Raw genomic sequence first — 72,089 nt, forward strand, 5'->3', positions numbered from 1 at the left:
ATTAGGGTCTCCAAGTCCATCTCACTAATTGCTAATTGGTCAGTTCATCGGAAGTTATGACTCTAACCTATAGTTTTTGTTTACCAAATCTTTGATTTTGCATATGTCTTATGTCCCATAAAACTGAATGTTTCTTCTTGCGATGAGAACATCATCCGGCTCTTCAGGTAACGAAATTGTTGCATACAAGTCTTTAGTCAGTGCCTCTATTGTTCAAGTCCTGGGAAAGTACATTTAACCTACAATACACATAATTGTATCAAATTGTCTTCATCATCTCCTGTCCGTTGGTACAATTGCAGAATGTTCTAGCTGAGCGGCTTGAACTCTGAGCGGTTCAAGGTTGCCAATCCCCGGTTACCAGTCCTGTACAAGACACTCAAATTGTTCATGTTCAGAGCAAGCAAGTCCCAGTGAAACCAGGCCTTTAGTCCAGCTAAATTAAGAATTCCGATTAATATAAAACATAGGTTATACATTTCATTATGACATACTAGTACATTTTTTCTCTTACATATTTTTCATTATTTCACATATTTTAATCATTTTAGTACATGTAGTGACCACTCCCCGAGGGCACATTTTCGAGCGCACACATTATTTTTTTAGAATTAATTTCTCTCTATGCGTTTTTCTCATTAATAAACATACATTAATCATTAGTAATTTCTTTAATTAGCATTTCTGCTCCATCCCGACTATTGGCAGAATTTGGCTGGAACTCAAAGTTAAAAGAGTAACATGGTCACGAAAATTCCACCAGTTCCATGGGTGGAAGAGAATATTACACCTACCACCTACTAAATTTTCTCCACTCAAATACTGAAGGTTATATCTAAACAACCTATGGTCTGACCTAACTCCTTCCTAAATCAAAGTCTCCCTTTCAAACTCCCCATTAACCTTCATTACGTGAAGGCTGGCCAGTTTCTTTCCTGTAGGAAAATTAATGGGTACTTATTAAGCAGGCAGTTGTTTAAATACTCATCAGCTTCTGCCTCATCTGACTGTATTACACAGGCACAGGGATCCAATCACTGTCTTTCTTCTGCTCCTAAAGCCAGATGATGTCCATATTGCAACTCCTGGTTGTGAAATTATTGGTTCACTCCTGTATTCTTTTCAGGGAGGAAAATTCTGTAGCAGTAGAAAGAAAATTATGTCTTGACAATTGTGATGACGTTCATCTCATGTACAGGACACAACTAAAGAAACACAAGGCAAGACTGTGTCAGGTGAAATCAGCCTTCTTTGGAGTGGAATTTCCCATGCTCTTTACTCTCTAAGCATTTTGTGTGGAAAGATTATGGCTTGAATGTGGTCCTTATCCAGAGTTCAAGTATCTCCATGATTCTGTGACTGCTTTCTTCTAGGGAAAAATCCTAAAATTTAATGATAGCATCAACCTGATGCAAACAGTTGCCCAAGGGGTCAATTCAGAACACTTGAATTTTGGTGTGGGTATTTTGCCTGAGTTTATCCCACCCACTGATGAAATTCAGGTTGAAGTACTGCTGACCTCAATTATATTAGTGTTGTATCACGATCCCCGCCCAGTGCTGTACTGTCATTTTTATCTAACTCTATATGCCCAGTCATGATATCTATGCTAAATGCCTCATATACTGCAGGCACAGTGGCAGAATATTGGAAACAGACACAACAAGCCAATAATGAATAAAGAAGTCTGAATCACAGTTCCCCAGGCCATGGTTCTGCTATTTCTTAAATTAGCAGGAGGCAATCACTGACTCTATTTTACTTCGAGTCTCCACCAGCACCAGTCAACTCTGAAACCCCTCAAGGCTCATCCTTTTCACCCATCTTCTTCAATGTTTACATGGAAGTTGATCTCATGTATGGGTGATTCCCAGATAATCCTCAGCTTTGACAGACCACCATAAGAATTAAGCATTTGCTTTAGTCTCATTTCATGACTGTTCAGGACTTGATGACCAAAAACAGGCTGAAGATCAATGTAAGTAAAAAGGAGGTATTGATCATAGGCCAATATAATCTGTAGACGCCTGGTATTAAGAAGCTGCTACAATTCAGAAATGCCTTTAAGACTTGGCTCTTCCCAAAGTAACCTTGGCCACAGCTGTAAACGGTACATGTGCTTTTTTCTCTCAACAAGTCAGTCTTTCATGTCCGCTAGTGCCAGTTTACCAGTTTTGGTGGCAGTCAAGCTTTACAAATGTTATAAATAAATAAATAATTTGGAACCACACATGAGATCACTACTGTTTCCAGTCTCCCTACCAGAAAGTGTCACTTTATCCTTCCTTGTTCTCTTCCTTTTAGGAACTTGTTTCACTTTGCTGTTCAACATTTTGGGTGAGTTTGGAGGACTGAGAGACTCCTCAGTCCGGACACCTCAGTTAAGGAATCAGCTACCTCTGACTTGATTATGAATACAGCTCTTTCCTGCGAGGCTTTCAGGATCGTTATAAAATTAGCCTTTAATCTTATTAAAACCATAAATGTTTCATTGTAGCTCGTGGAGTACTCAACATGCCTTTTTGTTTCTGAAGTGCTGTGTTTTTATCAGATTCGTTTTTAAGGGGTTTGGTTTCTCTGGAAAGGAGACATGATTTGACACCACAGAGCCACTGCGAAGCCTTGCGTTGTGTGCCCTAGTTGCCATGAGCAACGCAATGGCATCGAGAACTCGCGAGTCTTCGTTTTGAAAGGAATACATGGGCCTCAGCGCCGACCTATGCTGTTCTTGTCCTCAGTGAGGCCGAAGTGTGGGTTCAAGCGCTATGAAAAACAAGTTGCACTCTTACATTGACACGAATGACCTGTTTCAGACTGTTAAAACCTAGTGCAAGGGGCATTTGCACTTGATTTTAATTTATTGGTTCCGTCCAACTTGGTCCACGTACTTGGTCCTGGATCTGTTGCGTGCACAATTTGCTCTCCGTAATACATGGAGGAAATTACTGGCAAAGCCAGTGTGTAAAATCGACAACTCAGAACCATGTGTAAAAAACATGAATAATTCGAAACCTTGTGGTAACAGAATGTTCCGAAATTATTTTTGCGCGTGAATATTTCCCGTGCTTTGGAAATGGATTGTAATTGTAGAAGTGTAAATGGAGCACGAGAATTCATAGGGAAGCTTTGTTAACACCCACACAATTAAAGCTTGTCACTTTCTCAATGTCCATTCATGTACCCCTCAACTTGGAACATCCATCTTCCTAACTATGTAATTTTATCCGTATAGGATCCGTCGTCACTAAATTAAAATCCGTCATAAAGAATCTACTCATAAAATACATTTGCTCATTTTTTTTCATAATAATTTTTTTTTTCAAAATGTAAACTATTTCAGTGTATGAGCTCTAGTGTACATAGATGTCACTTTATTACTTCGCTTACCCAATAAATTATAAATATGCTTAAAAGGGCTTATAAGTAAAATATCTTTTACATGAAATTCACGGTAGTCCAAAATTAAGGTAAAACGTATTTTGAACAATTTTATAATCTTAAGTGACTTGAAATGGAGAAAATATTTTGGTGATAGGCCACATAACATGTACACTGCGCAGAAGGAAATGGGATAGAATCTGTTCTCTTTGCAGATTAAGTTACAAGGAATAAGAATAAAAAAACTGATGCTGCAACAAATGTAACACATTTTTCACAATTACCTTTGAACCAGGGTCGTACTGGGACACCAACATAAAAGTGGGGCTCCCATTAGGGGCTGCTTTGAACCTGCAAAGTAATGCTGTATGTCCGTATTGCAAGGGATGGGAGACTGCCTTCATTTGTGCTTGTTGCTGAAAACAATGTCAGGCAAATCAACAGGAAAAACGAACCAATAAGACTATAGGACAAGGCGCAAAAAGACACATTTTGCTTTGTAAAAACAGCCCTCTTTGCACTGCCAGATTGCCCTATAGGCCAGGCCGAATCTGTAATGCATAATCAGTTTGATAAAATCACTAAAGAAACGTTTAGTGCCGCATTGCTTTCACTAAGAGGGAAAGTACCGGTGCACTTTTGCACAATTTCACGATGGAGAGTGCATTGAAGGTACAGTGGAGAAGTGTGGCGAGAGAAATCTGCACTTGAAAAACAGTACTCCCCACAATCTCACAGGTTAGAAGATGGGCAGATAAAGTTCTCTCTCGAGCTCTGTCCTGTTGCGGCAGCCTGTGAGGAGGGACGTGGGCTCCGTGATCAGTAGAGACCTGAATAGGCAACGCCCACAATTGCAAAAGCATCCCGTGCTAAAAGGGGTGGAGAAGAAAAGCAAGCCTTGTTTTGGCACCAGACAAGATGTGACCAGTTTACAATGTTTCTACCTTTTACACTTTTCTCTTTGTGTTGATTCCTGCAGTCTAGAGGTTGTGATACAAACAGGAGCTGCCAAGGAAAGTCTAAAGGCGCAAAGGAGAACTTTGGACAGAGGGGTCAACAGTATTTATCTGAAAGGATTTTATGCACGGCTGTCATTTTAATAGTAAGAGGGGATTTTAAGAAAGTTCCCTTTCAAGGACCTCATACGGGCATCAGAGCCAGGAAGAAGCACTTGAAACAAAATAGTTCTTTACTGGTCATTACTGACTTCATTGCATCCACAGCTTCAACACAGATGGCGTTCTGTTAATATCTCTGGATATCATTTAGGTTGCTTTACAGTGGGTGACGTGCTAGCATGCTAAGGGGGTACGTGAAAATAAGAAAGTGAAGTGTATAGCTGCACCATGGTGGGGAGATGATGAAGGGCTAGTGAAGGCTGGTCAAGATGAGTGAAGAGCACTGGGTGGGATATCCTACATCTGGGTGCCATCTTTCCTCCCCCAGATGCCAGCAGGCCACCATTCCCTTGTCCCTTCAAAGAACCTTTAAAGATCAGCTCACCATTGTTTACCTCAGTTCTCAATACATTACTTCCTCGTCTCCTGTGTGTGGTCACTGGCTGCATAGGTTCTCAGGCAGGAATGCATGAGGTTGGAGAGGAAGAAAGGTGCTGACTAATTGCTGCTGCAGAACATCCAATGTTTCTCACAGCCTTCACATGTATTGTATAGAATTGTAGAGTGATCGCACAGGAACCACAGAAGCACTATGCAGCCGGATTCTTGCCTAAACGTGCCTTGAGGTCAATTTTGAAGGTTAGGAGGAGGATAGGAGGCGTCACACCGATTACCCTATTTCTACGACATTGCCCTCTCCACTTCCCCTTTTTCACTGCCTTTATAGCTCTGTGCAGACCTTAATTGACATTGGCATGGAGAAATACTTTCTTTTAATAAATCAAGCCAGTTCCATGCTCGCTCGATTTTCAGCATAACATCCTAATTGAGATGTGTATCCCCAGACCTGAGTTCTATCTTATCCGTGCCACAGGACTGAAGCTACTGAAGTAGATTTTCTACTCTAATGGCAGCCTTCTGACGTTGAACAGTCGTGACCAGAAAAATCTGGCCGGGTGTCCTCTGAGTGACCAGAAATCACGCTAAAGGGCACCAAATCTCGCATGCCAACTTACAGTCTTGCAGCTTCGCTCAAGAAAATGCTCCACCATGTTTCTGCTATCGCGCCCGGTCCTTAGTAAGTAAACTTACAAGGGGACACATATAGGTCGATTAACATTTTGAATCGCAACGAGTATCCTAGTTATGCAGTGATTACTGAACCAAAAATCAACATCAACAGATCAAATTAAAACTCTTTAGAACCCATAAAGAAAATCATACTAGTCAGAAATAACCATCACTCATGGAAAAGGTTAACAACTTTTATTCCCTATTGATTACAATTCGAATCAATTGTTAATTATATCTTTAATAATCAAACTTTATTAGTTCATCAATGAAAACCACTTTTTCTAAATCAATCATGAGCAACAATGCACATCATAAGTCCACGAATATCAGCATTAATGATGCAATTCAGCAAATTAATTTGTCAGTCATTTGTCACTGTCAACGTCACCCCTGTCAGCCCAGCTAACCAAGATTAGCATTAGCATGTGGGTCTTCATGCGAAAACAATTTAGTGAAAACATTAATTTGGAAAAATCTACCTAAAAGAGAGAAAATCTACAAGACAGCGCAGTTGGTACCTAGAAGAAAAGGCACAAATGTGTCAGTCACATTTTCATAGCTACCTATCCAGGATGGATCAACAACAAGTCAGTCTTTGTCTCCAGGTCATCAATGGTCAGCTACGGATCAGGTTCACAGAGTATAAGCCCAAATTGTCAGCACCTCGGACAGCGTCTCCTGAGGTCATCAACTTTCTCCTCGCAGTTCTGAATCCTTGCCCCTTGACATGAGTTTTTATTAGGGTCTCCAAGTCCATCTCACTAATTGCTAATTGGTCAGTTCATCGGAAGTTATGACTCTAACCTATAGTTTTTGTTTACCAAATCTTTGATTTTGCATATGTCTTATGTCCCATAAAACTGAATGTTTCTTCTTGCGATGAGAACATCATCCGGCTCTTCAGGTAACGAAATTGTTGCATACAAGTCTTTAGTCAGTGCCTCTATTGTTCAAGTCCTGGGAAAGTACATTTAACCTACAATACACATAATTGTATCAAATTGTCTTCATCATCTCCTGTCCGTTGGTACAATTGCAGAATGTTCTAGCTGAGCGGCTTGAACTCTGAGCGGTTCAAGGTTGCCAATCCCCGGTTACCAGTCCTGTACAAGACACTCAAATTGTTCATGTTCAGAGCAAGCAAGTCCCAGTGAAACCAGGCCTTTAGTCCAGCTAAATTAAGAATTCCGATTAATATAAAACATAGGTTATACATTTCATTATGACATACTAGTACATTTTTTCTCTTACATATTTTTCATTATTTCACATATTTTAATCATTTTAGTACATGTAGTGACCACTCCCCGAGGGCACATTTTCGAGCGCACACATTATTTTTTTAGAATTAATTTCTCTCTATGCGTTTTTCTCATTAATAAACATACATTAATCATTAGTAATTTCTTTAATTAGCATTTCTGCTCCATCCCGACTATTGGCAGAATTTGGCTGGAACTCAAAGTTAAAAGAGTAACATGGTCACGAAAATTCCACCAGTTCCATGGGTGGAAGAGAATATTACACCTACCACCTACTAAATTTTCTCCACTCAAATACTGAAGGTTATATCTAAACAACCTATGGTCTGACCTAACTCCTTCCTAAATCAAAGTCTCCCTTTCAAACTCCCCATTAACCTTCATTACGTGAAGGCTGGCCAGTTTCTTTCCTGTAGGAAAATTAATGGGTACTTATTAAGCAGGCAGTTGTTTAAATACTCATCAGCTTCTGCCTCATCTGACTGTATTACACAGGCACAGGGATCCAATCACTGTCTTTCTTCTGCTCCTAAAGCCAGATGATGTCCATATTGCAACTCCTGGTTGTGAAATTATTGGTTCACTCCTGTATTCTTTTCAGGGAGGAAAATTCTGTAGCAGTAGAAAGAAAATTATGTCTTGACAATTGTGATGACGTTCATCTCATGTACAGGACACAACTAAAGAAACACAAGGCAAGACTGTGTCAGGTGAAATCAGCCTTCTTTGGAGTGGAATTTCCCATGCTCTTTACTCTCTAAGCATTTTGTGTGGAAAGATTATGGCTTGAATGTGGTCCTTATCCAGAGTTCAAGTATCTCCATGATTCTGTGACTGCTTTCTTCTAGGGAAAAATCCTAAAATTTAATGATAGCATCAACCTGATGCAAACAGTTGCCCAAGGGGTCAATTCAGAACACTTGAATTTTGGTGTGGGTATTTTGCCTGAGTTTATCCCACCCACTGATGAAATTCAGGTTGAAGTACTGCTGACCTCAATTATATTAGTGTTGTATCACGATCCCCGCCCAGTGCTGTACTGTCATTTTTATCTAACTCTATATGCCCAGTCATGATATCTATGCTAAATGCCTCATATACTGCAGGCACAGTGGCAGAATATTGGAAACAGACACAACAAGCCAATAATGAATAAAGAAGTCTGAATCACAGTTCCCCAGGCCATGGTTCTGCTATTTCTTAAATTAGCAGGAGGCAATCACTGACTCTATTTTACTTCGAGTCTCCACCAGCACCAGTCAACTCTGAAACCCCTCAAGGCTCATCCTTTTCACCCATCTTCTTCAATGTTTACATGGAAGTTGATCTCATGTATGGGTGATTCCCAGATAATCCTCAGCTTTGACAGACCACCATAAGAATTAAGCATTTGCTTTAGTCTCATTTCATGACTGTTCAGGACTTGATGACCAAAAACAGGCTGAAGATCAATGTAAGTAAAAAGGAGGTATTGATCATAGGCCAATATAATCTGTAGACGCCTGGTATTAAGAAGCTGCTACAATTCAGAAATGCCTTTAAGACTTGGCTCTTCCCAAAGTAACCTTGGCCACAGCTGTAAACGGTACATGTGCTTTTTTCTCTCAACAAGTCAGTCTTTCATGTCCGCTAGTGCCAGTTTACCAGTTTTGGTGGCAGTCAAGCTTTACAAATGTTATAAATAAATAAATAATTTGGAACCACACATGAGATCACTACTGTTTCCAGTCTCCCTACCAGAATGTATCACTTTATCCTTCCTTGTTCTCTTCCTTTTAGGAACTTGTTTCACTTTGCTGTTCAACATTTTGGGTGAGTTTGGAGGACTGAGAGACTCCTCAGTCCGGACACCTCAGTTAAGGAATCAGCTACCTCTGACTTGATTATGAATACAGCTCTTTCCTGCGAGGTTTTCAGGATCCACCCTTTCTGTTAATCCTTTTCAATATGAATTGCAATACTACAGTCTTAAGGCCAGAGACCTTCAGGTAATGTATGCTCAAGAGCATCACATTATAGCCCTATAGCCTGCTCCAGCAGTAAAGGCCCGAGCCAAAGGCAACAGCCTTCAATAAGGGAGCAGGAATCTAATGCCGCTATAGCCCAGCTATGGAGGGCTATTAGGCTATTAGAACATTCTGCCACTAGAGGGCTCCGTGAGGCCTTTGTTCACAGCAACAGATGTGAATGACAACATTGGAATGTTGGAGCACAGAGCTTCTACCGGGTATTAGAAGCTCAAAGCACTCCATTGTTTTCAATGGAGCTCCCAACATTCGAGTGTTCTAAATTTAATTACATTCAACTTATGTGGTTGGCTAAAGCTAGTAATAGAGGCAATCCTAAGTAGTAACGTGGACAGGTTGTGATGGCCATGCACCTGGACTAATCAGACTATCGCTTTGAACAGGGAGACAAACCTAGGTCTAGATCAAATTTTCTAGTCTGTCGTTCAGCTCGGAAGGACATGTTTAAATTTAATATTTGCTTTTTGTTAAATCCTAATATTAATATCTTTCTAAATCATTTTTATTTTATGTGTACATATGAGGATCGGCAGGATGGGTGAGCAGGGGAATTGATAGAGGGTGAAAACGATTGAAATGTGCTGCCTCAATTCTCACATTCAGCTATTCACCAACACATGCAAGTGAGGAGGGCATCCTTGAAGTGCCCATCGATTCACCAATAGAAGTGCAGGACTAGTGCAGATGCGTTGAAAAGTGGTTGCAAAAGTTATTAAGCAAAAGGAACTTCATTAAAAGTATTTACTGTCCAAACAGGACTAGGGACACAAAGATGATTATTCAAATAAAGTATGCTTGGAAGTTGGAAAAAGACAAGGCAGCAAGTCCTTGAAAACAGTACTAAACCATTTTCAAGTCACGGAGATCCTACATTAAAGTGGAAGTCTGTTATGGTAGGGGTGTAGCTATCATTAGTGCAGTAGATGCAGTAACAATAGGGGCCAAGGCTGTGTGGACTCACTGCACCCCCAGTTTTTCTTCCTTAGACTATCCCTAGGGGCTTAGGGGCCTATTGTTACTGTTTGCAATGGGACTCATGACACCCTTGCTACTATAGTGTTTTGTGGGCAGGGACGGTCCATGGCTGAATTAAGCACTGGAGAAAAATGTTACATTTGAACGTTGGACTTCCGTAGGTCCCTGGCTCCCAGTTAGACCAATAGTTAATGTCAGTGAACGGTCTAAAGTGCAATATTTGACTCATCACAGTTACATTTTTTTTCTTTTTGCATGGAGTATAACATGATGGCTTACCTTCCAGTAGGTTATTTTTCTAATTTCCGTACGATCTTCATTTTTACTTTACCTGATTTGCTGTTCTTGTTTAAGTTATTTGAACCCAAGCTTTATTCATTGTTCCTTAGATCACCTAGTACTCTATGTGCAGCTCCCATTACTAAGCTATTACTTCCTTTACTGTACCCTGGATTACAAATTATTGCCCAAGGACTTTATTACGAGGTAAGCAAATAAACTGCCTATCAGAACCTTTTGGCTTCTGTGAAATACAATGCTCAGATCTCACTTTCTTTTAGCTTTACCCTCTCATGGTAATGAAGGCACTTTTAATCTGAGAATCGTGAGCACATACTATGCGAGCTGCTCTCTACCAGTAGATAGTAAATAAAGCTGACCTAATTTTCAAGTTAATATGTAGAAAATGAGAGGCATGGACAATCAGAAACATGTTCCAGAAAAAAAGAGACAGTGTTAAACAAGATTCCACCAAAAACATTGGATTGCCCACCTGCACCTCAGGTGATCTAACCACTCAACTTACTGTATCTCAGGTGTTGTGGATCCTTCCTGGGCAGTCTCATTTGCAAAGGATATGGGTTATCTGCACCAGACATGGTGGAGTATCATTCTCCCAATCTAGGGTGACTGGTTCACCCCCATGCCTCGCAGAGATAAGTCCATAAAAGAATTCTCTTGCAAATAGTGACCGATTTTTGATAAACAGCTCAAAACGATGTGCTGCTCTGAAAGCTAGAATAAAGGTAAATGCTGGAAGAGCCAAAAGAAAATGCAAGAACAAGTTTTCACTAGGTAATCGTCATTTGCAGGATCATTCTGAGTACCCTTACAAATATGAAATTGGGCGCTAATTGTGTTTGGACCCAATCGAGGAGTCAAATTGATCTCAAATGTGCAAATTTCTTTCTCTATTATTAGAGGGCAAGAAGATGATAAGCGTGAAAGTGTGTGTATTTACCAGTTTGTAAAACCAAAATCATATATTATCCCCTTATCTTTCCTTGTAGACTTAGGATCAGGTACAAAAACTATGGCCCATATTTCTACTTTTTTTGCGCCGCATTTGTGTAATTTTTTGACAAAAAAGCGGCACAAATTTACAAAATACAATGGTATTTTCTGAGTTTGCTCCACTTTTGCATCAAAAAGCGGCGCAAATGCGGCACTAAAACAGTATAGATATGGACCTATGGGCAGTAGAACCGCAAACATGCAGTAGAACCTAAGGTACTCACAGAAATGTGATTGGAGTTCGAATGGCCCTAGAGCTTTGCCCAGTACAATGCTCCCTACACTGCTTTAGCTTGCTAAACATGCAATGTTACAGTAACTGCACACCCAACAATTTATTTTATCAAATCAAGAACTTACCCTATCAGAATCTGGTGGAACTTTTGAACATATGGTGACCAACAATTCAGTTAGAAAATCTAAATTGCAAATACTGAAATGCTGTTGTTTTGTCCAAACCTATTGAAAATGGAGTTGAGGCAAACTTACTGAAGTTACGTTTTGATGCATTAATATTCCCTTCTTTTGCCAAATGCAGCTAGTAATTGGTTTAAATAGTTATCTGACCAGGGCAAAATAAATTATTTATCTGCGTACATTAGAAGTAATACAATAATTAATTTCTGGCACTCTAAGAGAGGATTATTGTACTTCCTAAACAACCATAATTCTGTATGCCAATTGAACTGCAGGGGTGAATATGACTATATTTGAGTTATCATAACACAAACCTGTATGTCTTTATTCCCTGAATGCTTGGTTCCATATTTAATGTAGGCCTGGGTGGAGTTCAGAGAGTCCGACTCCACAGACTTCCGTGGAGTTGAAAAAAAAACTCAATAGAATTCCGTATAGGTGTAGTTCCGTCACCCGCGGAGTCCTGATGCGGCCTATCTCAGAAGCACTAGGCAGGGTCGGGCCGGGTCAGCCAGGCCGGACTGTGCTTATCGCTTCTCAGATCAGGCGCATTCAGGAGACAGCCTTGGCAGTGAAAGCTACTGTTTCAGGCCTCTTGTGCACTGGCCTGCCCCATGTGAAGTGCACACGGGGCAGGCCGGTGCACAAGAGGCCTGAAACTGAAGCTTTCTTTCGCTGCCTACTGCCCTGGCATGAATTCAGGCCACAGCTGTAGGCAGTGAAAGCTGCCAGGTCTCTTGTGCACCAGCATGATCATGTGCACTGCACACGGTGCAGGCCAGTGTACAAAAGGCCTGTAACGGCAGCTTTCACTGCCAAGGCCCTGGCCTGAATTCAGGCATGGGCAGTAAGCAGCAAAAGCTTCAGTTTCAGTCTTTTTTTTGTGCACCACTGTGCACAACCAATGATAATTAGAGCTGAGGACTTACCTGGGTCTTCCCATGGGTCCTCCTCTCCTCGTCGTCCACCAGCGACAAGTCTCCCTGCAGCGGCTGCCTCCCTCTGTGCTCTGGTGCTGGCAGAAGCCCAGTCATGTTCTGCGCTTGCACTGTGAGTGCAGCCCATTCAGGACTGCAGAGCGCACTGGGTGAGTTCTGCTCCACTGGTGGGGCTAGTGGAGTTTTTGGACATACTCTGTGCTCCAAGTGGAGCGCTGAGTTCCAAAAACTCAGTTAGATCCACCAGTGGATCGGAGCTCCCGGCACGGACCTAATTTAATGTTTACAGCATATGACAAAGCATCATCCAATAGTTGCTGAAAAGCAGTTGTTGATGAGGTTTTACTTTTTTATATGGTGCAAGGTATGATACATTTACCAGGCTGTCACCCACATATGAATTTTCTGATAAAATGTCAGTGTTACATCCAATTCTGTGCCAATTCGCTGCCAGCATGAAGTCTGTTTAATTTTACCTCAGCCGCAATCCTCAACTCTCAAGCAATCTCCCAGTAACTATTTTAGGGATACCTTTAGGTGTCACATTTAGTCATACTTTCTATTTGGACACCTAACAGACTCTACAGGAAGTGTCTGGAAAACAGTATGTCTGCCACATCCAACTAGTAAACATAGTTCTTCAAATGTTGATGAGAAAATATATGCATGTATGGTGTGTAGATAGCAGGTGTTTCAAACTGACTAATCAATCAACCTTATATTTCAATCAACCTTATATTTATTTTCCATTAAACATTTTACATGATAAATCAATCCTTTCTGACACCAATGTTTTAACTTAGTTAGTATGATCTTTTGAATGTAGATCAAACAGACGAACTTGTTTAGTAGAATCTGGGGCATTTGATGGATCTTGAAATGAAGCGGTGCCCTAGTAGGGAAATTGTCCATGTTTAGTTCTACCATGCTAGGAAAATATTCTCAACCTCTTGGTAAAGTCACTGTGTCCACCTTGAATATTTAATTTTGAATAGATGCTAGGGCAAAGATATAGGGCCTGATTACAACCTTGTCAGAAGGGATTACTCCATCACAAACGTGACGGATATCCCGCCTGCGGTATTACAAGTTCCATTATATCCTATCTGTGATATCTGTCACATTTGTGATGGAGTAATCAACTCCGCCAAGGTCGTAATCAGGCGCATTTAATGACATGTTGGCTACACCTAACATAGTTGTTGCCCCTGGATGAAATATTATAGGTATTCATGGTACCATGCTGGTAATCGATGCATAATAGTGATAATATGATGTATCAGGCCAGTTCTGATATAAATTTGGTTAACACAGGCATAATTATGGTAACAGTCGTCACCATATGATGGAAATCCGTAGTATCTGCTGATGATAAATTAACGTGGAAGGCAGAATGAATACATATGTGAGTTACAGAAGCATTACAAATGAAAAGCTGATGTTAGAGAACCAAAATGTATTGACTGAAAATTAATGTTTTGCATTTCTGGTTAAAACTCGTGTATTTCCACAGAAATGCTTCAGTTTTATGGAGAGAGATTGGGGAAAATAGCTTATTTGTCCAAAATGCAGATGTGTTTTTTTTTCACGAGAAGTGTCTGCATTTCCTAAAACTAGCAAACTGGTGTTTAGGACAAAATTATGTTTTATCTGTTTTTTAATGCAGCTTTTTATTGAGTTTATACATTGAGATAAGAAGATTGAGGTATGAGCCAACCCACATCATCAAGATCGCATCACAATATTGTCAATAATCAAGGATGAGGAGAAGTATACCATCAGCCGCCATGTATAAAAAAGTGCAGGTGTCATACTGTTACTGCAAGGCAAAATTGTGGCTTTTCTTAAAATGTATTTCAAGTTGAACTTGGTAGCCTTGTGGCTGATGTTGTTCTCTAGGTACCACTGAGTATTTAAAGCAATTGTGACTATTGCCTAGTGTGGGTGAATTTCGTGATCTGTATGGATAAATCTTTTAGATATTATCACTTCTGCTGCTTGTTAAATTTCATGAAAAACCTTTTTTTTTACTTCGCTGTCATAAATTATGCGAAGATTGCAAGTTTTGCCCTAGGATATCACATTTATTTTCCTTATGGTTCAAGAAGGAGCACAAAAATACGGACATCCTAATCAACAAAAACGCTTACTAAATGATTTTGAAATTGAGAATAACTGAACCAGTTTCTAAAGAGAAATCAACCAGATATTACAACATGAAGAATTACAGAGTAACCATATATTCTGTTTGTACGAAATAAATGTGTATTCCCTTTTAATACTCAAGAAGATTTCCAACACCCTGCATGTATGGCAATGCATTTCATTCGATAATTCTATTACACACAAGACCATCATTTAGGGTTGCTTGAGTCCTAAATACTAAATCCTAAATTATTACAGCAGATTTGAGTGTTAGTTTTCGTCAGCTTTCTGCACTTTTTGAATTAAGCTTATTTAGAATGAATCACTTTAATGTCATACTATAGTTGAAGTACAGTTGCAAACAGTGGCAAATAACATATTACAGCATTTTTATTTTTTGCTCATTGCCATTTGGTTAGTAGTGTACTTTTTCACAATTACATAATGTGTTTGTATCACCGCACTTGCGAACAGCACTTAAGTAAGCAAATCCTAACTGGTTACTTGTTTTCTGTTACTACATATTGCTAAAAGAATGTAATTGCCGCCTCAGTACATTTTAATTAAAAAGGGAGTCAAAGGGTATCTATACCCACTGACTCCATTTCTAACTTCTAATTGCTATAAAGGGAATTTCAAATAACATCACTATCTACCATTAACACTAGAATTCTGAAAACATCTTTGTTCACCTGGTAGTAGCCCTTAAAACTGCAATTTCATTAAATGTCGAAGAGTTCGACCAAAAAATCAAAAGTGTCTATATTTCTTGTATTGTGTAATCACAAATATTTTAAAATGTTGAGAAATTACAAAAGCAGGTAGCGTTACACCTCAGTGCAAAAATATTATATAATAGGATTTGAGCAAACCTAACCTGGCACGAAGAGTAGTCAATGGCTCAGGCTTACTGTTGCAAAGGATCACTATGAATTGTGGTTGTTTTTGTTTTCTTGCCATTTTAGCTGCATTGCAAGGCCTAGAAAATGCTGATTCTGGACTATTTATACAGGCAGCACACTCAATGGCATAATGAACAACCCACTATCATGACAGAGAATGGTTCTTCATCCTTACAGATTTAATGAATGGCTGATAATTATCAAGATCATTATTTCTCTGTCAGATCTTATTTTCAATACTGCATGCATCACATTTGAAGAATAAACCTAGTCTCATAATCTCTCAAAAAACATAATTTACTTGTTCAACCTTAGACACAAATGGAGCGTTACACATTAGTAAATATACACATGTAATGTTATACTTCGATTTTCCTGTAACTTTACTACTAAAAGCTATTCACCATTTCTGAGTATAAAGTTACCACAAAGTGTAGACTTACATATCCCAAGACCACAGAAACATATTGTGAACTCAGTAAAAACGTCATATACGACTGTAAAGTTACTCCTTGTAGTGACTTTATGACTGTATTTTATGTTCCGCAAACTTGGCGGTTACATTCGCAATTGGGGACAAGATCTTCCTATGGTTCATATGTCAAAGTATAGGTAAATTGATGAAAGTGTATTGTAGTTTAAAAATATTAATACCATTTTATGTTAAATGTTAATGCAAATTCATTTTATGTATTTTATTTCAATGTAGAACAAATAAAAAAAATACCACATCACTATTAACTTTAATTTGTATTAAATCTTTAACTAAGTACATTAAATTAAATTAAATGTATTTAAAAACAACACCTAAAGTAAAATATTTATATTTAGTTAATATGTATTTAAATGTACTAAAAGGTTATTAAAATATTTCTAAATAATATTTATAACATATTTATTTTTCTTAAAATCATTACACATATATATATTTTTTAAATTTTAAAGAAATTAATTAATTTTAACACTATTATCGATGGGGTTCTAATTTAAGTCCCTACCTCCATTATTTTCTATGGGATGGAACTTCAGTAGTTGCAAGTGGCTATGAGTGATGCTGGACTTGCTTCTGATTTGAGCTTGAGTATTTTTACTACAGTTTTGGGTCTTTTTTGTCTAGAGTAACTAGCAGTGCAGTTTGTGAATAGGAATGGTATTACGCTTTTCAGCGTTGGTGTTTGTCCCTCTCTAAATCCTTCCCTAACCCTCCCTTAATGCATTTTTATGTCTTCTGAAACCCTCCCCATTTATTAAAAAAGATTCCCATTTTCCAGTTATTCTCTCTTCTCTCCCACATTTACCACTAACATTTAGGCATTTGTGTGCTGAGATCTCTGCAGTCAGGGAGGAGACCTCCATGTGGAAAAGAAAGGAGAAGCAGAGGTATAGACCTCGCAATGTAGGTTAGTGAGAAGCATTTCCCTGTATGTAAGTAGTACTTGTGCAGTACAACTAAACATATTACAAAATGCAGCTTGTGAATAAGCCCCTGCTTGTCTTCAATATATAGGATTATTTGGGAATGTATGTCAGAACAACGCATGCTGGAACAACGCATGCCTGAACAACGAGGTCGGAACAACGACCGCGTTGTTACCACTAATGCCTTTACCACGAATGCCTCAACAACGATTTTTCGTTGTAAAGGCATTCCTGGTAAAGGCATTAGTGATCAGCATGCATGGTTCCAGCATGCTTCCCCCCTGGCTCCCCACCCCCACCCCTAAAAATTACTGCGACCCCGCACCCCCACCCCTCCCCTAAAACCACGCCAACCCACCACACTTGCCCCTAAAACTACCTCAACCCCCACCTCGTCCCTAAAATTACCTCAACCCCCACGCTGCCCCTAAAACCTAAAACCACCCCAACCCCCCACCCGCCCCTAAAACAACCCCAACCCCCACCCCATCCCTAAAACCTAAACTACCCCAACCCCCACCCCTAAAACCTAAAACCACCCGCCCCTAAAACTACCCGAGCTCCCATCCCACCCCTAAAACCTAAAACCCCCCCAACCCCCACCTCACCCCTAAAATTACCCGACCCCCCAACCCACCCCTAAAACCTAAAACAACCCCAATCCCCACCCCTAAAACAACCCCAACCCCCGCCCCATCCTTAAAACCTAAACTACCCAAACCCCCACCCCTAAAACCTAAAACAACCCCATCACCCTGCCCCTAAAACTACTCCGAGCCCCCCAGCCGCCCCTAAAACCTAAAACCCCCCCAACTCTGCCCCTAAAATTACCCAACCCCCAAACCCACCCCTAAAACCTAAAACCACCCCAACCCCCTACCCTAAAATTACCGCGACCCCTCACCCCACCCCTAAAACCTAAAACTATCCCAACCCCCACCCCAAAAACCTAAACCACCCAAATCCCCCACCCCACCCCTAAAAACCTAAACCACCCTGACCCCCACCCCAAATGCTAAAAATACCCGACCCCCCACCCCACCCCTAAAACTAAAAATGGCCGACCCCCCTCCCCACCCCTAAACCTAAACCACCCGACCCCCCACCCCTAAAACTAAAAATACCCCGACCCCCCCACCCTCGTCCCTAAAACTAAAAATACCCCTCCCCAAACCTAAACCGCCCGACCCCCCACTCCTAAACCTCGACCCCCCACCCACCCCTAAAACTAAAAATACCCCTCTCCTCCCTTACCACCCGGAAACCTAAACTGCCCCGACGACCCCTCTTCCAAACCTAAACCGCCCGACCCCCACTCCTAAAACTAAAAATACCTCGATCACCCACCCCGCCCCTAAAACTAAAAATACCCCGACCCCCCTTCCCCGCCCCTAAACCTAAACTGCCCCTAAAACAAAAAATAACCCGACCCCCTCCCCTAAACCACCCTGACCTCCCAAAACGAAAAATACCCCAACCCCCCACCCTCACCCCTAAAACAAAAAATACCCCTCCCCCAAACCTAAACCGCCCGACCCCCCACCCCTAAAACTAAAAATACCCCGACCCCCCACCCTCGCCCCTAAAACAAAAGAAAACCCTCCCCCAAACCTAAACTGCCCGACCCCCACCCCTAAAACTAAAAATACCTCGACCCCACCCCACCCCTAAAACAAAAAATACCCCTCCCCTCCCTCCCCGCCCCTAAACCTAAACCGCCCCCTCCCCTAAAACTAAAAATACCTCGACTTGACCCCCCACCCCGCCCCTAAAACTAAAAATACCACGACCCCCCTTCCCCGCCCCTAAACCGCCCCTAAAACAAAAAATAACCCGGCTCCCCTCCCCTAAACCACCCTGACCCCCCAAAACTAAACATACCCCAACCCCCCCACCCCTGCCCCTAAAACTAAAAATACCCCGACCCCCCAGCCCCTAAAACAGCCCCACTTACCTGACTGATTGCATCGTCCTCCTCAGCCGACTCCCTTCTTCTGTGCCTTAACCACGCATGTGCGTGGTTCAGCACATGCGTGGTTAAGGCACGAAACAACAAAGTAATGGTTAACAAAAGCGTTGTTCCGCTTTTGTTGTCCACAACTTCGTTGTTATGGAGTCGTGGTTAAGGCCGTTTCCCATTATTTGGTGCCACATATTGGTACACATTCCAATGAGCTAAGTTTTATTTTCGTTCACAATGGTTTATTTCAAATATCTACTCCTAAAGTGTCATGACATCAGTCTACATTGCCCAAGCATGTCTTTTACTCAAGACAGAGGCTCTGTAATGCATTCTCAAGACCTGCTACTTCATCAACACCAGCCATAGAAACTAGTAAACTGCAACTATCATAATTACTTGGTCCATCCATTCCAGGTACTGACCAATCATAAATCACAGTCCAAAAGAGGGAATAGTAAACTGTCAATGCCCTGTTTCTTTATCCTTGTGCCACAGATAAGTACCTTTATACCTCTTACCTTCAATTCTCTTATTTATCTGTGCATTTCTTTGAATCTCTAGGGTGCCCTATTTATTTATTTCATAGGTTGTGCTCCTTCCTTAAAATTGGCTATCTTTGCTGTTCCAATGCCTTTACCTGACACATGGAGTGATGGACAGGGCTGGAAGGCAGCATTTATTGAAACTTTTCTCCTTATGTTGCACTACTAGATGCAGACTTATATCTGAACAGCTGTACCTCACGCATAGACCTGCTGCCCTAGGGATTACATATATCACTGTTTCTGTGTTAATAAATCTTGCCTGACATCGTGACCAGCAACTATTTCCTACTGGACCCATCTTTGATGAAGTACCATACATAGGACCTGCAGATTCTAGCCTTGAAAATGTCACTTTGTTACAAAACGTGAGTCGCCTGTTGTCCAATTACGAATGAATTGAACTCATCTCTTCTCAATGAACTGTTAAACTGAATCAGCCATACGAATCCTCACTTTATGGACTTTCACATTTGCTTGGACTACCTACTAAGTGTTGTGGTATCTTTTGTTGTTCAGTTGAAATATTGTAATGGTATAAGTCACAGTACTGGCTTAATTTTTCAGAAACTGGATGATAATTTGTACACTGTGAGTCTTTGTGTTGAGCAAGAATCTGAGGAGGATGAATTGGTAAGGAGAATCTTTACTCATTCCTGTATTATTCAATATACCAGTCTATATAGTAGGCATTGTCCTCCACTTTGAAGTCTGTGTCTTCTGATGTAGGACATTTTATTGCAAAGGCGATATACAAAACCATGGCCCCTCCTGCAGGCAATAGTAGTTTATGAGTATCATGTTTTTTCTAAAGTTTCTGTGGAAAAACACACAACTAACAAGAAACCTACTTACGTTGTGAGCAGTGCTAATTACTCCGCTAGATAAAAAAGCAAAAGTGGATTTCTGGTTCATTTGGGTTGGTGATTAGTGGCTTTCAGAAGCCAGAAGAAATTGACTCCCAGTCACAATCCAGACCCTCTAGCCTGGAGAAAAGATGTAGGGCAAAAAATGCCCTAATTTTCTTCTACATGCAGAACAGAAAAATAATGATGACTCTGACAGAGTTGATGATGTTAATAATTTCATTTTTTGTTTAATTTTTATAGCACAAACCTGGCTGAAGGAACTAGAATGATTTATGAGAGAACGAGATGAAACATAGGTTTTTTATTTTTTAGAAGCAGAGAGTTTGTCATATGTCAAGCACTACAAGATGAGAAAGTGAGGCCAGCAATCAAACCAGGTTCCCCAGTTTCAAAGTTGGCAGCACTAGCAGTTAAACCACATCTCCTCAATCCTTTATGGTAATTAACATTTTGGTTTTGTTATTAAGAATTCAGATTCCAGTTGGTGGTCAGATAATCCTAAATGACATAATGACATTGTCTTTGATTCCTATTTGTTAGAAATGGGGTCTTTGGTTGGCAGTCAGGTTACCCCCTGTCCAAGCAAAGACCCTCACTCTAGTCAGGGTATGTCGCACACAATCCAAATTATCCTGTGCCCACCCTCTGGTAGCTTGGAATTGAGCAGCCAGGCTTAACTTTGAAGGCAATGTGTAAAGTGTTTGTGCAATAAATCATGCAATAACACAGTAGAACACCACACAAATACACCACACAGTGTTTAGAAAATTATATAATATTTATCGGGTAAGATGCAGGTCAAAACGATCAAGATTCAATAAGTATATGTTGAAATATCAATGTAAAAATGATATAAAGTGTCTTTAGTCTTTAAAAAGCAACAAGCGTCTCTTGCAAGCACAAAGTACCTGGTTTGCATTCAAATTCTCCGCAAGGGACCGCAGAGGAGGAGATGCGTGGAAAATGGGGAGGTGTGCGTCAATTTTTCCCGCTCACACAGAAGGTACGTGGGTGAGTTTTCACGCAGGGCAGGCTTTGCAGCGATTTCAGGTGCGTAGACTGGGATCCTCTTCAGGTTGCGGGGTTTTCGGATGCCCCGGGGACAATGCGTTGAAATCCTGGGCATTCAGTTTCTACTGCATGGCAGGCGCTGCGTCGATTCCTTTCAGGAAGTTGGGCTGCGTCGTTCCGGCTTGGCTTTGAGTCGATCCAGTGGCCCATGCGTCAAGTGTCCAGTCGCAACGCTGGCGCTGTGTCATTCTCCTCTTCGGGAAATTGGGCTGCGTCGATCTGATTTGGCGTGCAGTGATTTTCTCACCGCGATGCAGGCTCTGTGTCATTTCTTGCAGGCTGTGCATCGATTTTTCCCCACACAAGGAGTTATTTTGCAGGATGAAGTCTTTTTGGTCCTGAGACTTTAAAGAACAGGAGGCAAGCTCTAAACAAGCCCTTGGAGAGCACTTCTCAGCACAGCCAGAGATCAGCAAGGCTGTAGGGCAACAGCAAGGCACCAGTCCTTCTCAGAAAAGCAGTCCAGGTGAGTCCTTTGGGCAGCCAGGCAGTTCTTCTTGACAGGTTGCAAGTTCTGGTTCAGGGATTCTTCACCAGTGGTAACTTGTCCAGAAGTGTCTGAGTTGGTAGGGTCAAAGGCCCTGTTTAAATACCCAACTGTCACTTTGAAGTGGGGGAGACTTCAAAGAGTGGCTTAGAAGTGCACAAGGTCCCCTTTCAGTTCTATCCTGTCTGCCAGGGTCCCAGTAGGGGGTTTGGCAGTCCTTTGTGTGAGGGCAGGCCACTGTCCTTTAATATGTAAGTGTCAGGCCCTCTTCCCTCCCAGCCCAGGAAGACCCATCCAGTATGCAGACATGTGCAGGTGTGACTGAGCATCCTGTGTTTGGGGTTGTCTGAGTGAAATGCACAAGGGAGCTGTCAACTAACTTAGCCAGACGTGGATTGTAAGGCACATAAGGATTTAAGTGTAGAGAAATGCTCACTTTCTAAAAGTAGCATTTCTAGAATAGCAATATTAAATCCAACTTCACCAATAAGCAGGATTTTCTATTACCATTCTGGCCATACTAAGTATGACCTGGTTACACCTTTCAGATCAGAATCTACCACTCAAACAGTATATGAGGGCAGCCCTAATGCTATCCTATGAAAGGAGCAGGCCTCACAGCAGTGTAAAACGAATTCAGGAGTTTTACACTACTAGGACATATAGAACACACATGTTCATGTCCTGCCTTTCACCTACATAGCACCCTGCCCTATGGTCTACCTAGGGCCTACCTTAGGGGTGACTTATATGTAGAAAAATGGGAGTTTAAGGCTGGCAATTACTTTTAAATGGCAAGTCGAAGTGGCAGTGAAACTGCACACACAGGCCCTTCAGTGGCAGGCCTGAGACATGGTTAGGGGGCTGCTTATGTGAGTGGCACAACCAGTGCTGAAGCCTGCTAGTAGCATGTTAATTTACAGGCCCTGGGCACATGCAGTGCACTTTACTAGAGACTTAACAAGTAAATTAAATAAGCCAATTGGGTATGCGCCACTGTCACCATGTTTTAAGGAGAGCACATGCAGTTTAGCACGGATTAGCAGTGGTAAAGTGGTTAGAGTCCTAAAGCCAGCATAAGTGAGGTCAGAAAAAGAGAAGGAGGAAGGAAAAAAGTTTGGGGGTGACCCTGCAGAAAGGCCATTTTCAACACTATTAATAAGAAAATTGTGCAAGAATTACCAGTGGTAATCTTAATGCTGCTGTCAAACCATGGCCCAACACCTGAATTCCTCAAATTGAATCCTATCAAATCACATGGGTAATTATGTAAAAAGTAAATTGTATCAACCTTTGCATTAACCCACTAAATACAAAATGAAGGCTGAATGTCTATGTCCTATTACACCAGATAAAATGACAGATACTACAACCCTCCATCAAAAAATCTCATATAGGTCTAAAAGAGGCTGCAACTGCAGTAATTTATTGATAGGTCATGTGTAATCTGCCAGAATAAATGTATGGATATAATTAGATCACTTACGAAATTATTCAGTATGCAGAATGGACTAAGAAGTCTAATAATTTGGTGACCCAAAAATCTTATCTAACGGTGCTGGTGAATGCCAATTCAGCTATTTGTTCAGAGAGACGTAAGGCATTACTGATCAAGATCAATTTGAAGACTGGGAAAATAGCGGCTTCAGAATCAGGTCCAAAGGCACAAAGTCATCTGTTTGGAGGCCATTTTCTCAAGAAACTGGAAAGTTTGTTCAGGCCTTCTGGTTCTTGGATAAAGTACAAGTTACGGACATTTGGGAGGAGTGTTTTTGCTAGTGTCGGCAGTTTTAGTAGCCAATTTACAGACTGTTATGTCTAGGATAGCAGGTTTTATAGGGCCGCCTAGTTTGCCTGAATTCAGTGTCTATTGTTCTTCCCCAAAGAAGAACAGGAGGTGTTTCCCCCTTAACAGGTGAGAAAGAAATACAAAATCAAAGCAAGGTAAGCATGGCACATTCCTTCCTTTTCAAACTGAGGGCAGTTTATTTTCTTCCCAACTGGCAAAACAAATAACATAATAAATAATAATGTGTCCTCCAAATTGTGGATGATTTTTAGATAGATGTATTTGCTATCCATTTCAGAACTTTCACCAAATCCCATTTTAGGCGTCTGTAGAGCAGAAAAATGTAAGAACACGGGAAGTGACAGATTTGTTACGCGAAGGAGCAGTGTGTTCTCCACTTGCAAACCTTTTATAAGCAATATTTTGCTTGTCAAGAGAATTAACAAGTCAGTAATTAATTTTAATTTTTTCACTCAAATTTGTTTTTATTGATGTTTCAAAATGGAAGCTATGGGCCTGATTTCGAGTTTGGCGGATGCGTTACTCCGTCACAAATGTGACGGATATGCCATAATATCCTATGGAAATCCTAATGTGGTGGACAGGATATCCGGCATGTTTGTGACGGAGTATCCCATCAGTCAAACTCTAAATCAGACCCCTACCTCAGAGACGTTCTTCACCATAGGGCTTGGATGGTGAAGCTAAATCTCATAGATGCTTACCTCTCAATTCCAGTATTTCACGACCACAGGAAATTTCTATGGCTGAGTCTTGCATGCAGGTTTACTTCCTTTCCCTGTTCTCCACTCCTTGGTGCTCTACCAAACTCCTAAAGTACCTGTTAGCAGCTCTCAGAACTCATGGTCTGTGAATGATGGTTTCTCTAGACAATATGATCTTTCTTAGACAAAATGATTTTGTGTTACAATCCCAGCTTCAAAAAGCCAAACTCCTGATTCAGTACTTAGTATGTGGTGAATTGAGAATTATCTGCCCTGATTCAGTGGCAACAGATAGAGTTTCTGAGGTTTCTAATATACTCCAAAAAATAAATCTTCAACTCCTTTTAACTATCTGACCTTAGTCAAGAAGGAACTGAATGAAATTCAGTACCTGTAAACCACATCTCTGGATCAGCTAGCTTGAATGGTAGTCTTGTTAAACTTTTCAATTTAGGCAGTTTTCACGGTCCCCACTACAATGTTATTCTTTTCAACTACTAAATATCAAAGAATGAGAGAAAGCTCCTCCTACAAGGATCAGGTTCCATTAGATGAAAATAAAAGAGAAGAAATTGTATGATGGTTGGATCTCTTAGAAGAGCACTACTTTCACAGCATTTTTATTACATCCTCGGATCTTATATTAGAGACAGATGCAAGCAGTTGAGGGTGGGTGGCTCAGTGTGGCTAATTCTTGATAGGTGGAATATTGTCAAAGAAGAAATCATTAATGCATATAAATTGATTGGAGCTTCTTGCAGCCTCATTTGCAGTCTTCAGCTTCACAAAACATAAAGTATGTTGGGCGTTCTGTTATGAATCAACAACCTCACAGCTGTCAGACATGTATAGCATCTAAGTGTGATGGATCAAAATAATTTATTGAGATGGGTTCTTTTTGGTACTTCTGCCTCAAACACAACATTTCAGTTGGGGTGCAATATTTTACTGGTGTTCACAATTTGGTGCCAGATTAGCATCCCTGTCATCTGAGGGTTTAAAGAGACTGGCACGGACAACTGCTAGCATTCCAGGAACTGAACTGACTTTATGGTCCCTTTTTATTAGATTTCTTTGCTTCTAGACTGAATACACAATCAGCACATTTTCTCAGCTGTGGGCCAATCCTATTGGCACTAACATCAAATGCTTTTCTACAGGACTGGTCAACAGGTCCCCTCTATGCATTGTCACCTTTTGTTATGACATCCAGATGCATAGGACATATATTGACAGACAGCAGCCACATGTAACTTTGATAATCCCTCTCTGGAGAACTTAGCCTTGCTTCTCTTTTTTTGTAGTGGTATCTATACATTCTCACACTCTTCTCCCTCTTGGCTATAAGTTAAAATTGTATTGATAGGGGGTAGGTCACGAGATGGTCCTGATGTGTAAATTGTAACTGATGGCTGTACAGTGTTCCAGGTTAGCTTGGCCCCTGGTATTTTGGAATCAGCTTCTAACCTCATCCCATTGCCCTAGGCTGAAGGCACTTCCAAATCTTAGAAGTCAGCTTATGAGTCATGATCTACTTGGCGCTAGGAAAGGCATTTTGATTTCCTTTCAACATATGTCACATTGTTTCTTAATTTTGTTAGATCTCTGGGTTCTCAAAAGAAGTCATGTTGTAATATTAATGGATACAGATCCACTATTTTTGTGGTCCTTGAACACATTGATAATGAGCTATTTGGGAAATAACTTTTGGTATGTAGACTCATAAAAGGTGTTAGACAGTTGTGAGAAATTGGGTTGTTGGTTGACTGAGGTGTGTGAGCCCTGGTCAACTAAACCTAACAGAAGCCATGCCCTAACATACAAGGTTAACTCTCCAAAAGGACCTGGAAACTTAGTAGTTTCCCATCAAACACCCTCACCCACCAGTGTTACCCCTTGATGGCATGCTTCATCATCGAGTCCATCCTGTTCTGCTGTGGAACGAGGCGTGCTCCGACTGACGGATTACGTGGAAACACTTACTATGTAATCAACTGTGATGATATGTGCATAGGAGTGGGGGTCATGAAAAGCTAAAAATACCTGCCTCCTAGGAAAACTAATGTTTTAATACCTATTCCAGTGGCGGTATGATTAAAAGTGAGGTGAGCGGAAATGGGTGTATGCTATGTGCCTGCCTTTCCAATATGAGGTCTACATGTTTCAAGCCTACCCCTAGGCTTTTAATCAGGATGAGGAGTGACTCCCTGGTGACCCTCCTTACATAAATGAAAGTGCCAATACACACCTAAAGTGTTATTATAAAGATAATACTGCACCTACTTCTAAACTGGTTTATGACTGACCACGATGAGGCACGGGTTGGGGCTCATTCGTATTTACCATAGGACTTAAAAGAATTTTCAAGAAAAAATTTCTTGAGAAGGTAAAGTTCAGTGGGTAAGGCAGAATGAGGTGCCTAGGAAGGAGCGTTGTCATCAGAAAGCTGCTGGACAAAGTTGCGATGAAGATTTCTACATTCGGATTTATTCATGTTTATGGAAGTCGAAAATCTCCAGCAGGATGAGGCAGGAGGTTGCAGCCGATAAGAACCGACGAGAGTTCCAGGAAACTGGATACCCTTTTGGACAAGGACCACTGACCAGGGTTTGCTGCTGCGGAAAAAAATGTAGAAGGAGCTGCCAGATAGTCAGGCTCACCGGGGGTGCATTTTGGGTGAATAGACAAGTAAGTAGGTCCTGGTCTGCTCTCGGTTCTCAGAGCAGTTTTTAACAAAACATGTTTTAAGGCCAAAGTTTTGAGTCTTTGCTTTCTGGGTACCTTTAGCACCACCAAAGAAAGTCCCAGGACTGAAGGGGCATCACTTGGGAGTTTAGGACTCATTCAGGCTAGGTCCAGGTGCAAGTTCAAGATGGTAGGAACAATTTATCTCCCTCTAGCTCTGAACAGGAGGCCAGCAAACTAGCCCTTGGAGGCACTCTGATAGTCCCGGGATCAGATGAAGTAGCAGGGGTCAAGCAGCGGGGCAGCCCTCTGAGTGTCCAAGGCAGGCTATAGGCAGCAAAGCAATCTTTGCAGATGTGGCAAAACAATCTTGTGGAGTACATAGCAGGCAGTCCTCTGAGAGCTCTTCCACAGGTTCTGAAAGTGAACTGAAGTGTGGTTCTGAGGGCCCTATGGTGTACCTGGTGCGTTTTTTGTTTTTGCAGTGGAAGTTTATAGAAAGGATTAGAATTTTCTTACTTCCCGGCAATGGCTCTAAGCTGGCTGCAGAGATAGTTTAGAGGTGACAAGAACTTTGTATGAAGGCAGAGCACAGCCTAATCAGTTACAAGAGGAGGTGTGCCCAGCTCCGTCTTCCCCCTATCCTGCCAGCAGATGATCCATTCAGGCACATCTAACACCTCTATTGTGTGACTGTTCAGGAGGAATTTGCGAAATTGTAATTTAGAATCCTACTTTACCATTAATGATGATTTTTAATTACAGTTTCATAGATGCCAAACATGAAATAATTATCTGTCCCCAATCAAAAGTTAGCACTTATTAAATGTAATAAGGCAACTCAATGTTATCCTATGGGACAGGTCGGCGTCACAGTAATGAAAAATTATGCCCTATGGGCAACCTAGGTGCTAGTTAAGTGGGTTGCACTATATGTACTGAAGGCCCACTGGTAGCATTTAATTTACAGACCCAAAGTATATGGTATTCCTCTCTTCAAGGGACTCATAAGTAAATTAAATATGCCAATAAGGTGTAAACCTATTTTATCATATTTAAGGGAGTAAGCTCAAGCAGTAGTTACCCGTGGTAAATTGCGCAGAGTCCTAAGGCCAACACAAATTATTCTCAGCAAAATAATGAAGGGAAACTGGCGAATGGTTTGGGGAATGACTACCGTTGGACTAACAGGCCTAAAACGTTCCAGTCCTCTTAGATTGTATTATTCATCTATGAAAAAATTTAGATTATTATATGGTTTGTTCTGTGACCTTGCCATGTAATAATGACACAAATCACTATCAGGTCCAACATGTTCATATGTAAAACCTTAGCTCAGTCCTATGTAGTGTGGCTTAGAGCAGTTAGGCTTTGCCAAAAGATCAAGTGCGAAGCATTAAGAAATATCAAAACAGTGAATAAGAAGAAAATGCAACACAGTTAAAATATGAAACAATTTATTTTTATTTTTAAATAGACAACCCAATGACAAAATCCCATCAGAGAGTTCTGGAGATTCGAATTCTCAAAGAAACAATAAATCACTGTTTTTCATTTAATATAATAAATCTTAATGATACACCACAGTCGTCAGGTCCAGAGATACAGTTACTTGTTAGTTTAAGCAGTCTCCAGTCCAGGTCTGAATCCTCTGGGAGAACCACCTTTTATGGCAAATAAGTGGTCCTGATGTAAGGGATGCAGGATGCTGAAGATGTTCAAAGATGCCGAGGATGCCGAGCCAGTGTACTGAGTCTTCCTGTTTCTATCCCTTGGTCATCGAGTTTGGGGGAGGGGGGTTCCTCAGGTGTAGATCTCCCTCAGAATCCAGGTAGAGTCTAGCACAAGACCAGTTGCAGCTGGTCTGCTGGTCTCCAGTTACAGTGAAACCAGTGGTTTCCTTTAGCTGATAATTGTTTCTGTGCTGGGTGACCAAATGGCACTCTGATGGCTCCCAGGGATCAAGCTGACTCAGGTACAGCTTTTGAGAGTTAGGACTTGGTCTTCCAGGCTACACCTCAGTGCCCAACTGTGGTCAGGCTTTTTGGCTCTGGTCTCTCAAACGTGAAAGTTGTTCAGCTTTTATGCACCTCTGGCTATAACAGGGAGTCAACCAAATTAAACACCTTCTCTGTCTGGGGATTGAGAGCAACTTTTCCACAAGTGTGGCAATGCAGGCTCAGTCCATTCATGGCTAGCCCAAAGGTGTAGAAAGTGAAGTCCAGTTTTTGATACAGCCGGTCTTTGCTGTGTCCAAGGAACAGCACATCAGTCCTTCTTTAGCCCTCTCTCCAGTACAGACATGATGTGAAGGCTAGGTATCAAGGGTGTCACTTTTAAGCCCAGTACAAACCTATTGGGATGTGGTGACTAACTAGCCAATGGGGTACTAGATCCCCTCCCACCTAGTTACAACTAACTGAAGTGTGGCATCTAGCTAGCCCAGAATGCACTATTCTGCCACTCCCAACAAAGCATAGCCCTTCTGTCAGTGTGTGTGGAGCTTCCTAGCCCAACCCAGAGGTGGGGCTACCTGAAGGCTATACTTCTCTTGAAAAAACGTTTTTACAATGATTTCTTTCTCCCTGCCACAGATGCCAGCCTGTCTGCTAAAACAGAAGAGCAGCCTCTTCCATGTACAACTACCATTGTCCTTCAAAAGCAGCTTCTCATTTGAAGCTCACCTTTTGGGCTTACAACCACTCTGGCCATCCTGCTATGAAGGTTTCACACCTCTCCCCTCGGCAGATCCTTTGTTCCTCTTCCTGAGAGTTGTACTTCCCAGGAGAGCTGTAGGCTGTCTCGAGGACAGCAGCTGTCTGTAACTGAAAACAGCTACTGGACAACTTGGGCAAAAAAGTGGCAACTTTCTAAAGGTGCCATTTGTAAAATGATTGCATTAAATTCGACTTTAGCAACAAGCTGGGTTTCATGCCACAATCCTTTTGACACCTCGAAGTACCATATTTAGTAGTCCCACTTGGAAGTTAGCACTGCTGAGTTATCAGGATGTAAATCCATACTCACCAATGGGGCTACTGGCCTTTCCACAGTAAAATCAACTGTGTGGGATTTTTACTGTCAGGGCATGTAAAGTTAATTAAACATATATCCTTTTTAATATAATTAACCTTGCCTTTTTGGCTCTATAGGCCTGCCTTAGGGTTGACTTATAATTATTAAAAAGGATGGTCTGACCTTTTCCACTGGTTTAAACGGCAAAGTTGCATTAGCAGTTTGAAAACTGCTTTACCAGTCTGCAGCGGCAGCCTAGGAGTCATCCTTTGCTTTGTCACACTCTTGGTTGCACAATAAGGGCTGCAGTCCATGAGAGACACTTAAGTTACAGGCCCTAGGTACCCCTGACACCATGTATTAGTGACTACTAAGATTAATTATGCCAATTAGACATTTAGGGGCTTATTAATGGGTAATTGGTGTAGCGCAGCGCCGCAAGTCTTCTTGCGGCGTTGCCCTACGCCAATGTGAAAGGGCAGGAATGCACTGTATTTATAAAATATGGTTCCTGTTCTGTTCTTCCCCCCTGCGCTGGCACACAATTGTCTACCTAGCGCCAATGCAGGCACCCTTGCACCATGGTGCAATGGTGTCTGCATTTCATGCAGGACTGTTTTTGTGCAGGAACCTTCCTGCACAAAAACAATCTAGAGAGGAATTTCCCTCTTTCTATGTGTGCTGCAGAATACCCACACATGAAAAGAGGTAAAACAAGGAGAAATGAAAATATTTCTCCTCATTATGCCTGCTCTAGGGAAAGGTGTAAGGTTTTGATGCTGCCCGAGGTTTACGTGATTAAGTAGATTTGGGGCAGCGTCAAAATCCATGGGTTTTGCATGGGATAACCCACTGCAACACCCATGGAATGGGTCCCTGGCACATAGAAGCGCAACGTAACAACTTGCGCAGCTTTGTCTTATGCCATATCTATGAGGTCATTCAAAGCCACACTCAATGGTTTCGCATGACCTCCTACATATGGTTGAGAGGTTTTTGCTTCCGAAGTGTCCAAAGAAATGACGCTTGATGGCGCAGGCCTCTCATAAATATGCCACATAGCTTTTAAGGGTCAGAGCTCTGGCACTGAAGCCTGTTTGGCAAGACTCACTGCACTTCCAGAATATAAAAAACAGCAGGATCAGTCCAAACGTTTGAGGGTGATCATGCAAAAAAAGGCATTTCCTTACACCATCTCTTTGGAACCTTGATGTGGTTCTACAATTCTTTAAAAAATGCCCGGATGATTTCGTTTCTTTGAAGATGCATTAAGCAAAATGGATTACAAAGACCTTTTCTATTTTGAAGAGCTATCCCTATTTCCCATCGTATCCTAAGCGATATGTGGTCAGTAGGCTACCCACAAGACTATGAACAGAGTACAACGTCTTTAAGAAAATCATTTTTGCATCTCTTAATCTGTTTTTGAAAACATTGCATACCATTTCGTCTTCTATCCTGGCTAGATGTGCTAAGGGGGTGAGGGGCGTGGGAGAAAGTAAAACAAATACTTCTGCTGCCAATTCCTCTAGAGGGACAAAGGTTTTGAAAGCATTTTGGGATGATGGTAGGCTGGAAGACGTAATTAAATCTGTTGATTGGTCTAGAGATTCAACTTCATGACATTCTACTGTGAACTGGTGGCTTATGCTTCATTACTAGGCTTTAGCTTTAAGCAAGCAAATTAAAACCTCTGTGTTTTTTACTAAATGCTGAGTTTCCTAGGTATTATTGAAAAGGAAACTCCTGATTTTGGAAAAGACAGAAAGACAAATATTATCCCTCTGTCATGATGCATTTTAATATATTATTTTTCCTTCCTGTGATCGTTCTTTTACTGCAATAATGTTAATTTATTTAACGTATTTAAAGTGTGCTCTGAGCGGTTATGATGAATGTACAGCATTATGTATTTTCATGTCTGGACCGCAAGATTCATCTCACATTGATATGTTTGTTCCGGCTGTGTTTTCAGTTATTACTGATATATCTATTTTTTGTTATGGACTATTTTAATTGACTTTGCATCCGGAGATCAGGAGAAGGGGCATTGGCAGGTTGCAATAACTCTTAGGGGCTGTGATTTAAAATGATTGGTGGGTTCCTGGTCCGGGTAGATCAGGAACTTTGATAGTTGAAGTTTCCTACTTTCTGAGGCTACTGTCAATGATGCTGTAAGTCTTGAAAATACATAATATTCGGCTCAATATCTAATAATTTCAGGACTCTCCCTCACTGCAATAGCTTGAAAAATCTGAATTCTGAATTCATCCTAGGCACAGTGCCCTTTTTGAAAGCTTCCACTTGACATTGTCCACTAATATTAAACTTTCTTTGTTTCTGAACACCTTTAAGTCCTTTTTGGGAGGACATACACTTCATCTACATGTTACAAAGTATTTATGATGAAATAAAATTATAGCAGCCGAGATGAATAAACAAGACTCCAAGGCCTTCTTGTACAAGAGGTGGTCAACTTCTCTCTTCAGGTGCCCTTGAAGTTTATAACTTTTCAAATACACCCTCAGGTGTTCTCTGCCATTTTGCCAGTTATAGTTGATGTCAGACTTCAATTTGATATTACATTATACAGTATGTTTATTGGAAAAAAGCAGGTCACAATTTGTTGACGTTAAGGCACATAGCTGTTAATTAGACCGTTATAAATGGTGTCCCAGGATACAAAATACATTTGACTAAAAAACAAGACTGGAGGAGGATGTTACACATGACGTGCATTTGGGAGGTATCCATAAATAACATATAGTACAAAAGCTACCAAGGTACATTTCTTCCGTTTAAAGAATCATCAGTAAACGTTTCTAACTGCTTCCTGTTTCTCAGACAAAGCAGCAGAGGCTCACGGTTACAGGACTGCGAGCGAGACCGCGCTTTTGAACTGCTTCTGGCTGTGCTGTGGCTGAACAGTGTTCAAAGAAAAAAATGCTGTGGCTTAGAGAGGTTAAGAGTCACATAGTTTGGCAAAAGCATTAACTACACTGACCACATTGATCTTTGAGGCGATGAACTTCAAAAACACTGCTGTCATTTGGCAGTAACATAAATCCCAGCATAGCTATCTTGTAACATTCCAACAATGAAAAGCAAGCCCACCTTCCCACATTCTTCAGATACTGCTGGAAGGAATTTATTGGATAATATGATATCTTACCTTTCCAGCAAAAGTGCTTCTTGTATGTAAAGATTCTCTTTTTTTTTTAAATCATAATCACTGCAGTCAAGGAGAGACAAACAATTGCCACAAGTTTGAATTGTTCTGTATTTGATATAAATCGGTGTTTTGAGAATAAAACCAAATATTCATAACACACACATTATATTTGTGTGCAGTAATGTTGTGTTGTGTTGTGTATTGTTGTATCAATGGCAACATTCACCCATCATCACAATACTGTTTGGTTGTGATTTCAAATAAGGTTATTAGATTCCATGGGTCCACATCTACATACAAACAGAATAAGAATTGTAATGGCAGACTTTAAAAAAGGCTACTTGACAGATAGGAAGAGATTACGCAAGGGGCATGTGTTTTCCATGCCTCCTTAGACACATTCTATTAACGTGACATATGGAAAGTCTCAAATTTCCCCAACTGAATTTGATCCTTGGTTAATAATCTATCTTTTACACATTTCCAAAATGGTTAAATACAAACTTCGTTTTGGGTATGGTTTATATAGGAAGCTATGAGCCTGAATCCTCCTCCAAAAATTCAGCTGATCCCTACCATTGCCTCACATCAGTAAAAATGTAAATTTCTTTTCACTGCCATATTATCACCTCTTGAATTGATTGCTTCTATGATTTTTCCTCCTCCTTGTCTAGGTCTACAGACATTTGTAGACTTAAGGGCCTACTGTTAGAAGGTTGAGTGGTGATCCATCTCTTGCATAACGTTTCAAAAGAGCAAATGGGAATCCCAAAAGGCTGCCCACCATCTTCACCACATGTGGCTGATCTGGTAAAAACGAGAGAATATGAGTGACACTAGCACCTCACTACTCAACGCCCCCTCTGTCAGCTGCGGGTCACTGAGACTCACAGCTGACAGGCAATTTATCTCTGTTCTGGCAGTGTCTCAGTCACAGTCACTGTCAACATAGTGCCAGCTCTTCAGCACCTATGGAGAGAGGAGAGCAAAGACTCGAACAGTGAGGAGGAGGGTAACATGCACCAGATACTGTTTAATGGTGGTAGATTGTCAGAGTTATTTGTGGCAGAATGCCGGGTATTAGGTCTCTGGCTGTAAAAGAGATTGCAGACAGCCAAGTGTTATTTTAATTTGGCACAGAGTGGAGGGGGATAGGATGAAAGATTTTGTTTTAGAGGGAGATGAGGGATAGTGGATTTTTAATTATGTGGAAAGGAAATAGGTCCGTGTAGGGAACAGACATTCTAAGAAAAAAAAGTCAGTTATGTTGTCTGTAACTCTTTCAAAACTCCTTTGATCTTTAGGGTAAGCTTACAATGCAGAAGCCCAAAAGGGGACGTACACTGTGAGAAAGTAGCCTCTTTCTAGCATGGTTACCCACACTTTTGGCCTGTTTGTGAGTGTGTGTCAGTATGTTTTTACTGTGTCACTGGGATCCTGCTAGCCAGGACCCCAGTGCTCATAGATAAAAACCTATATGTCAGTACGTTTTGCCTGTCCCACTGGGATCCTACTAGCCAGGACCCCAGTGCTCATAGTTTGTGGCCTAATGTGTATTCCTGTGTAGTGTCTAACTGTGTCACTGAGGCTCTGCTAACCATAACCTCAGTGCTCATGCTTTCTCTCCTTTTAAATATGTCACTGTAGGCCAGTGACATCATTTACCAATTTCAATTGGCATACTGGACCCCCCTTATTAGTCCCTAGTATATAGTACCTAGGTACCCAGGGCATTTGGGTTCCAGGAGATCCATTTGGGATGCAACATTTCTTTTGCCACCCATAGGGAGCTCAGACAAGCCCCTACACAGAACTACCATTGCAGCCTGCGTGAAATAGTGCACACACTATTTCACAGCCATTTTCTCTGCACTTAAGTAACTTGTAAGTAACCTATATGTCTAACCTTCACTTGCTGAAGGTTAGGGGCAAAGTAGTGTGAGGACACCCTTGCACTAGGAAAGGTGCCCCCACATAGTTCAGGGCCATTTCCCCGAACTTTGTGAGTGCGGGGATGATATTACACGTGTGCACTACATATAGGTCAATACCTATATGTAGCTTCACAATGGTAACTCTGAATATGGCCATGTAACATGTCTAAGATCATGGAATTGTCCCCTCTTCCAAATCTGGTATTGGGGAACCAATTACATGCATCCTGGTGGCTCCACCAGGGACCCCCAGTATTCCAAACCAGCTCTCTGAGGCTTGCACTGCAGCAACAGCTGCTGCTATCTCACAGACAGGGTTCTGCCCTCCTGGGGTCTAGGCAGCCAGGTCCCAGGAAGGCAGAACAAAGCATTTCCTCTGAGAGCAGGAAGTTACATCCTCTCCCTTTGGAAATAGGTTTTACAGGCTGGGGAGGGGTAGCATCCCCCAGCCTCCGGAAATGCTTTGAAGGGCACAGATGGTGCCCTCCTTGCAAAAACCAGTCTACACCGGTTCAGGGACAACTGCTCTGGCAGGAAACTGGACAATAGAAAGGGGAGTGACCACTCCGCTGTCCATCACCACCGCAGGGGGGGTGCCCAGAGCTCTTCCAGTGTGTACCAGACCTCAGCCATCTTGCTTCGCAAGGTGTGGGGGCACTCTGGAGGGCTCTGAGTTGTCAGTGCCAGGAGGTGACATCAGAGACCCCTCCTGATAGGTCCATACCTGATAAGGTGGCCAATCCCCTTCTCAGGGCTATTTAGGGTCTCTCCTGTGGGTTCCCTTCAGATTCTGCTTGCAAGTTTCCTTCAGGAATCCTCGGCAACAAATTCAGAGTCTTCTGACCTCAGATCAACCGCAGCCTGCTCCACGAAACGCTGTAACTGCAACAAAGTGTCGACAAGAGACATTTTCTTCAGCAACCTCAGCTCCAAGTCAGCAACTGCAACAGTTTCAATGGTGTGCATGCTCTGGTGACTCCCTGTCTTCATCCTACGCCAGAAAGACTGAAGAAATCTCCTGTGGAGTAACGGAGTCACTCTCCTGCTCCAAGCAAGCACCTTCCAAGGCGACGACCAGTACCCTGGACTCCTCTCACGATGACGATCATGACATCATAAACATAGACTGTCCTGAGGTCCAGCTAACACAATTTGGAGGAGGTAAGACCTTGCCTTCCCTGAGAACGATAGTACCCCTGTGTATTGTGTCTTCGTCGCATCCTGAGGCCTCTGTGCATTCTTTGCAAAATTCCTTTGTGCACAGCCTGGCCCAGGTCCCCAGCACTCCACCCTGCAATGCTCAACTTGCTGAGTTGTTCTCCAGCAGCATGGGACCTTCTTTTGTTGTGCTGCATCAACTGCATTTTTCACCTCATTTGAACCTGGATCCTGTGACTTGTGGGGGAGCTGGATGGCATCCTGAGGGCTGTCTAAAGTGCTGAGAGCCTCTTCTTCCTCCTCACACAGAGTTAAGGCCCCCAGGTCCCTCCTGGGTCCATCCAGTGCCATTTTGATGAAAAACACACTTTTGTCGTAGCCAAGGCTTGTTGGCACCTTCCAACACGAAATCTTATCTGCAACGATTTTCACACTGTGGACATCTTTTGCATCATGCAGAAACCCGATGGCATTTTCCTAGGGTGCATTTTTGCAGTCTTCTACTAACCAGGAACTCTTCTTTTGCACCCTCTTCTGGGTTGGCAGCAGCTCCTGTCCTTCCTGGAACTTCTTTCGACTTCTGGACTTGGTCCCCTTCCTTTGCAGGTCTTCAGGTCAAATAATCCCGCAGTTATTCTTTGCAGACTTGGTTGGCTGCTGCAAAATCCCCAAAACGAGGTGTAGTGTGTCCCAAGGAAACTTGCAGTACTTTACTCCTGCTTTTCTGGGCTCTGGGGTGGGTAATTTACTTACCTTTACTGTATTCTTACTCTCCCAGCGATTCTGCACACACTACACTTGTCTAGGGGGGAATTCGTGATTCACATTCCACTTTCTTATTATATGGTTTGTGTTGCCCCTACACCCATTTTCTCGTATTGCATTCTATAGCATTTCCTATTGTTTGCATTGTTCTATGACTATTTACTTGTCTAATTTTGGTGTCTAGTGTATATATTCTGTATTATACTTACCTCCAGAAAGAGTATTGTCTCTATATTTTTGGTAATGTGTAACTCAAATAAATACCTTTATGTTTGGTAACGGTGAGTATTGTCTTTACTTGTGTACACGTACCTTGTAACTATAAGTGGTATTGCATGAGCTTTGCCTGTCTCCTAATTCAGCCTAAGCTGCTCTGCTATAGCTACCTCTATGAGCCTAAGCTGCTAGAACACTACTACATTTCATTAATAAGGGATATCTGGACCTGGCATAAGGTGTACCCACCCAAGGTACCCACTGCAAACCAGGCCAGCCTCCTACATACACCAATTAAAATTCTTGCTAGAACTTATCGATAGTGAAAAGCTTTCCACCTTGTGGTTGCAGGTGGCATTATAGATTATTTGAATCTTGCTCTCTTTGACCTTCATTACAAGTGGTCTGGGAAATGGATGTTATTTCCTCACCTTGGAGTTATCAATGCTGGGGGTATTGGCGATATCAGTAGCCGCAGGGAAGAAACAATCTGGCCCATTATAAAGTGGTGCCGTGTGGGCTAACTAAAACGTGAGACATTACTGGAGGAACAGGTAATTCTGGATCCCAGTTCCCCAGTACTTCCATATCTTAGCCCAGACTTTCACCTGGATTTTTTGGCAGGTGGGGGCAACCGTACAACATTCAGTGAAACTAAGGGGCATATTTATACTCTGTGCCGTTTTTGCACCATTTTATTTGACGCAAATTCAGTGCAAACTATGAACCATATTTATATTTTGGTGCTAGACCCGTCTAGCGCAAAAATATTGGAGTTAGCATAATTTTTTGGATGCGCCAAAACACCTTGTGTCCTTTTGGGACAATGATATGCGAGGTAGGCTTTCCCTTCCAAAAAATGACACCAACCCTCTAGCGTCATATTTAACTCCCAACGCAAAAATGACTCACAACTAAGAAGCGGAGCGAAAAAAATGACATAAACCCTGATTAGCGTCAAATTTTTAATGCCTGGGTCAGACCAGGCATTAAAATGAGACCCACACACCACTACTAAAGGAAAACTCACGGAAGCATCATTGGCAATCCACAGGACAAGATGGAAGTGTTAATGCTCCAGTTTGGGACACGTCGCAGAGGACAGCAACCACAGCAGCTCCCTCCACCACCACCGCAGCAACCACAAGCACCACCACAGCACCCACAAGGGCAACACAGAAGGCAGGAGAGGATATTCCGGAACAGGACAACCATCCTTGGCCTCAGGGAACAAGACCTCATCAGGACTTACCGTCTCAATCGGCAGTCCATGCTACGCCTGCTGTACCACATTGAGCCAGACATCACAGCCAGACTGCAAACACCACATAACATACCACCTGTCACAAAGCTGCTAGCTGTCCTGCACATGCTGGCAACTGCATCATTCCAGACAATGGGTGCACTGGTTGCTGGTGTGTCACAGCCGTCTTTCCCGGTCTTCCTGCCGAAGGTATTAGATGCAATCATCTCCCTGACACCCCACCACATCTGCTTCCCCAATACCCAGCAAATGCAGCAGGAGACCAAACAACGCTTTTACCAAATTGTTGGGTTTCTGCATGTGCTGGGTGCAATGGACTGCACCCATGTCCGACTTGTCCCACCTGCAGCAACAGAACACTTATACAGGTACCGGAAGCATACACATTTCATAAATATGCAGGCCATAGTGGACCACCGTGGGCTATTTACAAATATTGTAGCCAAGTATCCTGGTAGCTTCCATGACGTCTAAATAGTCAGGCACTGCAGGCTCAACGAACCCTTCCAGGGTGGCCAATATGGCAATGGCCTACCTGTGGGTAGGTCAACAAACCTAGCAATATACAAACAACACACCAAACCTGTAGGACACACAAGACATACACCACACCAAAAACACATGGCCTGGGTAACACAGATGTGCAGGTAATAACACATATGCATCATGATGTAGTACAACACAATCAGTGCACATCACAAACACATACACCCACATGTAGGTAACACATCCACAACTTGACAGGCACACCATGTGAAGGACAGGTGGAGCTATGTCCCCTTTGCTAACAGACGATGCCCACAAACTACTACAAGTGCCCAAATAACCCACTGCTACAAAGATGCACTACACAACACATGATATATTCATACTGAACCTCAATTAGGAATCTAACTATATGTCCCAGGTACTTGAGCCAATACCCAAGATTGTCATGTCCAACAACACAGTGCAAGTAAACCTTAGCACAAGGCAGGAACTCACACTATACCACAAACATGTCAGATTTACAAATCCAACAACAAACTAACAGCTGCCATGCTACATACAAAACCTGTTTCAAGCTTTAACAACAACTTTCATCTCTTACCTTTGCAGAAGATCAGGGTTATGACATACAGCCGTGGGTGATGTCCCATTTGCTAAACCTAACACAGCAGCAGAGGATGCCTACAATGAGGGACACCATCAGACACGCAATGTGGTGGAAATTTGGCATCCTCAAATCCGGATTAATGTGCCTGGACCTGACAGGAGGCAGCCTCCTTTATGCCCCATCCATTGTGTGTAAAATAATCCTCACATGTGCCATCCTGCACAATATTTGTGTGCGTATGAACATGCCATTGTATGACCAGCTTGCTGTCCCGCTTGAGGAGGAGGAGGATGATGCTGACGATTTGGAGGGGGAACAGCACAACACAACTTCTGGGGTATGCAGGAGACAACATATTGTTGACATCTTTTATACATAAAAAACATAGAAATCACTGTGTAAATATTGTAAATAAACACTTCTCATGTTTTCACCAATTCTGCCTTGGTCTATTTATTCTCCACTACATATACTACCGGAATGTGACTCTAACCTCAGGGAGCATGTAACAAACACTAAAGTGAAAAGTATTGTAGCAACATCATATGTGCTGTAAGAGATTGTACTGCCTCCATCATACATATCACTCCCAGCCTAATTACTGGTATGTGACAACTGAAGGACACAATCCATGGACCACTACACATTTTGTACATTCACTGTGTCAACTTGCAATTTAATAGCCCATCACACCCAACTACATCATGGCCTAATAGGATGTATGCAAGGGGCCCACACATAAGGTAGGGGATATCAAAAAATTGAACTTAAGTAATGTTGGAACTCAGCACTGTCACATCTCAGTGGTGTGATAGTTGCAATGTCTGCATGGAACATGTGTGACAAGGGGGGTGACTTCATAGGTAACTATGGTCATCATGATTTGCCCAGGGATAGTAACCAATGGAAGAAGAAGAGCCTGCACAGTCTATCCATGGGATACTGTCCTGCCACTGTCATGGGGCACAACCTTGACACAGGGTAAACTTAACCTCACTTATTGCACACACACATCTGTGGAACACACATTGGTTTGGATGAGAAATAATGCAGCTAGGGCTGCAGGTTCCATATAATAATACTACAACTATTGGCAAGAGCAATGAGTTAATTCCACACTGTGTGATCAAAGCATGGTCTGGGTAGAATGTATACAGAGTGTGTTATACTCACTATGTACCAAAGATGTACACTTGTAAGACAAATATGTGGCTTCACATATGTCTCCAGAAAATACATATCTAAATACGGAGACAGATGTGGGCTGTATCTCCTAGGTAGCAATAGTTAGCCCATCATCAACAATGCCTGACCTGTGTATGCACCTTTAAATACTTTGCCCTTGTCAACACCAGAGCAGTACGCGCTCTATTGGCGACAAAAATGCAAAAACCCAGCACTCTCAAAACAAAGTAATTTATGCATTGTGCTGATATGTTGTGGTTTAACCTTTTGCATTGCAGAGTTCAATCCTGAAAACTTATTTTTAATATGCTTACAAATACTGTTCCTTTGCAATGTATTGCTGCAGGTTTTCAGAGTGTGTTAGGGTGTGGCCCCTTTCCAGGGCCTTCCAGAGACTTTCCCTGCAACATGCCTGGGCGTGGTTCTGGGCTGGGCCAAGACTCTATAAAAGAGAGCCAGCCCAACTCCCAGTGCTCACTATTCAGAGGTCCCGGTGCAGAGCAGCAGCTTCTTCCTGAGCTCCTGTCCCGGCGGCCTATTTGGATCTTTCAGTCTTCTGCCCTAATCCTTCATTGGTGATCATTGTTCCAGGCGGTAAGACGGTGGTTGGACTGTCCCAACACCTTTATTTAGAATTTTCATATTCTTGGTTTAAATTCTTAAATGAGTAACAGATTACTTGCGCGCTACAATTTCTTGACATTTATATGGTAGTTTACAAATAGGCAGGACGCGCAATTTATTTCATAAAGGTTTGACTTTGTTATTCATTGCGTGCTACCATTTCTTGACATTTACATGTGGCTTAAGAATCAGCAAGACGTGCAATTCGTTTTATGGTGTTTCAACATTGTTGTCCATTGCGCTCTACTATTTCTTGACATTTACATGATGTTTTACGAATTGGCAAGACGCACAACTTGTTTCATGAGCATTTAACTTTGTTGTTCATTGCGGGCTACCATTTCTTGACATTTACATGGAGGCTTAAGAATCTGCAAAAGAAGCGCGATTCGTTTCATTGTACTTTGATCTTGTTATTTATTGTGAGCTGTCATTCCTTGACATTTACATTGTGTTTTCCGAATCGGCAAGACGCGCGATTCGATTAATGATGATTTGACTTTGATATTCATTGTGTGATACCATTTCTTGGTATTTTACATGGTAACACTCGAATTGGCAAGACGCACGATTCTCTCCTCTAGTTTAATTCATGTTGTTTATTGTATGCCACTATTCTAAGATATTTATTATGTAATATTCGAGTTGACAAGTTATGTGATTTGTTTCCTGAATCCATATTGTGTTATTCATGGTGCACAATCCTTTCATGGTGTTTACTATATATATATATATATAAATATATATATATATATATATATATATAAATATATATATATATATATATATATATATATATATATATCTGTAATATGCGCAATTTGTGTTGAAACATTTTAAGAGTGCACAGAAGGCCAGAGTTTCTAGATGCAATATTGTATGGTCCTAGTATACATTCTCAAACAGGATTTATATGACTGGGTTAAAATTTAGTCAGAATGTTTTTTCTGATTCTCATGTAAAGGAAAGTACTTGAATGAGAAAGTTTTCATTTAATTCATCTTGATTCCCCTACAGGTATCCGGCCATCTTGAAACTTGGTCATTTTAAACTTAACTCTTAGATTGTTCATGTTTTCAGAGTGACTAGGCTTAGAATCATAGTCTAGTATTGATTTCAGGAGATATAGGGGGTCATTCTGACTCCCGCCGGGCGCGGTCACCGCGCGCCCGGCGGGAGCCGCCAAAATACCGTACCGCGGTCGGAAGACCGCGGCGGGTATTTTGAGTTTTCCCCTGGGCTGGCGGGCGGCCTTCAAAAGGCCGCCCGCCAGCCCAGGGGAAAACGACCTTCCCACCATGAAGCCGGCTCGTAATCGAGCCGGCGGAGTGGGAAGGTGCGACGGGTGCTACTGCACCCGTCGCGTATTTCACTGTCTGCTATGCAGACAGTGAAATACAAGCGGGGCCCTCTTACGGGGGCCCCTGCAGTGCCTATGCCATTGGCATGGGCACTGCAGGGGCCCCCAGGGGCCCCGTGACACCCCCTACCGCCATCCTGTTCCTGGCGGCCGAACCGCCAGGAACAGGATGGCGGTAGGGGGTGTCAGAATCCCCAAGCCGGCGCAGCATGCTGCGCCGCCTTGGAGGATTCTGACGGGCAGCGGAAAACCGGCGGGAGACCGCCGGTTTTCCTGCACTGACCGCGGCCAAAGCGCCGCGGTCAGAATGCCCTAAAGGGCACCGCCAGGCTGTTGGCGGTGCTCCCGTGGTCGGTGGCCCTGGCGGCCACCGGCCGCCAGGGTCAGAATGACCCCCATAATTTTCATATTGTGTGTTCTAACCTTTTTCTTACTACAGGTCTCCTTCCCAGCTGTTCCCTTCCTAATCCCCTCTTCCCCTCTTGAACTCTCTCAGTCTCTGTGATTTATCTATCAGAGTCTTGGAGCTGTTCAGTGGTGGACGTGTTGGGAACGTGCACAGACCCCAAGGATCTGGTGACTCTGACATATCTGTATGACAACATCACACATCACTACCCAAAACACAACACTCAGTCTCACTCACAATACAGAGTGATTGCATGGTACTAACTGTAAATATGTATCTCATGCATGTTTTGGACTCCAACAGCACAATCTGGTGTGGGTGCGCTACTATGTGTTGCAATGTCCAATATGATCAGATATCCAACATCACATTGAGTCGGAGTACACCTAGCCATGTAAGTAGGTTGTTCCAAAAGATAAATACAGCACTAAGATGATTTCTAACCGTGACATCATTCAGTCATGGTAAGAGTTAGCTAGGTTGTGGGATGCAGGAAGAATTGCAAAACCTTGTTACATGCAGGGTGTGAATGGACAGCTCAGAGATGCCCACTGATAGTTCCAAATAGAACACACTATGGGGGTTATTCCAACTTTGGAGGAGGTGGTAATCCGTCCCAAATGTGACGGATTTACCACCAGCCGTATTACGAGTTCCATAGGATATAATGGACTTGTAATACGGCTGGTGGTATATCCGTCACTTTGCCGTCACTTTTGGGACGGATTACCACTTCCTCCAAAGTTGGAATAACCCCCTATATCACCTGGAGACTACAAAAGTGATGTGCCATAAGTTGTGATATTTGTGCATGGCACTCATTACATCTCCCAAATACACCAATGGTACAGGAACTAACAAGTTGCTGGTAGTAGGAGGAGGCTAGATCCCAACATTACCCAAGGCATATGTTGGATTCTGTCCCTACATCACCACACAATGTTGTTGTAGAAGATGCGTGCAAAGCAGTAGCTGCCAAATATCTGGTATAAATGGAGGACACAAAAATATCTTAATAGTAATGCCTGAAAAAATAGGGAAATGAACAGACAAACTCCAAAACAGATAGTGCAACACATCAGGGCCTGCAGGTCCATCCTTCACATAGGTAGATTGAGGCTGGCCAGGTACGTACATGACCCAGACATCTTTGGCACTACCATAACATGGTATTTGGCATTAACTGGCACCATGACATAAGCCTGTCATGTACATCACTATCTGTACCATGCCTTTAGTTGATCGTTGAAATCACTACAGCTATACAACCCCTAAACATGCTGCACATGTTCCTATGAATGAGACATGTCCTAAATGTGCAAGCCGCCGAGCACTGTACCTGAGAGGGGAAGGCCTGACATCAAGTGCCGCTTAGCAAAGCATTACATCCTGGTCTGCATGAACACATTTGTGCATGCGTAGAACCACTGGGGAGTCTGCATAGGCTGCTGAGTTCCAATCATTAATAGCCGAGATCCCAGCTTTATTAAGCCACAGACCACTGTCCTGACTACATCAATATATGACACAGTTTGATGCCTGATGCATCTGCAAAGGGGGAAGAACAAAGTGGAGCACCAGAAACCTGCATCTTCCCATTCAAACATGTGTTTCTGTTGCTATACATACCCACTCAGTGACGATAAAGAGTAGGCCTGCAATCTGCTGCACTGAAACACTGGTACCCCGTGGAATAGCAGAGTATGTGACAGTAATGACAAACATGAACTAGACAAATCTGAATGTCCATTTGAAGGCTGGCACTCATATACAACATATCGCAGCACACATTTACCATCATAACGGCCCTGGAATAGTAACACATCAGGATTCAGGATTAAAAAACAACCTAACAGTACAATAATGGCATATGTAGCAAAAAACCTGTGACATTTACAAATTATCTTACATGTGTTCTGAATACAAAATATATAGGTGCCGGTGACGTGACTGCATATGCAATAGTTAAATGCCTAAATCTGTCCATGCTGGAAGACTGTAATGTGAACCTGAACATCCCCCTTCAGACACCAATCTTGTAATGTGTTACTAAAATGCACTTACACTTGTTTCTACACACACATGGCATATACCATATTTCCCTAACACAGGTGTACATGACATCACCAGCAACTGAGATGCATGGGCAACCACATGGCAGAAGTGTACCTGAGCAACAAGACAGAACATCCAATTACAAACCACAGAGTTAACACACCATGCCACGTAACCTGTCAGGGGAAATGTGATGTTAAAGCAGTCCAAGTACACTGCATACTCTGAGTCCAAATTGTAATGGGTGACACATGCCTGAGGATGTGTTGGAGTCAGGCCATCTCATATCATCAGTTATGGGTATGTCTAAAATACTATTGTCACAGAGATTACTATGTAGTACACCCACACATTCAGATACTTACAAATATGTTTACAAAGAGCATACATGTACCAAAACTAAGAGTGATCGCATGCAGTCGACTCCGAAACACATTTATTGGTTGAACCAACCAATCTCGCCCTTTCCACATTGCTGCATGGACTTTCTCATGTAGCCATACCCCATATACCACATTGCAGCACAGCCCATGTCATATGTTTGGGAAATCAGGGTGCACTCAAGAACAATGCAAAAAACCACGCCAACAAGAAATGAGGCAAAAAATATGACGCAAGTGCATCAAAAACATCCACCAAGGTGAAGAAAATGACACATGCGCTCTTGTGAGAAATCAACGCATAACCGTCATGCATCATTATTTTTCACGCAAACGCATGAATTCCTATCACCAAAATGACGCCTAGCCCCAGAAACTCAATCAGACGTCCACAGGCTTTTGGACAACTGGACCAGATGGAATCGCCACATTACCATCATGCGTCAATAAAAATGATGCACGGGGGCCATGAGTCTATAAAATTATGCATTAGCTCAATGCATCAAATAAAAATACGCATAACTGAAAAACGTGATGCACACGCTCAGGAAGTGATGTAACTGGAAATCCTGTCTACAAGCATGGTACAGTGTTTGTAGTTTCACTTTCTCTTTACAGTCTGTTCCTTTGTGACTGTGTGTGGTTGTGTTTTGGAGCTAGTGGTCGACTTTTGGAGTGTGCTGTCAATTTAGTGGTGTCCATTGTGCTGTGTCCTGTGTTTTTTGTGTGGATTTAGTCAATAAGTTGTACTTTGTGTAGTGATTGTTCATTTTTGTCATTGTATTGTGGGGTGTCTGTCTGGGGTAGTTAAGTAGTTGGGGTAGTTGGGTTTAGTTAGTGGGGTTAAGTTTCCTTTAATTTTTCTCATTGTATTTTTGGGGAACTCCAGTCACCAGTGGCCATGTCTGACAAAGGGAGGATTAGCAGGATGTCTGCGGATGAGCTGGAGGGATTTATATGGTTTGTGGCCCACTACCTGCCAACAATGCTGCAAATAGGTGACCGGGTGATTCTCAGCTACCAGACTGAGGCCAGGCAGTTGCAGAGGGGCAAGGTCCCCCACCAACTGAGGTGCAACCTATAACATAGGATGGAATGACCACCAGATCAAGCATCGCTGGGCAGATCTGGTGGCCAGGGAGCAGGATCTGCTGGATCACTTGGGGATTGACATTGGCGGAACTGTTGGTAAGTCTTCCATTGGCATACAATTCACTGTTTATTGCTTTTGAATGACATTAGCAGATAAGTTGGAGTGCTGCATGCAGTGCTTGTGAACAGGTTGCATGCAACCAGTATGCAGAGTCTCTGCGTCAGTTCAGGCCTGGATTTCACATGTCCAGCAATTAAACCAATGCAGGTCAGATGTTTGATGAGTCCTGTACAACCATCACAAAGACATCAGTTTCAGAGCCCGTAGCGCCACCTGTGCACTGGCATCGTTTCATGTCAAAAATGCAAAGGCACCGCCACCCTACCATTTTTCGTAGGATTGTGGCATAGCGCAACTTTGTCAACATTTCACTCACATGAGCCCAGCCCCAGGCATAATGTCTGCAAAGGGGTCTTCCAACCCTAAGGGGGCAATTAATACGGCGCAATTGATTCAATCAGATAACTTTGGCACATTAGTCACAAAAATTGTAACGCATGATCATTGCTGACATTCAAAAGAGCCGCACTTCAATTACAAAGCACGTTTGGGTTTCTTGCAGGACTAACGTAAGTACTTAAGATGTAAGTCCTGCAAAGCACCAGAGTAGTGACAGGTATTTGCACCACAACTCCCCCTAACACCGTGGTGCGCTGTTTTGAAAGACGGCCCACACATGGTGTCGTCAGGAGTGAGCTAAGGGGCATCCTTAATGTGGGGCACCACAAGGGACCAGATTTATGAAAAGTTTGCGCACCCTTGCATCATTGTTTGACGCATAAACAGCACAAACTTACAAATTACACTTAGGATTTGTAAGTTTGCGTTGCTTTTCCATCTGAAAATGATGCAAAGGCGGAGCTCACTTTTCATTAATCAGGCCCTAGCTGCTGCACCATTGTAGTCCTATAGGCCCTTCGTGTCATTAGGCAATGCCATGTAAGGGAGCTTGAACATGAATTGGGAAGAGACTACTGGCAGGTCCATGTTCCAGTTCATTATCTATCACAGACAGCCTCTACCACCCCCATACCACACACATGTGCAGAGTCTATTCCAGTGGCCTACAGCTCCTCGCTGACAGTATGGGGCTGCACTGCATCAGCTCCATCTCTGCCACATCACTCACTAACCTGCAACACCAGATGCATCCTTTGACCACAGAGCAAGGGTTTCTGTGTTGAGCGCTATTTCAATGCCCATGTAATTAGCCCTCACTGGATAAACAATGGTATACAATGGCAACAATGGCAGGCCACCCACCATTTACAATACATACATGTTTCAATTCAGTCAATGTGCAGGTAGGTAAACCAACTGCACATGAATACACAGTCATAGCAATATATAAAGTGTGTCTGCCTTGTGATGGCACACACATTTAACTTTATTCATTGAAGGATGTATGATGCCAATCCTCACCACCTGGCAATACCGACACAATCCCAGGGTAGTAGCGTCTCTGTGAGATATGATAATGATGTAGATGTTTGCTACATCTGTTGCAGGCAGAAATACTATGGGTGTGACAATGGTCCTGCCACTGCAACAACCATAACATGGCCCTGAGATGGAAAATACATGATCAAACAGTCCCATTTGGTAATGGAGGTGTCGTGCTCACAGACAGCTGTATAGCAATGCCACATATAAATGTTGCAGGGTGTTGCACCACAGGAGTCTCTGGCCCAGTGTTAGTGTTTAGATGCGTGGCTCTACCTCATCTGAGTGTATGTGTTATTGAGTGATCGTAGTGGTTTGTCTGTTGCTCTGATCTTCCACTATGATGACTAGCTCTCTCCGCTTAACTAGTTTACACTGAACTTTGATGTCCACTTGCAGTGACTGTGCATCTACACTCAGCATGGTTTACCATTCATGTCTTAGAGGTGAACCATCCCCCTACTCAGTTGATGAAGTGGCACGGTTTGAAGACCCAATGCATCCAGTAAGGTAAGAATGTGTGTCCTATGATGTAATCCAGGGTTTGGTGTGAGTCATTCATGAGTGTGGAATGCAATGCCAGATGTTTTAGCCTGTCCAATGATCAAATATCATAGTAGGCTGGATGGTGATATAATGTTCCATTTTTAAAAGCCCCAAAGAACACCAGAGGTTCACGACTTGGGAGGCTCGTGGAGAGCTATGGCCAGCACCGTGTATACATGGTGGTGTCAAGCCACATTTAGGCCCATATATAACTAAAAATGATGGAGTGCGACACTGTGGCAAAATTGGCAGCGCCAGACTCCGTCATTTTCACAACACAGGTATGCGCTGTATTTAATCTTATACAGAGCACCCCTGTGTAGCCCCCTGCATTGTTGCTAAATTTGCAGCTGAGATGCAACGCAGCCACATATGAGCCATGGTGCATGGATGGCTGCTTTGAGAGGGGGAATAGTTGTTGTGCAGGAGGGACACCCTCCATTACACAAACTTTCTGTAAATGCAATTTGCTCTTTCTCTGCTTGTGGCAGAGTGCAGCACGCATAGAAAAAGTAAGAAACAAGGGGACATGACAACATTTCTCCTCATTGCACCCTGCTAGCACCACCCCTGGGGTGGGGTTAGCCAAATTTGCTCTGGTTTAGGTGTAAGTAGACTCAAATATCTGGGGCAGCATAATAAACTGCAATGTGTGTTGCTGTGGCACACCCACAGCAACATCCATTGCATTTAGACGCAGTCCCAGATTTACAGATTTGCTCACACCAGAGGCAGTGCCAAATTATGCACGCCCCCCCCAGGGGGGGCCTTACCAATGCACAATAAGGAGAAATACTCTTATGTATCCTTCGATTTCGATCTTTAAATGGGTGATGCATTAGGCAGCACACATCTAAACTGTATAAACTCTTTGTCGGTTACTTTACTGTGTTGAAAGGTCTCCTTTCCTGCACAAAATCATTCTCCCCCACAACACAGCCATCCTTGCACCATGGGGCAAGGGTCTCTGGATTGACATATGTAAGCAATATGTTCCAAGGCATAGGTGATAACACAGGGTTGAGCCATTTTGGATTTCATTTGGCACATTCCTTTGTTGTTATGAAGGCGGAGGACTGGGCTGCCAATTTTCCCCCCGCATGACACACCGTCTTTTTCACTTCATGCATGTTCCACTTTTATGGAATGTGATTGGCTTGCATGCAAGTCAAGGCCCAACTTGTGCTGGCATGTTACTGTGTGTAAATGTAATAGTAATGGCAGACAACATATCCATGGGTGTCTACACCTGGACACATGAATGTAGATGTGATTGACCTTTGGATACCAGTCTTCTAGTTGCAGTCCCCCCTATTCAATGTTCCACTCCTTGACTCCATGAATGAGTGGTCAGGCCTTGGTGGATGACCAGGACTGTTGAGATGATGGATAGCATGGCCATCACCCTTAGGATCAGGGTGAGAGAAATACCAAACTTGTAGAAAGAAGTGATGCTCACAGTGTAGGTGACAGTTATGTTGATCAGCTTGCATGTGTTCCTATCAGCGCTGACCTCTTTTGATTACCAACGGTTCCCCTCCTCCCAGTGACATGTATAAGATACTGGTGATGTATGGTTGGAAATAGACACAGATGAGGAGGAATTTTGTCTTTTCTGGAATGTGTGTTGAAGTGTATGTGTAATTAGATGTAGCAGGGTATACTAGTAATCTGTACAGACTCCACCCAATGCTGACATTGATGGTTGCTTTTCTTCATAATACAGCTGCTGACATGACAAATGGGGAGAGGCGTGACTTCCACAAGAGGGCAGCACGTTACCGCCACATCCTGGAAGTGGAGTCAGGATACCACCGCATGACTTCCCGCTTCCGGTCAGAGAAAGCTACTGGGGAATGACGGGCATTTCCACATGGGGCCCAGACACAGCCTCAAAAGGTTCACCAAGGTACCAGCTCCTCAGTGGTGCAGGAGTGTACAGCTGGCCCCACCCCAACCACATTGGCTGCACCGGTCGCCACACAGGCACAACTGGTCACACCACCTGCTGCCGGTTTATCACAGTTGCTGCAGGATCTCCGTAGGGATGTGTCCCTCATACTAACACGTTTGGACAAATTGGAGGGGGACATAGCGGACAGCAAAAAATTGTTGAAATACATCAAGGGAAAAATTAAGAAGGCCAGACTCTGCTTTTACTTGTCACTTGACGACCTCCCAGTTCATTCCCCTCCCTTATGAAGTTGCTAAATATTTTATTGTGGATGTTAGAGAGTTAGTGTTAAGTTAGTGTAGGTTTATAGATTAGTTAGAATAAGTGTAGTTTGGGGGCGTTTTCTTTTCTTCTAATGTGTTTAATGGTGGGTGGGGGCTCATGTTGGGGTATAGATGTGTTTTAAAAAATGAAAAATATTGAAAAAAAACTTTTTTAAATAAAAAAATACAAAAAATATATTTTTGTATAGGATTAGTTAGTAATTGTGCAGTACTAATAATCGTTGTTCTGCTTGTGTATTGTTTTTTAAGGGGGTGGGGTAACAATGTTTAGAGTGTGGTGGTCGATGTGTAAGTTAAGTTTAGCATAGGGTAAATAGCTTCAGTTGTTGGATAAGTACAGTTAGTTTAGGTTAGTTTTGATTAGGGTAGGTTTAAGTTGTTTTTAGGTTTCTTGCATCTAAAATAAATATTTTTGCATTCTCTCATACAATTTGTGTAATTTGCTTGAGTCTCGGGGTCTTCCCCTTAGTGCACAAGGCAAATTGGGGGGTTGGCCTAGGGGATCCGTCCTGCCTTCAAATCCCTCTGTTAACATGTGCATCACCTATTGACAACAGAGCTGTCACATTGGCTGCAATATCACATCTACTAGTCCATGCATCTGCCATGCAGCATAGCCACCATTCATAATGCCTATGTATATTTTCTCTTGGACAAGTAAGTCTGGTCCTTCAGCTGTCATTGTTTGGGTCAAGTTTGGACAATGTTGGGAATTGTGACAGATCTGGCATCAAATAGTACTCTATCCTTCAACATGGACAGGTGCCCATCACTGATGAGGTGAGCTTACTTGATTTTCTGCCCGACCTGCAGTATATCTTGACCAAAGTCTATATGTATCCATCTGTTTATGAGAAGTCTACATCATACACCATTGTCATGTTTAGATCCTCGTGTGTAGCTTTGTGGCCCACAGTTCAGCACTCATGTACTGATCTTCTGAAGGCATTGACATGGATTCACACAATACTACCATTTTGCTGAGTAGATGGATAACAGAAAATGTGTACAAGGTGTTTATTTACAGATGAAAATGTCTAAGTGATATGTCAACAATATCCAGGTGTTAAACCCCATTCGTGCATAACCGTTTTTTGACACAAAGTCCAGGGTTGAGGGACATGTCATGAGACATGCTTCAGAGTAATGTAAATAAGTGTGGAGGTGTCAATACCAGGACAGTGCGCACTCTACGGGCATCTAGAATGCAAAAACCCAACACTCGCAAGATAATGAAATTTATGCATTGTGATGATATGTTATTGTTTAACCTTTTGCATTGCAGAATTCCATCCAAAAGATTCCTTTTTAAGGTGCTTATAAATACTGTACATTTGCAATGTATTGCTGCAGACATTCAGAGTGTGTTAGTGTAGGAAGTTGGCTCTGTATGCACTATTTCAAAGTAAGGAATAGTATGCACAGAGTTCAAGGGTTCCCCTTAGAGGTAAGATAGTGGCAAAAAGAGATAATACTAATGCTCTATTTTGTGGTAGTGTGGTCGAGCAGTAGGCTTATCAAAGGAGTAGTGTTAAGCATTTGTTGTACATACACACAGGCAATAAATGAGGAACACACACTCAGAGACAAATCCAGCCAATAGGTTTTGTTATAGAAAAATATATTTTCTTAGTTTATTTTAAGAACCACAGGTTCAAATTCTACATGTAATATCTCATTTGAAAGGTATTGCAGGTAAGTACTTCAGGAACTTTAAATCATTACACTAGCATGTATACTTTTTACATAAAACACAATAAGCTGTTTTAAACGTGGACACAGTGCAATTTTCACAGTTCCTGGGGGAGGTAAGTTTTTGTTAGTTTTGTCAGGTAAGTAAATCACTTACAAGTCTCAGGTTTGGGTCCAAGGTAGCCCACCGTTGGGGGTTCAGAGCAACCCCAAAGTTACCACACCAGCAGCTCAGGGCCGGTCAGGTGCAGAGGTCAAAGAGGAGCCCAAAACGCATAGGCTGCAATGGAGAGAAGGGGGTGCCCCGGTTCCGGTCTGCCAGCAGGTATGTACCCGCGTCTTCGGAGGGCAGACCAGGAGGGTTTTGTAGGGCACCGGGGGGGGACACAAGTTCACACAAAAAGTACACCCTCAGCGGCACTGGGGCGGCCGGGTGCAGTGTAGAAACAAGCGTCGGGTTTTCAATGTAATCAATGAGAGATCAAGGGATCTCTTCAGCGGTGCAGGCAGGCAAGGGGGGGGCTCCTCGGGGTAGCCACCACCTGGGCAAGGGAGAGGGCCTCCTGGGGGTCACTCCTGCACAGAAGTTCCGTTACTTCAGGTGCTGGGGGCTGCAGGTGCAGGGTCTTTTCCAGCCGTCGGGACTTTAGGTTCAGGCAGTCGCGGTCAGGGGGAGCCTCGGGATTCCCTCTGCAGGCGTCGCTGTGGAGGCTCAGGGGGGACAACTTTGGTTACTCACAGTCTCGGAGTCGCCGGAGGGTCCTCCCTGAGGTGTTGGTTCTCCACCAGTCGAGTCGGGGTCGCCGGGTGCAGTGTTGCAAGTCTCACGCTTCTTGCGGGGAGTTGCAGGGGTCTTTAAATCTGCTCCTTGAAACAAAGTTGCAGTTCTTTTGGAGCAGTGCCGCTGTCCTCGGGAGTTTCTTGTCTTTCTTGAAGCAGGGCAGTCCTCAGAGGATTCAGAGGTCGCTGGTCCCTTGGAAAGCGTCGCTGGAGCAGGGTTCTTTGGAAGGCAGGAGACAGGCCGGTAGGACTGGGGCCAAAGCAGTTGTTGTCTTCTGTTCTTCCTCTGCAGGGGTTTTTCAGCTCGGCAGTCTTCTTCTTCTTGTAGATTCAGGAATCTAAATTCTTAGGTTCAGGGGAGCCCTTAAATACTAAATTTAAGGGCGTGTTTAGGTCTGGGGGGTTAGTAGCCAATGGCTACTAGCCCTGAGGGTGGGTACACCCTCTTTGTGCCTCCTCCCAAGGGGAGGGGGTCACATTCCTATCCCTATTGGGGGAATCCTCCTTCTACAAGATGGAGGATTTCTAAAAGTCAGAGTCACCTCAGCTCAGGACACCTTAGGGGCTGTCCTGACTGGCCAGTGACTCCTCCTTGTTTTTCTCATTATCTCTCCTGGACTTGCCGCCAAAAGTGGGGGCTGGGTCCAGGGGGGCGGGCATCTCCACTAGCTGGAGTGCCCTGGGGCATTGTAACACGAAGCTTGAGCCTTTGAAGCTCACTGCTAGGTGTTACAGTTCCTGCAGGGAGGAGGTGTGAAGCACCTCTACCCAGAGCAGGCTTTGTTTCTGTCCTCAGAGAGCACAAAGGCTCTCACCGCATGAGGTCAGACACTCGTCTCTCAGCAGCAGGCTGGCACAGACCAGTCAGTCCTGCACTGAACAATTGGGTAAAATACAGGGGGTATCTCTAAGATGCCCTCTATGTGCATTTTTTAATAAATCCAACACTGGCATCAGTGTGGGTTTATTATTCTGAGAAGTTTGATACCAAACTTCCCAGTATTCAGTGTAGCCATTATGGAGCTGTGGAGTTCGTTTTTGACAGACTCCCAGACCATATACTCTTATGGCTACCCTGCACTTACAATGTCTAAGGTTTTGCTTAGACACTGTAGGGGCATAGTCCTCATGCACTGGTGCCCTCACCTATGGTATAGTGCACCCTGCCTTAGGGCTGTAAGGCCTACTAGAGGGGTGACTTATCTATACTGCATAGGCAGTGTGAGGTTGGCATGGCACCCTGAGGGGAGTGCCATGTCGACTTACTCGTTTTGTTCTCATCAGCACACACAAGCTGGCAAGCAGTGTGTCTGTGCTGAGTGAGGGGTCCCCAGGGTGGCATAAGATATGCTGCAGCCCTTAGAGACCTTCCCTGGCATCAGGGCCCTTGGTACCAGGGGTACCAGTTACAAGGGACTTACCTGGGTGCCAGGGTGTGCCAATTGTGGAATCAAAAGTACATTTTAGGTGAAAGAACACTGGTGCTGGGGCCTGGTTAGCAGGGTCCCAGCACACTTCTCAGTCAAGTCAGCATCAGTATCAGGCAAAAAGTGGGGGGTAACTGCAACAGGGAGCCATTTCTTTACACAAGCCCCCCCCAGCCCACAGGCCAGGAGACTCAGCCAAAGCTGGGAGAGTCTTCCTAGTCTGTCAGGCGAGGAAGAGTAGAGGAAATAGGCTGGTTTGTTGCAGGGCCTACTCTGCCTTACATCCTCCTGTCCAGGTCATTCCCTCTGGGGAACTGACCCACTTTCACAGTGATAGGACCTAATCTGAACTGCCTCTTGTCTGTGCTTTTAATGTCTTCACCCATTCTCTCTATTTTGGGGTTAGAGGTATCCACCTCTGCTAATCTTATTTTAGCCAGGGTCACCCCTAGCTTACCCAAAGAGGTTACCCAGAGCTGGAGTAACCCCACCATGACCAAGAGGGTCAGGGGGCCTAACATGCTATTTGGCATGGGGTCTGACCACCATGCCAAGGATAGTGCAGCCATAAAGGCTAACACCCAGCAGAGGCCACTGACAGCTGTCGGTGCCCAGAACCACACCTTTAGCTATTCACCTACAAGGGAAGGGGCTACGTTACAGGCTTCTTTGGGTTCAGGGTGCCTGTCTGCTGTATTAGAGTGGGGGGTTACCACATCTTGTAGTAAACACCCTTCTTCCACTCTTTCTTCTGTTAGCTGAGAGGCCACCCACTCAGACTTAACAGTTGCCTGGCTAGCCAGGACTTCTTGTGGGTCAGGTTGGACTTTATCAGAGCCACTTTTGGAGTTCTCCCCTACTGGAGCAGAATCTCCTTGGCTTGCTGGAACCTTGACTAAAGGTTGTCCACCTTTCCTACTCGGTTTCCTTTTCTTTTTCTTCTGGGGCCTACTTGCATTTACTGCAGAGGCAGGAACTCCAGAATCCTTGGGAGAGGACTGGCACAGGACCAGTTCCTCTCTTGGGCTCTGACTAACCTCTGGGTAGTCATTTCCAAGGAGACAATCAAGGGGGAGGTCTGTACTGACTACCACCCTTCTCCAGCTAAAAGTCCCACCCACTTCTATGGGCACAAAAGCCACAGGCCTATCAGTGACCCTGTCTGGGCTAACTCTTACTCTGGCAGTCTCACCTGGGATGTACTGGTTTGAGAACACCAGCCTGTCATGCACAATGGTGTGACTGGCACAAGTGTCTCTCAGGGCAGTGGCTGGGATTCCATTCACCAGTAGGTGGTGGAAGTGTCTACTTCCCTCTGGAATCTCCAACTCACCTATTGGGCCCTTTTTCCAGTTGAAGGCTATGAAGACCTCCTCATCTGAGGAGTCATCCCCAATGGCTACACTGGTCACCCCTGGGATTTTGCTAGGGGGTTCGTTTTTGGGACAAGAAGTGTCCTTGGTGTGGTGCCCTGTCAGTCTACAGTTATGGCACCATGCCTTAGTGGCATCCCAGTTCTTACCCTGGTACCCACCTTTGTTTTGGGTTGTGTCTCGGGGCCCACCCACCTGGTCTGGTTTTTGGGGGCCTACAGAAGACTCTTTTTCTTTGTTTCTAGAGTCACCCACTTTCTCCTGAGGAGGTTTTGTAACCCCTTTCTTTTGGTCACCCCCAGTGGAAGTTTTGGTTACCCTAGTCTTGACCCAGTGGTCTGCCTTCTTTCCCAATTCTTGGGGAGAAATTGGACCTAGGTCTACCAGATACTTATGCAACTTTTCATTGAAGCAGTTACTTAAAATGTGTTCTTTCATAAACAAATTATAAAGCCCAACATAGTCATGCACTTCATTTCCAGTTACCCAACCATCCAGTGTTTTCACTGAGTAGTCTACAAAATCAAACCAGGTCTGGCTCGAGGATTTTTGAGCCCCCCTGAACCTAATCCTGTACTCCTCAGTGGAGAATCCAAAGCCCTCAATCAGGGTACCCTTCATGAGGTCATAAGATTCTGCATCATTTCCAGAGAGTGTGAGGAGTCTATCCCTACACTTTCCAGTGAACATTTCCCAAAGGAGAGCACCCCAGTGAGATTTGCTTACTTTTCTGGTTACACAAGCCCTCTCAAAAGCTGTGAACCATTTGGTGATGTCATCACCATCTTCATATTTAGTTACAATCCCTTTAGGGATTTTCAACATGTCAGGAGAATCTCTGACCCTATTTATGTTGCTGCCACCATTGATGGGTCCTAGGCCCATCTCTTGTCTTTCCCTTTCTATGGCTAGGATCTGTCTTTCCAAAGCCAATCTTTTGGCCATCCTGGCTAACTGGATGTCCTCGTCACTGGAGTTATCCACAGTGATTTCAGAGAGGTTGGTCCCTCCTGTGAGGGAGCCAGCATCTCTGACAATTATGCTTGGAGTCAGGCTTGAGAGGCCCTGTCTTCCCTAGATAGGACTGGTAGGGGGGAATCACCCTCCAAGTCACTATCATCATCCTCTGTGTTGCCATCCTCAGAGGGGTTGGCCTTTTCAAACTCTGCCAAGAGCTCCTGGAGCTGTAGTTTGGAAGGTCTGGGGCCCATTACTATTTTCTTTATTTTACAGAGTGACCTTAGCTCCCTCATCTTAAGATGGAGGTAAGGTGTGGTGTCGAGTTCCACCACATTCATCTCTGCACTAGACATTATGCTTCTAAAAGTTGGAATACTTTTTAAGAATCTAAAACTAGTTCTAGAATCTAATTCAAACTTTTACCAAACTTTTAAACTCTAAAAGCAATGCTAACAGGGACTAATACAAGGCCCTAGCAGGACTTTTAAGAATTTAGAAAAATTTCAAATTGCAAAAAAATCAATTTCTAATGACAATTTTTGGAATTTGTCGTGTGATCAGGTATTGGCTGAGTAGTCCAGCAAATGCAAAGTCTTGTACCCCACCGCTGATCCACCAATGTAGGAAGTTGGCTCTGTATGCACTATTTCAAAGTAAGGAATAGTATGCACAGAGTCCAAGGGTTCCCCTTAGAGGTAAGATAGTGGCAAAAAGAGATAATACTAATGCTCTATTTTGTGGTAGTGTGGTCGAGCAGTAGGCTTATCAAAGGAGTAGTGTTAAGCATTTGTTGTACATACACACAGGCAATAAATGAGGAACACACACTCAGAGACAAATCCAGCCAATAGGTTTTGTTATAGAAAAATATATTTTCTTAGTTTATTTTAAGAACCACAGGTTCAAATTCTACATGTAATATCTCATTTGAAAGGTATTGCAGGTAAGTACTTCAGGAACTTTAAATCATTACACTAGCATGTATACTTTTTACATAAAACACAATAAGCTGTTTTAAACGTGGACACAGTGCAATTTTCACAGTTCCTGGGGGAGGTAAGTTTTTGTTAGTTTTGTCAGGTAAGTAAATCACTTACAAGTCTCAGGTTTGGGTCCAAGGTAGCCCACCGTTGGGGGTTCAGAGCAACCCCAAAGTTACCACACCAGCAGCTCAGGGCCGGTCAGGTGCAGAGGTCAAAGGTGTGCCCAAAACGCATAGGCTGCAATGGAGAGAAGGGGGTGCCCCGGTTCCGGTCTGCCAGCAGGTAAGTACCCGCGTCTTCGGAGGGCAGACCAGGGGGGTTTTGTATGGCACCGGGGAGGACACAAGTTCACACAAAAAGTACACCCTCAGCGGCACTGGGGCGGCCGGGTGCAGTGTAGAAACAAGCGTCGGGTTTTCAATGTAATCAATGAGAGATCAAGGGATCTCTTCAGTGGTGCAGGCAGGCAAGGGGGGAGCTCCTCGGGGTAGCCACCACCTGGGCAAGGGAGAGGGCCTCCTGGGGGTCACTCCTGCACAGAAGTTCCGTTACTTCAGGTGCTGGGGGCTGCAGGTGCAGGGTCTTTTCCAGCCGTCGGGACTTTAGGTTCAGGCAGTCGCGGTCAGGGGGAGCCTCGGGATTCCCTCTGCAGGCGTCGCTGTGGGGGTTCAGGGGGGGCAACTTTGGTTACTCACGGTCTCGGAGTCGCCGGAGGGTCCTCCCTGAGGTGTTGGTTCTCCACCAGTCGAGTCGGGGTCGCCGGGTGCAGTGTTGCAAGTCTCACGCTTCTTGCGGGGAGTTGCAGGGGTCTTTAAATCTGCTCCTTGAAACAAAGTTGCAGTTCTTTTGGAGCAATGCCGCTGTCCTCTGGAGTTTCTTGTCTTTCTTGAAGCAGGGCAGTCCTCAGAGGATTCAGAGGTCGCTGGTCCCTCGGAAAGCGTCGCTGGAGCAGGGTTCTTTGGACAGCAGGAGACAGGCCGGAAGGACTGGGGCCAAAGCAGTTGGTGTCTTCTGTTCTTCCTCTGCAGGGGTTTTTCAGCTCGGCAGTCTTCTTCTTCTTGTAGTTTCAGGAATCTAAATTCTTAGGTTCAGGGGAGCCCTTAAATACTAAATTTAAGGGCGTGTTTAGGTCTGGGGGGTTAGTAGCCAATGGCTACTAGCCCTGAGGGTGGGTACACCCTCTTTGTGCCTCCTCCCAAGGGGAGGGGGTCACATTCCTATCCCTATTGGGGGAATCCTCCTTCTACAAGATGGAGGATTTCTAAAAGTCAGAGTCACCTCAGCTCAGGACACCTTAGGGGCTGTCCTGACTGGCCAGTGACTCCTCCTTGTTTTTCTCATTATCTCTTCTGGACTTGCCGCCAAAAGTGGGGGCTGGGTCCAGGGGGCGGGCATCTCCACTAGCTGGAGTGCCCTGGGGCATTGTAACACGAAGCTTGAGCCTTTGAAGCTCACTGCTAGGTGTTACAGTTCCTGCAGGGGGGAGGTGTGAAGCACCTCCACCCAGAGCAGGCTTTGTTTCTGTCCTCAGAGAGCACAAAGGCTCTCACCGCATGAGGTCAGACACTCGTCTCTCAGCAGCAGGCTGGCACAGACCAGTCAGTCCTGCACTGAACAATTGGGTAAAATACAGGGGGTATCTCTAAGATGCCCTCTGTGTGCATTTTTTAATAAATCCAACACTGGCATCAGTGTGGGTTTATTATTCTGAGAAGTTTGATACCAAACTTCCCAGTATTCAGTGTAGCCATTATGGAGCTGTGGAGTTCGTTTTTGACAGACTCCCAGACCATATACTCTTATGGCTACCCTGCACTTACAATGTCTAAGGTTTTGCTTAGACACTGTAGGGGCATAGTGCTCATGCACTGGTGCCCTCACCTATGGTATAGTGCACCCTGCCTTAGGGCTGTAAGGCCTACTAGAGGGGTGACTTATCTATACTGCATAGGCAGTGTGAGGTTGGCATGGCACCCTGAGGGGAGTGCCATGTCGACTTACTCGTTTTGTTCTCATCAGCACACACAAGCTGGCAAGCAGTGTGTCTGTGCTGAGTGAGGGGTCCCCAGGGTGGCATAAGATATGCTGCAGCCCTTAGAGACCTTCCCTGGCATCAGGGCCCTTGGTACCAGGGGTACCAGTTACAAGGGACTTACCTGGGTGCCAGGGTGTGCCAATTGTGGAATCAAAAGTACATTTTAGGTGAAAGAACACTGGTGCTGGGGCCTGGTTAGCAGGGTCCCAGCACACTTTTCAGTCAAGTCAGCATCAGTATCAGGCAAAAAGTGGGGGATAACTGCAACAGGGAGCCATTTCTTTACAGTTAGGGTGTGGTCCCTTTCCAGGGCCTTCTAGGGGCTTTCCCTGCAACATGCCTGGGCGTGGTTCTAGGATGGGCCAAGACTCTATAAAAGAGAGTCAGCCCAACTTCCAGTGCTCACTATTCAGAGGTCCCGGTGCAGAGCAGCAGCTTCTTCCTGAGCTCCTTTCCCGGCGGCCTATTTGGATTTTCTAGTCGTCTGCTCTCATCTCTCATGGGTGATCACTGTTTCCAGGCGGTAAGACGGTGTTTGGACATTTCCCAACACCGTAATTGAGAATTTTCATATTCTTGATTTTAATTCTTGAATGAATAACAGATTACTTGTGCGCTGCCATTTTTTGACATTTGTATGGTGGTTTGCAAATAGGGAGGACGCGCAATTTATTCCATAAAGATTTGACTTCGTTATTACATTGTTGTTCATTGCGCGCTGATATTTCTTGACATTTACATGATGTTTTACGAGTTGGCAAGACGTGTAACTCGTTTCATGAGCATTTAATTTTGTTGTTCATTGCGCGCTACCTTATCTTGACATTTACATGGTGGCTCACTTCTCGTGTGTAATTCATGCTGTTCATTGTGCGCTACCATTTTCTGGCATTTACATGGTGGCATTCGAATCGGCAACACGTGCGATTCTTTCCTTGAGTGTTTTTTTCATGTTATTCATTGTGCGCTACCATTTCTTGGCATTTGCATGGTGGCATTTGAATCGACAAGATGCACGATTTTTTCCCTGAGTGCTTTTCATGTTGTTCATTGTGCGCTAACATTTCTTGGCATTTGTATGGTGGGATTTGAATCAGCAAGACGCGCAATTCTTTCCTCGTGTATAAATAATGTGAATTACTGTGCGCTACCATTCTAAGACATTTTCTTGGTAGCATTTCAAGTTGACACGTCGCGTGATTTATTCCTTGAATCTACGTTGTGTGATTTCATGGTGCACAATCCTTTATGGTGTTTAATAATCATATAAAAATCTGCAATGTGTGCAATTCACTTTCCAATGTTTTTTCTGAGATGACACAACAATACCAGAGTTCTAGATGTAATGCTGTGTGTTCCTGATATGTATTCTTAAAAGGAGATTCATACGGTTGTTTAGAAATTACTCAGAGTGTTTCCTGATTCTCATGCTAAAGAAAGTACTTGAATCTGAAAGTCCTATTTAACTTTTCCTGTTTCCTCCTCAGGTATTCGGTCATCTAAAGCCTAGTCAGTTTTAGGACTATTCTAGGGTTGTTCATGTTTTTTCGGAAAAGGCGAAGCTTAGAGTTGTAGCATGGTACTGATTTAATGAGATGTAATTTTGAAGTTGTGTTTTAACCTTTTGCTTCCTAAAGGTCTCCTTCCCAGCTGTTCCCGTCCTAATCCCCTTTTCCCCACTTGGACTCTCTTAGACTCTGGGATAAATCTAATCAGAGTATTGGAGCTGTCTTGTGGTGGAAGTGTTGGGAACGTGCACAGACCCCGAGGATCTGGTGACTCTGACAGAATAGTGAGCCCACAAATTATTATCCTCCTGGTTTGTGTATGTTCTCAGCATGGCCACACTGGACGAGCTAGACAAGGCTATCACCCAGCTCCAGTCAGAAGTGGTATCATCAAAGGATTTGACAAATAGTCTAGCTGAGAGGGTGAGTCAGTTACAGAATAAGGTTGAGAAGAAAGATCAAAGTCCCACAGGTGTGTCTTGGTCAGGTACTTCTTCTTAGACTTCTGGAGGTAATCCGACTAACATTTCCCTCAATGTTCCTTCAGCCATTCCTTTAGCTCCCCCAGAACGCTTCGCAGGTGATCCCTTGAAAGCGCAATCTTTTCTGGTTCAAGTGGAACTTCACTTCACTTGCAGACCACATACTTTCCCCGATGCCCAGTCTAAAGTAGCTTTCTTATTGTCTTATCTGTCTGGAGATGCAGCTACATGGGCTATTCCTCTTGTGCGTAAAAATAGTCCCCTGTTGTACAACTGGAAAAATTTTGTTCGTGAATTTGAGAGAGTTTTTGATCGTAGACCTGTAACACAGTCAGCAGATCGTGAATTATTAGACTTACGCCAAGGGAATCAGGACTTAGGGGGTCATTCTGACCTCGGTGGTAAAAGGCCCTTACCGCCGGTCAGAAGTCCGCCATTCTACCGCCGCGGCCGCGGTAAACCGCCACGGTCATTCTGACCACCAACTGTGAAACCGCCAAAAATCCGACATCCAAGGAAGGCCGCCACATCAGCGGGACGCGGAAAACTGGAGATGAGCAAACCTCCACCGTCACGCCAACACAAACACGCCCATGCCATTCTGACCCACGAATCCACGCGGCGGTCTTTCAACCGCGGTATTCCATTGGCGGTACACACCGCCGCGGTCAAAATACACACACAGCTCCAAAACACTGCCACATTGGACATTTTGAAATACGCACACCTGAGACACATACAAACAACACACCCACACATCCAATCAACTGTAAAACACACAACCACATCACCCACAAACCCCCACTAGTTGGAAATCGGAGCGAAGGCGAGAGCGAGAGAGATAGAGATAGAGAGAGCGAGCACAGCAATAGAAAACCCCAACACACACAGGAACCCAACTTCATCACCCACACCACATCTACGCACACATCACCACATATCATCACGCACATCACCACAAACACCACCCCACACCTCATCCACACCACCCCATGGCACCCCAAAGACACCCAAGGTTTTCGGACCAAGAACTCCGGGTCATGGTGGAGGAAATCATGAGGGCTGAGCCCCAGCTCTTCGGCACACAGGTGCAGCACACCACCATAGCAAGGAAGGCTGAGCTATGGCAAAGGATCGTAGACAGGGTCAACGCTGTGGGACAGCATCCCAGAAATCGGGAAGATATCAGAAAGCGATGGAACGACCTACGGGGGAAGGTGCTCTCGATGATCTCCAGGCACAACATCGCTGTGCAGAAGACGGGCGGCGGACCCCCACCCACTCCACCCCAATTCACAGCATGGGAGCAAGAGGTGGTAAACATCCTGCATCCTGATGGCCTCGCTGGAGTACACGGAGGAATGGACTCTGGTAAGTCGAATCTCAACTACTTCACCCCCCCCCAAATACCAGCATGCCAACCCCCCCCTCACCCCCAATCTCAACCCCCCAGCACACAACCTCCCTGCCAATGTCTCACCAGCACAACCCACCCTAAACAACACCAACCCCTGAATGCCAACACAAACCATAGACAGCCACCACCAAAGCATGACCATTGTACATACCCATACACCCCCCCCCCCAAACCCTCACAACACCTCCCACAAGGGAATGCCAGCACTGGGGACGAGGGCACTCAAAATGCACGCCATGGCACACACAGAAACAATAACCATACTCCTTTACCCCTGCAGGGCCCGAACACCAACACACCGCCACGGAGGGTCCAGATTTGTCCATCCCACCCCCAGAACAGGCCCCCAGCGAGGACAGCAGCTCTGTCGACCTAGAACCTGACGACCAGCCCGGACCATCGGGGACCTCTGGACTGTCGGTTCCCCACACACAGACACAGGCCACAGCAGACCCAAACCCCTCTGGGAACACCAGCACAGCTCCCACCCAGCGGGCCCATGCCTCTGTCTCGCGGACGCGTCAATCAGCGGTGTGTCCGCCACTACAGGGCACCCAGGCTGACCCAACACCCCAACAACAACAGGGACCTGGGGGCAGTGGTAGTGGGCACACCGTCCAGGGGACAGAGGCCCGGGGAAACAGGGCAACTGGGAGGGCTGCTGTGCGACAGGGGGGGGATGACAGGCCCAGGGAACCGACTCTCCAAGAGGCCCTCACCACCATCATGGGAGGATACCATCACTCCCAGGAGACGATGGCGACGGTACTGGCCAGGTTCACCGAGATCCAGGCACAGCAGGAGGAACGGTACATGGGGTTCAGCAATGAACTCAGGAACATCGCTACCGCAATGGGGATCATAGTCCAGGCCCTCAACCGGATAGAAACCACATTGCGGGACCATGTGGCACCGCAAAGGGCCCCTGTCTCTAGCCAGGAACAGCCTACCACCTCCGCCGGCGCTAGTGCTCAGGAGGCCCCCACAGAACGACGGGCCACCAGAACTCCACCTCCTGCTGAAGAACAACCACCCCGCAAGAGGAACCTGAGATCTCAAAGGAAGACAGAGTAGGATGCCAAGACCCCCGCCAGCCTAATATCCCCCCGGATGTCATTCCACTGTCCCACAGTGTCACCCTGTCCAACCTTGAACTGCCCCTGCTCCATCCTTCCACAGGCATATGAACAATGCACCTGTGCGACCGAGAACTGGACTCTGCCATGGACATAACTCCACCCTCACCCATCACCGTTTTAATATCATGTACCAATATATAGCACTAAAAATAAATCACTCATTGCACAGAAATCATTCTGGAGTCAGCCTGTATTATTTACAAATGTATAACACATTACTTATCAATAATGTTCTGTAATTTATGTGTGGACAACATACCGATGTCAATAAGCATTAGTCCATGGGCTAACCAATCAGAAGTCACGCAGTGGGTCATACAGCACTGAAAAGGGAAGGGAAAAGCAAACTTCAGTTTAAAAGAACTGGGGGGAAATACACAAAGTAAAGATGCAGGGGGCATTCAGTAAATGTTAAATGGCGTGGGTGATTCCTACCTGTGTGCTACTGAAAATACTGTTGGATAACTCTGTCCCTGTTGTCTGGGTCGTCCTCTTCGTCTTCCTCCTCTTCACTCTCCGCAGGCTCCACAGCTGCTTCAACACCACCATCTGGACCATCCTCCTGCAGGAAGGGCACCTGACGTCGCAATGCCAGATTGTGAAGCATACAGCAGGCCACGATGATCTGGCACACCTTCTTTGGTGAGTACATCAGGGATCCCCCTGTCATATGCAGGCACCTAAACCTGGCCTTCAGGAGGCCAAAGGTTCTTTCAATGATCCTCCTAGTTCGCCCATGGGCCTCATTGTACCGTTCCTCTGCCCTGGTCCGGGGATTCCTCACTGGGGTCAATAGCCAAGGCAGGTTGGGGTAACCAGAGTCACCAATTAGCCACACACGTTGTCTCTGTAGCTGTTCCATCACATAAGGGATGCTGCTATTTCGCATCACATACGCGTCATGCACTGACCCAGGGAACATGGCATTCACATGGGAGATGTACTGGTCAGCCAAACAGACCACCTGGACGTTCATCGAATGGTAACTTTTCCTGTTTCTTTACACCTGCTCATCGTCTTTTGGGGGTACTAAAGCCACATGGGTCCCATCAATGGCACCAATTATGTTGGGGATATGTCCAAGGGCATAAAAATCACCCTTCACAGTGGCCAAATCAACCTCCTCAGGGAATACAATGTAGCGGCGCATGTTTTTCGTCAGAGCAGACAACACTCTAGACAAGATTTTTGAAAACATAGGCTGAGACATTCCAGATGACATGGCCACTGTTGTCTGGAATGAGCCACTTGCCAAAAAATGGAGGACTGACAGAACCTGCACTAGAGGGGGAATTCCTGTGGGTTGTCGGATGGGGGACATCAGGGCTGGCTCCAGCTGGGCACACAGTTCATGTACAGTGGCTCGGTCAAGTCGGTATCGTAGTATGATGTGGCGTTCTTCCATTGTCGACAGGTCCACCAGCGGTCGGTACACGCGAGGATTCATCCTTCTCCTCGCAAGTCCCAGCGGACGGTGCCTAGGAAGGACAACATGGCGCACAGAGTCAAGCAAATCACAGGTACGTTCACCACTGCATGCATAGCACACGATTATCTATGTATTGAAAGGCGTGTATGTGTGGCAATGCAAGGCCTAGGCCTGTGTGACGCAGTACAAATAATGCCATGTGGGCCCTTGAAATGGCGGCTGCCTGACCTGTGAAGTGGGACAATGGGATGTGAGGTCAATGCGCTGGCGTGGCACACCGTGGCGGTAGGCGGTCTAAGACCGCTATACGAAGCCGCATTGGCTAACATTGAGGCCTATGGGTTTCAGGAGCCAATGACGAGGTGCGCCGGCGGTCGCGGTACGCACCGCCGCGGTACGCACCGCCGCGGGCGTGACCGCCATTTTCTATCTGCTTAATCACTCGAGACCTGATCATCCACAGGAGAGGACCTATACTGCAAGTGCTGCTGTGACCTCGGTCTGGAAGTGACAATGGCTGCTGCGACTGGGGAAAGGGCCCCTGCCTTCACGTCTGAGGAGTTGGAGAAACTTGCGGATGGGGTCCTCCCCCAGTATGCGTTACTCTACGGTCCTCCAGACCAACACGTAAGTACACTGGGTGCACATTGAATGGGCTATGCCTGTGTGGAGTGGGGTGGATGCTAAGTTGGTGGGGTGGGGGGCGAATGAAGAGTGCAACGCACGACAGATGAGAGCATGTGCCATATGGCAAGGTTGGGGAGGGGGGGCCAATCGCATCTAACATGCAGAAAAATGATGATTCTTCCTTCCCACCCTGTACATGTCAAATAGGTCAGCGCCCATCAGAAAGTGGACATTTGGCGTGCCATCGCCAAGGAAGTCCGGGCCCTGGGGGTCCACGTCAGACGGGGCACCCACTGCCGCAAGAGGTGGGAGGACATCCGCCGCGGGACCAGGAAGACCGCCGAGTCACTGCTGGGGATGGCCTCCCAACCTAGGAGGGGTGCCAGTCGTACCCTGACCCCCCTGATGTCCCGGATCCTGGCGATGGCCTACCCTGATTTGGATGGGCGCTTGAGGACATCACAGCAGACACAAGGGGGTGAGTATCAGCACATTCTGCTATCTCTCTGCGCAGTGGAGGCGTCTGGGTGGGGGAGGAGGGTTGGGGGTGACATTAGGCCAGGGCGCTTTCTGTAGTGTAGTCCTCTCCGTTAGGCATGGCCCTGTGCTCCTGGCCCCCACCTCTGTAGGGTGACAAGTACAGCTATCGATGGTCCAGCATCACACATGTGCGCCTTTGTCGTCTCTAGACCTGTTGTCCTAGTCCGAAGTACTGAGTAGTGTACCCCGAATGCGCGGCTTAGTGCATGAGGCTCCTGTGTCTGTCCTCTCCGCCAACGGTGTTGACATTGCATGCACTCAACCTGGTATCGTTTTTCTCCCCCCACCCTTCTTCTTCGTCTTCTTGTGCATCTGTGCATTAGCATCATCAGGCGGAGGAGAATTGGCATCGGAGCACGAGGGAGCTGCAAGTCATAAGGCCCCGGTGGGACCAGGAACAGATACCGAGGGCACCAGTGATCTGGAGGGCGAGGGGAGCACCACAACGGGGACCGGTGGTGACACCAGCGACAGCGACACGTCCTCGGATGGGAGCTCCCTAGCGGTGGCGGCAACATCCGGGCCCCCCGCCTCTACAGGTACAGCTGCCACCCAGCGCACCAGCCCCGCCCTCCCAGCAGCCCCTCAGCCTACGCTCCGTGCCCGCTCGCCCAGGAAGGCGGGCGTCTCCTTCGCCCCAGGCACCTCAGCCCCTGCCCCTGTTACCCCTGCTGCCCTCAGTGAGGAGGTCATTGACCTCCTGCGGACCATCATTGTTGGGCAGACTACCCTTTTGAATGCCATCCAGGGGGTAGAAAGGGAGGTGCATCGGAGCAATGCCTACCTGGAGGGCATTCATTCGGGTCAGGCTGCCCATCAACGATCGTTCAATGCTCTGGCCTCAGCACTGACGGCAGCCATTGTCCCTGTTTCCAGCCTCCCTCTTCTGACTGCCTCCAGCCTGTCTCTGTCTCCTGTTCCTCAGCCTATCCCATCCACACCTTCAGACCAGCCTCCACACACCTCAACACCCAAGGGCAGCTCATCCAGACACAAGCACCACAGAACCCACAAGCATTCATGCAAGCAACACCCAGATGCAGACATTCCAACAGTCACTACCACCTCTGTGTCCCCCTCCTCCTCGTCTCCCTCCTCCCTCCCTGTGACGTCTACACTCACACCTGCATGCACACCACCATCAGCCAGTGCTTCCATCACCAGCACACCCTCCAGTCCAGTCCGCACACGTGCAGTCACCACCCCCACTACCATTTACACGTCCCCTGTGTCCTCTCCCACTGTGTCTGTCACCCCCTCTTCCAAGACACACAAACGCAGGCAGACACCCACCCAACAGCCATCCACCTCACGACAGCCTCCAGCACAAGCACCTGCACCCAAAGACAGCACACCTGACTCTCCTACAACCACATCCTCTTCCTCCACTTCCATCACCACTTCTCCTACCTTTTACCTTGGTCCTAAGAAAGTTTTCCTTGCTAATCTTGACCTCTTTCCCTCCACTGACCCACCCCCTCCATCTGCAAAGAGTCCCAAGAGCACCTCAGCCACCACCAGCCCAGCTTCGAGTGTCACTGTGGTGCATGGGTTCTGGAGCCCACCCTTTGCCAGCAGTGACACTTCAATCAGCAGCAAGGGGACAGCCAGCCCCCCACCAGGCAAGAAGACCAGGAAGCTAAAGGGCCGCCGTGAGTGGACTGACACGGCTGCCCCCAAGGAGCAAAGTTCGCCCACTTCACCAGCCACAACATCTAGGGGAGGCAAGGGCCCGAGAGCCCCATCTAAGGAGCGAAAGGGCAGCAGGGCGGAAAAGTCAGCCAGCAGGAGCGCGGAGCAGGAGGGGCCCACAAGCCCCATCCCGGGTGTTAGGAAGGACACCAAAGGGCCCAGGACTCCGTCACCGAAGGGTCCAGCAACAGCACGGTCGGAGGGCGACTGAGCAGGGAGTCCAGGCCAGGTCTGGCTCCCTTGACCTACTGGACGAGCACCGCTGAACAGGGCCCGCCGTGCAGAAGAGCACCGCTGAACAGGGCCCCGCCGTGCAGAAGAGCACCGCTGAACAGGACCCCGCCGTGCAGAAGAGCACCGCTGAACAGGGCCCTGCCGTGCAGAAGAGCACCGCTGAACAGGGCCCCGCCGTGGAGAAGAGCACCGCTGAACAGGGCCCCGCCGTGGAGAGGAGCACCGCTGAACAGGGCCCCGCCGTGCAGAAGAGCACCGCTGAACAGGGCCCCGCCGTGCAGAAGAGCACCGCTGCACAGGGCCCCGCCGTGCAGAAGAGCACCGCTGAACAGGGCCCCGCCGTGCAGAAGAGCACCGCTCCGTTGGGCCCCGCCGTCTCAAGCACTGCCCCACTGGGCCCTTCATCTCAAGCACCGCTCCGCTGGGCCCACCGTCTCATGCACCGCTCCGCCTTGCCCTTCATCTCAAGCACCGCTCCGCTGGGCCCTTCATCTCAAGCACCGCTCCGCTGGGCCCCGCCGTCTCAAGCACTGCTCCGCTGGGCCCCGCCGTCTCAAGCACCGCTCCGCTGGGCCCTTCATCTTAAGCACTGCTCCGCTGGGCCCTTCATCTCAAGCACCGCTCCGCTGGGCCTCGCCGTCTCAAGCACCGCTCCGCTGGGCCCTTCATCTCAAGCACCGATCCGCTGGGCCCCGCCGTCTCAAGCACCGCTCCGCTGGGCCCTTCATCTCAAGCACCGCTCCGCTGGGCCCCGCCGTCTGAAGCACCGCTCCGCTGGGCCCCGCCGTCTCATGCACCGCTCCGCTGGGCCCTTCATCTCAAGCACCGCTCCGCTGGGCCCCGCCGTCTCATGCACCGCTCCACTGGGCCCTTCATCTCATGCACCGCTCCGCTGGGCCCTTCATCTCAAGCACCGCTCCGCTGGGCCCCGCCGTCTCAAGCACCGCTCCGCTGGGCCCTTCATCTCAAGCACCGCTCCGCTGGGCCCTGCCGTCTCAAGCACCGCTCCGCTGGGCCCCGCCGTCTCATGCACTGCTCCGCTGGGCCCTTCATCTCAAGCACCGCTCCGCTGGGCCCTTCATCTCAAGCACCGCTCCGCTGGGCCCCGCTGTCTCAAGCACCGCTCCGCTGGGCCCTTCATCTCAAGCACCGCTCCGCTGGGCCCCGCCATCTCAAGCACCGCTCCGCTGGGCCCCACCGTCTCATGCACCGCTCCGCTGGGCCCTTCATCTCAAGCACCGCTCCGCTGGGCCCCGCCGTCTCAAGCACCGCTCCGCTGGGCCCTTCATCTCAAGCACCGCTCCGCTGGGCCCTTCATCTCAAGCACCGCTCCGCTGGGCCCTTCATCTCAAGCACCGCTGAACAGGGCCCGCCGTCTCAAGCACCACTGGCACAATGTTAGTGCCGGATCTGTCTCAAGCTACTGTTCACGGTTCACTGTGCCCACCATGCCTCCTCCTTGACCGGTGGAGACTGTTATCCACCTGATGGACTGTGGCTTTGCAATTCCCAGGATGGCCGAGTGGGCAAGCCACCCACTGTAGAGACTTGAGAGACTGTGGCTTTGCACTCCCCAGGATGGCCGAGTGGCCAAGCCACCCACTGTAGAGACTTGAGAGACTGTGGCTTTGCACTCCCCAGGATGGCCGAGTGGCCAAGCCACCCACTGTAGAGACTTGAGAGACTGTGGCTTTGCACTCCCCAGGATGGCCGAGTGGGCAAGCCACCCACTGTAGAGACTTGAGAGACTGTGGCTTTGAACTCCCCAGGATGGCACAGTGGGCATGGTGGCCCCTTCGTGGATCTGGCGTTGTGGACTCATGTGGCTGTGGTGCCCCCCCTTCCCTTCCCCCTGAGGTGCCTGTGGTTTTTTCATCAGATGCCCCTGCAGTGTTCTCTCCAAAGGACTCAGGTCTCCTGTGTGGGCTTTGCCCTTGTGTTGATACACTTTGGCCCACGGACACTTGGAATCTCGTTAGATGTGCAGGACTTATTGCCTCGGTTTATCGTATGCACTGGATATTGAATTGGTATTTTTGATTTGTTATTGCTATTTGACCGTGACTTATCAGTGGTTTTTATTTCCCATAAATTTCGAGTCACAATTTAATTATGTCCTTGCTTTTTTTACGGGGGTTTGGGTGGTTTCACTGTGACTTGTTGCTCTGCATTGGTGTGTACATGGTTTGGGGGGGTGGGTGTATCTCGTACGTGTGTGCCCGTAATCTTTTCTCCTCCCCCCTCCCCTGTGTCGTAGGTGCAGTACTCACCGTTGTCGTCTGCGCCGGCGTTCGTACTCGTGGTAGATGAGCAGGTAGACGAGAGCTTGTAGGATGTTTAATTCGGGTTCCATGCTGTCCTCCTTCCTCGTGGAGTGCGTAGAGGTGCGCGTTTTCCCGTTCGTAGTCTGTTTCTGCCGTGTTTTTATCGGCGGTGCTCCCGCCCCGGAAAAGGTGGCGGATTGGCCGGTCATGATAGTGTGGGCGGTACATTGTCTGCCGCCTGTCTGTTGGCAGTGACCGCCGCGCTGTTTGTCGGTCCCGCCGTGGCAGTCGGAGTGTTAATGTCGGCTGTGTTGGCGGTTCCCGCCAGGGTCAGAATTCCATTTTTTGGACCGCCGGCCTGTTGGTGGGTTGGCCGCCGCTTTATCACCGACCGCCAGGGTTAGAATCACCCCCT

This window comes from Pleurodeles waltl, chromosome 11 (genome assembly GCF_031143425.1).
Source record: "Pleurodeles waltl isolate 20211129_DDA chromosome 11, aPleWal1.hap1.20221129, whole genome shotgun sequence".
Lineage (NCBI taxonomy): Eukaryota > Metazoa > Chordata > Amphibia > Caudata > Salamandridae > Pleurodeles > Pleurodeles waltl.